General features: G+C 43.2%; 3 protein-coding genes and 4 non-coding genes across 7 annotated transcripts in view; 3 read left to right on the top strand and 4 right to left on the bottom strand.

The window, feature by feature from the left end:
• The first annotated feature begins 2089 nt into the window (after nt 1-2089).
• On the top strand, nt 2090-15370 carry LOC123763975 (putative uncharacterized protein DDB_G0285119). Its single transcript, XM_045751359.2, has 3 exons — nt 2090-2402; nt 4565-5997; nt 15200-15370. Exons 2-3 carry the CDS (start codon nt 4651-4653, stop codon nt 15368-15370), a joined length of 1518 nt encoding a protein of 505 aa, XP_045607315.2. The 5' UTR covers nt 2090-2402; nt 4565-4650.
• Nucleotides 15371-18631: 3261 nt separating this feature from the next.
• LOC123763976 (cdc42 homolog) lies at nt 18632-31795 on the bottom strand. Its single transcript, XM_045751361.2, has 5 exons — nt 31777-31795; nt 25672-25767; nt 24168-24314; nt 22171-22291; nt 18632-19412 (listed from the first exon to the last, which is right to left on the bottom strand). Exons 2-5 carry the CDS (start codon nt 25756-25758, stop codon nt 19204-19206), a joined length of 564 nt encoding a protein of 187 aa, XP_045607317.1. The 5' UTR covers nt 25759-25767; nt 31777-31795; the 3' UTR covers nt 18632-19203.
• TRNAG-UCC (transfer RNA glycine (anticodon UCC)) lies at nt 27762-27833 on the bottom strand. The gene has a single exon. It is a non-coding gene; the product is annotated as a tRNA-Gly (tRNA).
• TRNAG-UCC (transfer RNA glycine (anticodon UCC)) lies at nt 29405-29476 on the bottom strand. The gene has a single exon. It is a non-coding gene; the product is annotated as a tRNA-Gly (tRNA).
• Nucleotides 31796-35047: 3252 nt separating the features above from the next.
• Nucleotides 35048-35129, top strand: TRNAS-GCU (transfer RNA serine (anticodon GCU)). Its single transcript has one exon. It is a non-coding gene; the product is annotated as a tRNA-Ser (tRNA).
• Nucleotides 35130-36093: 964 nt separating this feature from the next.
• On the bottom strand, nt 36094-36165 carry TRNAG-UCC (transfer RNA glycine (anticodon UCC)). Its single transcript has one exon. It is a non-coding gene; the product is annotated as a tRNA-Gly (tRNA).
• Nucleotides 36166-41470: 5305 nt separating this feature from the next.
• The window catches only part of LOC123764150 (big bang), a 549999-nt gene continuing 530521 nt past the window's right edge, over nt 41471-60948 (top strand). The window contains 2 exon segments of the mRNA XM_069330032.1: nt 41471-41647; nt 52068-53467. The gene's annotated coding sequence lies outside the window, so the exon portion shown is untranslated.

Here is a 60948-nt window from a genome sequence, read left to right as displayed (position 1 = left end):
CTGGTGCTGGCTGGGGACAACCACCACCCTGGTGCTGGCTGGGGACAACCAACACCCCTGGTGCTGGCTGGAGACAACCAACACCCTGGTGCTGGCTGGGGACAACCAACACCCTGGTGCTGGCTGGGGACAACCAACACCCTGGTGCTGGCTGGGGACAACCAACACCCTGGTGCTGGCTGGGGACAACCACCACCCTGGTGCTGGCTGGGGACAACCAACACCCTGGTGCTGGCTGGGGACAACCAACACCCCTGGTGCTGGCTGGGGACAACCAACACCCTGGTGCTGGCTGGGGACAACCAACACCCTGGTGCTGGCTGGGGACAACCAACACCCCTGGTGCTGGCTGGGGACAACCAACACCCTGGTGCTGGCTGGGGACAACCAACACCCTGGTGCTGGCTGGGGACAACCAACACCCTGGTGCTGGCTGGGGACAACCAACACCCTGGTGCTGGCTGGGGACAACCAACACCCTGGTGCTGGCTGGAGACAACCAACACCCTGGTGCTGGCTGGGGACAACCAACACCCTGGTGCTGGCTGGAGACAACCAACACCCTGGTGCTGGCTGGGGACAACCAACACCCTGGTGCTGGCTGGGGACAACCAACACCTTGGTGCTGGCTGGGGACAACCAACACCCTGGTGCTGGCTGGAGACAACCAACACCCTGGTGCTGGCTGGGGACAACCAACACCCTGGTGCTGGCTGGAGACAACCAACACCCTGGTGCTGGCTGGGGGACAACCATCACCCTGGTGCTGGCTGGGGACAACCAACACCCTGGTGCTGGCTGGGGACAACCAACACCCTGGTGCTGGCTGGGGACAACCAACACCCTGGTGCTGGCTGGGGACAACCAACACCCTGGTGCTGGCTGGGGACAACCAACACCCTGGTGCTGGCTGGAGACAACCAACACCCTGGTGCTGGCTGGGGACAACCAACACCCTGGTGCTGGCTGGAGACAACCAACACCCTGGTGCTGGCTGGGGGACAACCATCACCCTGGTGCTGGCTGGGGACAACCAACACCCTGGTGCTGGCTGGGGACAACCAACACCCTGGTGCTGGCTGGGGGACAACCATCACCCTGGTGCTGGCTGGGGACAACCAACACCCTGGTGCTGGCTGGGGACAACCAACACCCTGGTGCTGGCTGGAGACAACCAACACCCCTGGTGCTGGCTGGAGACAACACCCTGGTGCTGGCTGGGGATAACCAACACCCCTCGTGCTGGCTGGGGACAACCAACACCCTGGTGCTGGCTGGGGACAACCATCACGCTGGTGCTGGCTGGAGACAACCAACACCCTGGTGCTGGCTGGGGATAACCAACACCCTGTTGCTGGCTGGGGACAACCAACACCCTGGTGGTGGCTGGGGACAACCAACACCCTGGTGCTGGCTTTGCATTAAATTAGCTGTCATCTGACACATCCCTCTCAGTGAAGGATGGCGTCCGAGACCCCTAAATTGCCTGTTCATAATGGCTGCCGCGAAGCCTTGAACAGTTGATCCCGTTCAATGTTCTTTGCTGCTTAACATCAAATTATTACATATTGACAAATGCTCACGTGATAACTTTAATGTATTTTGTAGTACTGAAAAAAACTTTAAATGTCTATATTACTGGATGTTTAAGCGTGCTATTTGATGAACAAGGTTAAGTAGCCCTGAATGTGGTCAATAAGTGGATGGGGGACATCCCCTTGCCTTTGGCTAGAGGGAGTTCGATTGGCCAATTAGGCTTCCTTCCCCGGACAATGGAATACAAAACGGCGTCTAATTACATATGATTTCACACTGCAGGTTGGTTCTTCAACACCATCGAGTATAACTACTCTTCCTCCTTGTCATATATCCACAAATATTGTCATGCAAGATGAGCCCTAAAAAAAGAAAAGAAAATATCGTCCGCGCACTGCCTCCTCCACCCCCCTCCCTCACCCCTGCCCCCTAGCACCATCACCCCAGCACCCACATAACCCCCCCCCCTCCACCCTTTGCTTGGAGTGGTCATGGTGATGGTCCGTCATCTAGCCACAACTAACCGCTATTGCCAGTCCAACACCAGCAACACTTCCTTCAGCACTGTTGCCAGTCCGACACTCTAATATTTTCCTTTAAGTTGCCATCACTACTTCGCGGGGTCCCTTGGGTTGCTTTCTTCGACTCGCTCAGGAGATCCAACACGACTCCGATAGCTGATTCGATAGTGATTTGTTTGGTGTTATGGGTTTGTTTGGGTGCCTGGCAGTGGGTGGCACTCTCGCCTGGTGGTGATGGGAACCATTACCAACCCCCGCCTCAGGACTTCAGTGCCAGGGACAGAACAGGGAACACCTGGGCATCGCACCACTGTCGGCCACTTGGTTCCTGTAGTGGTCCCTCTGGTAAGCTTCCACAACCCTGTATTATAACTTGAAGATGCTTGTTAGCGTCTGTAGCTAACAATACAGTTTTATGCTCATTAGAGATACTAATTTTATGCTTTACCTAAAACTGCTATTATCTAAACCAACTCATTCTGTCTGTAAAGTTTTGCAGACAGAATGTACAAGATAAACAGACTTGAATTAAATCAATCACCTTTAATTAGTAATAAAGAGCCTATTCTGTGTTGGACAGTGTTGGAGTTTAGAAGCCTAATCGTTGTTTATATATGTAAGAGAGAATGTCTCTTTATCTGTCGGTTAAGGTTGGAGGCCAGATGTTTGGGGCTAACCTCATTAAACTTTGCATGATTAATTATTATTTTAGAGTCATCGGGAAGGTTCTGGGAAGCCCAGTTCCTCCTTGAAGGAAGGCACGGCCCCAATCCTTCACAATGTCTGTGGATGTGAAATGCTGTACCTCGAGTCCAAAGATTTGTATTAGTTGAAATAATAACGTATGTTCGGATGACAGATTTGGTTACAGTAATGAGGATAGTGTGTATAAAAGTGTTTAAAGTCGTGGGGGACACTGGAAGGGTGGAGATGGGGAGGGCATGTGTATGAATGCAGAGAGGGTGGAGATGTAGTGTGTATGTGTATGTGTGTGAATGCAGGGAGGGCTGAGACATTGGTTGGCAACAATGTGAGAACATGGAAGGTGGAGACTGGGAAGGAGTGTGCATGTACTTACCTAATTGTACTTACCTAATTGTGCTTGCGGGGGGGGGGGTGAGCTCTGGCTCTTTGGTCCCGCCTCTCAACCGTTAATCAACAGGTGTACAGGTTCCTGAGCCTATTGGGCTCTATCATATCTACACTTGAAGCCGTGTATGGAGTCAGCCTCCACCACATCACTTCCTAATGCATTCCATTTGTCTACTATGACACTGAAAAAATTCTTTCTAACGTCTCTATGGCTCATGTGTGTGTGTGTGTTTAGCTAAGTGTAGTTACAGGATAAGGACTACACTCTAGGTGTCCCATCATCCCCCCACATGTGTCCTTGCGATATTGGTTCATGAACAGAAGAACAAAAGGAAACTGCAGAAGGCCAAATATTTCATGAAATACATGAAAGTTTCTGGAAACATTATCCCTAATGACTAATACATGGGAGTTGCTATCTTTATTGGGATATCTTTGTATCTATCATCTTACAACGCTCGTTTTTAATCAAGTTAATCAATTTTAATCAGTAATTTGATCAATTAATCATGGATCCAAATTGTATAAACTGTTACTAATTTTCATGTGTATGGCTTCGTAATCTGTATTAACGAGGATTAATAATGTTTCTCTTGAAAATACTTATTTACCTCTCTCAACCAATATGATGAGAATTTTCCGAGAAATGAACAATTAGATAATTGATAATTAGATAATTAATTGATAATTAGAAGCATTAGATAATTGACCATTTCGTAGATAATGTTTATGCTGTGAAATTCGAAATTTAAAAAATCTTTAGATGTTTTACCTGTAAATAATATATTAACAATTTTAAAAGGTATTTTATAAATGACAGTTATCACTACGAGGGCTGTTTTGAACTAATAATTTTTAAATAATATTTCATAATTAAACACAGCTTGTATATAAAAAAATTTCAAGGTCTTGACAGTATTTTCGAACCCAGGAAAATATGGTAAGCATAATACATTTTGGGGGGGAATTTTCTCAATGACGATTTTGTTATAACACATACGTTGAGCTTTGCTAGAACAAGCTTCCAGGAAGTTACTGGATAACAAAACTTGAAACCAATAGAATCAATTTGTTTGTTTATCCAAGAACGCAAGACTAACAGTTCGAAGAGCTTTTAAATACCTGGAGAAAACAGATGGTTGAAAACTTTATCAATGCCCCGATAAATAATGAATGTATTACAAATTGTTAGTAGGTTTTCTGTATTAACTCAAGTAACTTACGAGAAAACTTTTCCCTATGAATTAGGATATCTAAAAATGCCAGACACTTATCCATTTCAGTCTCTATAGTAAGATTTACAGATGTGACTTAGATAATGCAAGAGGGTTCTTACAAGAGCAAGATACTGCACATACTGTACATATATTTATCTCCTTGTAGACATCGCTCAACAATTTTCCACTTATTTTCAGATCGACAAGCGGAGAGTCGCTAAGCTAAGTGCAGGCGGAGAGTCGCTAAGTTTGGTGCAGACGGAGAGTTGCAGAACTTGGTGTAGATGGCGGACTTCCTTGAGAGTAGCCTCTTCCGACCTAGCGCGCCTAGTGAGAACCTCCTAAAGAAACCCAAGAGGAAGAAACTCAAGGTAGACGATAAAGAGGCGAGATACAGCAAGGGAGCACTAATAATGGGTTCTCCTGTAGGGCTTAGATTTTCTGCCATGACTACCTCACACAGGAGAAACAACAGCAACAGCAGCAACAATAACAATAACAACAACAACAATAACTGTATCAACAACAACTGCAGCAGCAACAACAATAACAATATGCCCAGGCATAGAGGAATCACAACACATGAAGCCAACCAGCCATCAAGACCTCCGCGTCCAAGCCTCATACTCACAGACAATTTAAGACAGCTGTTGCCCTCTGAAGAAGAGACTGAAACATCAAATACGAATCGTGGATCAAGCCCAGCTGTTAGTGGCGTACCCGCATGCACTCAAACTGTCCCTCAGTCGCTTCAACCAAAAGGCAGCTTCTTAATGAAAAAAATATGCAACTCTTCAGCTCATCATCATCATGCTAGCGTCGAACAGGGTGTCGTCTCAAACTCTACCACGGAAGTTCTGCCCAAAAGTGTGCCATCCCAGCATGAACATACTCAAACACAGGGAAATACATCGCAGGAGCCCTATATTATGAGTTCAGAAGCCAAGTCGGACATCAACAAGAATTTAAAGGTTGTCTCTAACCCTCTCACGGGTTCCGCAGATATAAATACCTGTCCTCCACACTCCAGCGGTCAAGTAGTGCAGTTAACCTCGCGCTGCACCAACGTTGCAAATGTCTCAGATATGCAAGAGCAGTTCATCAAGATGAACCTCAAACGCGGTGAAAGAGAATCCATTTCATTAACCAATACACGTGGTTTGATCGCATCCAGCTCCTTGCGTGAAACTCAGAATGACGGTTCGACAACCGTTAACAAAGATCTCGTTGACTCTGTCTGCTCATCGTTCACGGACACCGAAGTGATAAAAGGGAAAAATCTGCATAATACGTTAGTCAGCAACGCTTCGGTATCTTCCGGAGGAACGATATATGGTTTATCGAAAACTCTGAACTTTTTACATGCTTTTGAGGGCAATAAGATCATGAGAATCAACATTAGTAAGCGGCAAAAAATTATAAGCCTCTTTCACTACTTGGTGGGAATTAGATGGAAAATGCAGGGGAAGAAGGAAGACAAGGAAATTCTTGTAGAGGAAGAAGTGATGGGAGACGATGATGGGTATGGAGAAGGAGTTCAGGTACGCTACAGGATAAGATGGCCCTTGACCGAGCGCTCGCAAGTGCCTGCCAACTGCCCTCCTGATGAAAGAAAACGGCCAAGAATACAGGTAACCAAATGTCTAATTCTTTATATATATATATATATATATATATATATATATATATATATATATATATATATATATATATATATATATATATGTGTGTGTGTTCTATCAGTTATTATTGATTATCGTTATCTATTTAACATGTTTTGACTTTAGCTGATATTTCTTATTTAAGAAAAGTATTGAGTATAATTGGTTATATGTGAAGCCTGGACTAGCTTCTGGAACGTTTCCAAACCTGGAAACCTGGAACGTTTTCAAACCTGGAAACCTGGAACGCTTCCAAACCTGGACTAGCTTCTGGAACGTTTCCAAACCTGGAAACCTGGAACGTTTCCAAACCTGGAAACCTGGAACGTTTCCAAACGTTCAGAGCGGAACCCCCAGGTTGTATAACTTACGCAATGTCATGGTTCAGAGGTAACGTGCGGAACTTGGCAGCACAATGGTCCAGGGTTCGAATCTTTACATTGCTCAAGTTGATTTCCACATTGATATATCACTTTGGTGTTGTTTCCTTCTGTAATGTCTAGTATGTTATCTTGAGATGATTTCGGGGCTTAGCGTCCCCGCGGCCCGGTCCTCGACCAGGCCTCCTTTTTAGTTACAGACCCCCAGGAAGCAGCCCGTTGCAGCTGTCTAACTTCCAGGGTACCTATTTACTGCTAGGTGAACAGGGGCATCAGGGTGAAAAAAATCTTATTTACTTTGTTTTGAGAAACATTTGTTTCCGCCTCCACCGGAGAGCGAATCCGGAACCTCAGGACTACGAATCCGAAGCGCTGTCCACTCAGCTGTCTGGCCCCTGTTATACAATGCTTAAGTTTGGTGAAAAGGCATCTTCATATTGTAAGCGAAAATCCATGATGATAATAATTTTAGTTTATAACAAAAAATACATTAGAAGCAATACAGTGGTTGAATGGCTATTCCATAAAAGGCATATTTAATAAATTAACCATTGTATTACGTAAAGCTTCTCAGGCATAACTTAAAATTAATTCAGTTAAATTATTAATGGGTGTAATGAGGTAAACACCTAATACTTAACAGGAATTAAACTAATATATAAATTGTTAAAAAAATTGCAAATATTCAATATGTAGATGGTACTAAATGATGAGAGGTGAAGAAAATATGCATTTAAAATGTACAATAATAACAAAATAAATGTTTACTTTTATTTTAGATGAGGAAATGCAAGTGAAATTTGTTACGTGATTTTAATTAGATATTTCTTAGTTTCTCTTTTAAACTAGTTGAGAGAAATACAAAAGTACATTCTATAATTTAGGACTTTTTTTTCATACCATTTCTGCTTAGGTTGAGTTGCACTCTATAAATATCAAATAGACATTATATTTATAGAAAATATATCATTGCTTCTCGTGTGATGGGCCATGGGTTCTGTCACCTCTAAAAGAAGCGTTTGAGGTCAGAATTAGCACTGCAGTTCAGAGTATAGGTATAAAGTACACTTGAGAGTGTCTGAAGTGACTTGATATTTAACATTCAGGGATTACAGTAAGATTGCTGAGTTATGGTTGGGATTCGAGTTTGTTATTGTTGTGATTGCTGATCTATGTTTAGTAACAATGGGTCGTAGGAAATTTGGATTCCCAAGCACAGATACCGTAGGTGTGATATACTTAGGTGAGTGAATAATAGTGTTATCAAGGCATAGCGGGGAATGTAAAATAGGAATTTAAAGAGAATGCCTACTATTATATATATATATATATATATATATATATATATATATATATATATATATATGTCGTACCTAGTAGCCAGAACTCACTTCTCAGCCTACTATGCAAGGCCCGATTTGCCTAATAAGCCAAGTTTTACTGAATTAATATATTTTCTCAATTTTTTTTCTTATGAAATGATAAAGCTACCCATTTCATTATGTATGAGGTCAATTTTTTTTTATTGGAGTTAAAGTTAACGTAGATATATGACCGAACCTAACCAACCCTACCTAACCTAACCTAACCTATCTTTATAGGTTAGGTTAGGTTAGGTAGCCAAAAACGTTAGGTTAGGTTAGGTTAGGTAGGTTAGGTTGTCGAAAAAACATTAATTCATGAAAACTAGGCTTATTAGGCAAATCGGGCCTTGCATAGTAGGCTGAGAAGTGAGTTCTGGCTACTAGGTACGACATATATATATATATATATATATATATATATATATATATATATATATATATATATATATATATATATATATACATATATATATATATTATTAAATATGACCGAAAAAGTAAGATTAATAATTCTAACACGAATTTTCTCAATGTTTCTTACATTTTTCTTCACTGTTGATGGTAACTGAAAAATCAATTCTCCAAAATTAATTTTTATTTCTAGTCTGACGCGACACTTGAGCGCGTTTCGTAAAACTTATTACATTTTCAAAGACTTTAGTTTATACACACACAACTATAACTGAACAGAGCTTAAACATCTTCGATTTTTTATACCTGCATTTGGGTGAGGTGATACAACAGAGGTTCAGGGAGAGCATAACCTAAAGTACACTGAAGCTTGTAGTTGCGGATGGGTAGGGACTAGTTTACATGGGTTTACCCAAGAAGAGGCAATGGTAGGGTCAAGATCTTCAGATGGTTCACAACGGGGTGGAGTTGTTGTGTGAGATTGGAGACTACCCTGAGCATGTGGGGCTTCTTGATGTCGATCAAAGGAAGTTTTGCTGGGTGTTCAGGTGTTTGACAGTGGTTAAGTTGATCATCGTTAGTAAATTCGTAAATTTTTCATGGAGCCAGACAACCCACTGGTCTCTAACACAGCTGGTCAATTCACAGTTACGACAAGCCTATTGTAGTTTGTAAACAAAAAAAATACTCTTCTGATGAGGCATTTGTGTATGTAAACACCCGCTCTCCTACCCGCGACAGCTGGTGACAAACACTAACTTTTTCGAACATTTATTTAGTTAAACACAAATTCTCCTGCTGTGTGTACCCTTAGGATTCTTCCGACCCGTTCTATAAGATACCAAAATGATATTCATCTATCACTATGTCTGTATAGTTTTCACCATCAGCTTCTCCTGAGGGAATGTAAACACCATTACTAAGTCTCGTAGTTTTTGCTGGACAAACTCATCTTGGGATTTAGCGTGACGAACATGAATAGAACTCACTTGGTTTTTGAGGCTTTTGATCATTTTATGTTATGTACTGTTGGCTTCACAGGACTTAAGTGAGATGTTTTCTTTGAGAGCGTTCGTGTTTAAATTCTTGGTCTTGTGGCTTCACAAAATGGGCTTCAAGTTGTAGTTTATCAATTAAGATGGTGATGGTGGTATTGTAGGTAGTGCCAATTCTGAGGCAAATGCTGGTAATGGCACTGGTTTTAGCTCTGGAGCTGGCGTGGAACTGGTGGTGAAGTTACCATTATGGCAATGATTGTGAGAGAGTGGAAATGGTGCAGAGGAGGGGCGCCGGTGCTACACAGCCCAGCTCAACGGTAACGTTTGCGCGTTTGTAAGTAATAAGGAAGTAGCTGATTTTGGCATGGCCGAGGTACTATCCCTCCCCTCACCCACCCCCTCCCCCCACCCACCCATGCTCTCTTTCTCTCTTTTTTTTTTTTTTTACTAATACTAGAGTTCATTAGGGTTATCGAGTGAAACTGCAAGAAAGAGCTGTTATCCTACCTCAGCTCATCTGAAGCGTGCTCCTAGAGACTTATTTATTTCGTGAGAATGTTTTTTGAAACTATCATAGGGGAAACTATCATATAATAACTGCCATAAAGGAACCTGATAAAACTGCAAACAAGATCTTTAATCCTACCGCAATTCAGATGAAACCTGCTCCTAGGGCCCTATTTATTTCATGGGCATATTATATGCACCATAAGGAATAAACGTTATTCATTAAGTAACAATCATATAAGGAACAGGATGAGCCCGTAGCCAACTGTGTGCCAGAGCCTTCATGTGATCAGTGGACTTGTGATCTTGTGGTCCCGGGTTCGATCCCAGGCACCGGCGAGAAGGGAAGGGAACTATCAGGGAAAAGCGCCAAGCCACAAGGACTATACAGGCACCGACGAGAAACAATGGGCAAAGTTTCTTTCACCCAATGCCCCTGTTACCTAGCAGTAAAATAGGAACCTGGGTGTTAGTCAGCTGTCACGGGCTGCTTCCTGGGGGTGGAGGCCTGGTCGAGGACCGGGCCGCGGGGACACTAAAGCCCCAAAATCATCTCAAGATAACCACACCGAGGCGTCCAACACACCCTAATACCCACTACTCACCTTGCCCCCATACCTCCCCCCTATCTCATACCCACTGCCCAACCGTCCCTCCTCCCTCATACCCACCCTTCTCCCCCTCCTCATACCTACTACCCACCCTGCCCTCCTCCCTCAGTCCTACTGCTCACACAGCCCCCCCCCCCCTTATACACACTATTCACTGGTCTAAAACAAAAAATAGCCGGACCAAATGGTGTATTTTGCAAGAGGCAATTGGAGAAATTCTTGCAGGAAGTGCCGGATCACTCGGGTTGTAGGAAGCATGCGGGCCGGCGGCCCTCTGCCGGCAACAACCTCACCAGTGAAGTTATCGACAGACAAGCCTTACCTCAGGCCGGACTTGGAGAGTAGAAGAACGCTCGAAACCAGTTACAGGTAAGCTAGAAGTAATCACCAAGTAATATTGTATTTATGATCACGTGCATAAATATAATTACTGTTTGAAGGTCGGGCTTCCGTTCTTGGCTGCTCTGACGCGTTACTTGTTTCCTCTGGTTACTAATAGCTTCCTCTGGCTCCAACCGATTCCCACCGGCTCCAACCGGCTCCAACCGGCTCCCACCGGCTCCAACCGGCTCCCACCGGCTACCAACCGGCTCTCAGCGTTCACCACTGCTCCCTCCCTAATACCCAGGACAAAACCTCCTTCACCGCTTTCCTTATCCAGAAGATAATGAAAGAAGATGTGAATAAGCCAGTTTACATTTTTCTAGAAAGATGCTGCAACTGCTAGACTTAGGCTCTGTTACTAGTACCTCCGGGAGTCTACACCACCTGCTGATGTAGACTTGTCTTAAGTGTAAACGCTGTCGGCACGACTATTCATATACTTTGCGTCATTATGTAATTGAAGACAAAAAAATAGTGGATTTCAGAGATAACTCTTATCGATTGAGTTAAATGTGTGAGTACTTCATTGTGAGTGTGCATATGTGTATGTATATATGTATGTATGAATAATACAAACACAGTTCTAACTAGCTTCATAAAATTGCTACTTAGGTAAATTTCTCCCTCTCTGTCTGTCTGTCTGTCTGTCTGTCTGTCTCTCTGTCTGTCTGTCTGTCTGTCTGTCTGTCTCTCTCTCTCTCTCTCTCTCTCTATCTCTCTCTCTCTCTCTCTCTCTCTCTCTCTCTCTCTCTCTCTCTCTCTCTCTCTCTCTCTCTCTCTCTCTCTCTCTCTCTCTCTCTCTCTCTCTCTCTCTCTCTCTCTCTCTCTCTCTCTCTCTCTCTCTCTCTCTCTCTCTCTCTCTCTCTCTCTCTCTCTCTCTCTCTCTCTCTATCTCTCTCTCTCTCTCTCTCTCTCTGTGCGGGTGCGGGTGCCACCTGTTTCCATCTCCCTGTCACTCACTGTCAGCAGTGACCTTGAATTGGGAGCGGATGCGGTAATGATGAGCGGGTGGGACAGTGCCAGGCCGTGTAGTTACAGTGCCAGGCCGTGTAGTTACAGTGCCAGGCCCGTGTAGTTACAGTGCCAGGCCGTATAATTACAGTGCCAGGTCGTGAAGTAATAGTGCCAGGCTTTCGAACCTTCTCCAATTGATGACTGTATTCAACTATTTGTGTCTGCAGGATTTAGCATTGACTCTTGGATCCCGCCTTTCTAGCCGCCTGTTGTTTAAGGCAATGACTCCTGTCCTATTTCCCCATCATATTTACTTTTTAACATTCTGAATAGAGTTTGCTTCCACAACTTGATTCCTTTAGTCACGTTCCCTTTTCCCACTACTCGTATGCTAAGTGAAAATGTTCTAACATCTCTATGACTTATCTGAGTTTCAAGGTTACACCCGTGTCTCCTTGTTCTGTTGGTATTCAGTGTGAACATTTCGTATATTTCCACACTGTCTATCCCCCATAAGTATTTTGTATGTCTCTATCATGTCTCCCCACTCTCCTTTTTTTCTAGTGTCGTCAAGTTCAGTTTTTTCAGTTGAACAAATCCACAAGGGTCGTGACGAGGGTTCGAACCTTCGTTCCAGAGGGTCCCAGACGCTGCCTTAATCGACTGAGCTACGACATTTGTTCATTTGACCCATCACGCTATTGTGATTTCTGTGTGTAAGTCAGTTCTTTCAGTTCCTTTCCTATGCCATCTCTTGCAACTCTGGGACTATCCCCGTCGCAAATTTCTGAATCTTTTCCGGTTTCCTTATGGATTTCTTCAAGTGCGGTTCCATGATGGGGCGGCATACTCTAAGACTTGTCTTAAGTAGGCAGTGTAAAGCGTCCTAAATCCCTCCTTACTTAGGTTTCTGACTAATGTTCTAACTTTTGCTAGCTTTTGATAACGCTGCTATCGTTATTCTATTTATGTGTGTCTCAGGAGTTAGATTTTGTGTTATGTGAACTCTCAGGTCTCTTTCTCGAGTCGTCACAGGAAGGTAGTTTCTCTTCATTGTGAACTGTCCCTTTGGTATCCTGTCACCTAGTCTCATCTCCATCACTTTACGTTTGCTCGTGTTGAACTGCAGTGTCTAGTCGCTTCATGCGGAGAGGAGGAGGGAATAAGCTCTTTCACAGCGTTCAGAATTGTTCGTGTGACTGATAGGTTGCGGACTCCCTGCGTCACTCTGGAGTCGGTTTCTGTGACGATGGAGAGCTCAGACGACCTGCACCCTGACCCTAAACGCTCGCAGCGCTTTTCGTCAGTTTTGACCTCGGATGGTCCCGCCTGGGTGGACATGGGGGATTTTGTAAGCTGTGTGTCTTCTGACGGCGAGGGGGGGGGGGGGGTCTGTGACTGGTGATGTTCCGGTGGTCTCGGAGGTGGTGGTGGCGGATGTCCACGCATCGGATGCTGGTGTAGGGAGCGCTGTGTTGGTTTTTGTGTCCCCTCCCTGCGCCTCCTGATGTGGGCTGTGGCCCCCGAAGTGGGAGAGGCTCTGTGCCCGTGCCCAGTGCCCAGCGGCCTATTGCGAGTATGGGCTCTGTGTTGCCGTCGATGAGAAGTCTACCCAGTCTGGGAGTCCGGGTGCGGCCGGTTCCCTGGTGCTCGTCCACCGTGTGGGTGCCCAGTGTGCAGGCTTTCATCTCTCGTGTTTCTGATGTTATGTCGCGCCCTCGGGAGAGGTCTGGTGCACTTCGTCTCGTCTCGTCTTCAGGAAGATGAGCGGATCGTTTGGGAGGCATACTGCTTGAGGTTTCCATAAAAGGATTATCCGCATAAATATGTATAGGCATTGCCTTCTCGCGTATGCCCCCTTGCCTTTGGCATATTGATGTGCTTCGATTGCTGTTTAAACCATTGGACCACTAATATCCCCTCCTGAGGTCAATAGGCATTAAACCCAGCACCAAAAGGTATTATTTGAACATTTATATACTGAGAGGTTGTATCCCCACCTCTCAGTGTATGCACACTGAGAGTTTACATTGTTGTTGTTGTTTTAGATTTAGCTACTCTGAACAAAAAAGTTCTCTGAACAAAAAGTTCTCTGAACAAAAAGTTCCAAGTTCCTAAGCTATGGTGAGCCCATCATGGACTTACCTGGCACAGTAGCGGGGATGAAACCGTGAGAGTTTACTTTACACCTGAACTATATTCAGGAGGCTAGCATACTTGCTGGTGTGTCGATACACAGGTGTGCAGGCCTTAGTAAATCCTCTCGTGGTCGATAGAACAGAAACCCAACACCAACCGAAGTATCATTCAAAGTAATATACAAAACAAGTAAGATGTAAATAGACAAAAGAAAGACACGAAATTTTATAAGAAAAATTATTTATCTATAATAAATTTATTCATGTGAGGGAAATCTCCAAAACCTCTTTACCGATTGCTTTGAAATTTTGACACAACGTTGCATTCCAATACGCGCGTTTTTTATATACCTACTATATTCATGCCAAACCTGTGAAAGGTAAAAACATTTTTTTTTTTAAAACAATGCCATCTGTTGGACGTAAGAGCAACACATGCCGTAATCTCCGAAAGTTCTTCACCAATTGCTTTGAAATGTTGACACAACGTTCCATTCAAATACGGGCGTGTTTTTATATACCTAATATATATATGCCACACCTGTGACAGGGAAAAACATGTTTTTTTTTTAAACAGCGCCATCTGTTGCACATAAAAGCCACACACGCTATACAAAATATGTCACGATTCCATTTCAATGTTTCCGATTGCATTGATAAATTGAATTTTCATAGTTTTTTACTTATTTTCATTTTGATTTAATTAGTTTGTGTGACACTGCATTGGAATTGAGCTGTGTTTTTAGCATATCGCTCATTCCTGAGTATAGTTTATTATTTTTTCATTTCTTTTTTAACTGTTCTTTTTATTTTTTAGTGATGGGAACATCAGATCATTTGGGAACGCATCAGACGGTGGGGTGGGGAATGGTGGATGGTGGGGAAAATAAGAGGATGGGGGAGGGGGTAATAGTGGGGAGGACGAGATGACAGGGGAGTGGTGTTGACCAAACCAAACACTAGAAGGTGAAGGGACGACGACGTTTCGGTCCGTCCTGGACCATTCTCAAGAAACGAATGGTAGGGAGGTGGAGGGGATGGGGGAATGGGAGATGGTGGGGAGGGGAAGGGGGAGTGGGGAATGGTGGAGGGGACGGGGGAGTGGGGGTAGGAGGGGAGGACGTGGGGATGGGGAAATAGGGAATGGTTGGCAGGACAAGGGGACTGGAGAGGGTGGGACTGGTGTGGAGGATAGGGGAACAAGGGAGAGTTGTTGCGGCTCAGCAACGCGTGGCCGGGTTCAACTAGTAGCAAATAAAAACCATAATAAAATTTACAATCTTAGACATTGAAAGTAATTTTCTTGAACATTGTGTATTATGAAATATTTACCAGGGAACGAAAAAATAACAAATTGTTTATATATATATTAGTTTTTTATTATCATTTGTTTTGCATAAAAAACAATCTAATCTTACTTTGCAGAATGTTTGCCGAGCTGGTCGTCAAGTTAGGAGGTCTCTGAGTCGCGGTTGTCATTATATTGGACACGGCCTGGCTAACATGACCTCCTACCTCCCTGATGCCGCCTACATGGGCCCCGTCCCTCCCTCCACAGGCTACGACTGCGAGTTTGTTACCACAGACTATATGTAGTCCACCACCAGCTGCGTATTAGCAATTGCATGCAACTCAGCGACTACATTAGTAGCAATCATATGTGTAGGCTAGTAACTGCGTACTAGAAATCGAAGGCAGCTCAGCGATCACAGTAGTTTTATATACAATTTGATAATAGGTAATTGAAAAACACGAAGTTACCCACTCAACAGTCAGCAACCTAGCGAAAGGAAAAATATCTGTGAACTTAATGTAAAACTCAAATGGTAGTTTTAGAAAGACCGGTGATGAAAGGTGTTATGATAAACCAACGGTGGTAGTCTATTACGCAAGAGGGCTACGGAAAGGAATACAAAAATAACGTGTAAAGTTGAACTCTTGGTTAAGGCTTAACGAGTAAGAGAGAGAGCAGGCGGCGTGGACTGATGAGAGCGCGGGAACGAACTCTGTGACGTAGGGCCGGTGACTCTAGCGTCACACCTTCGTTTATATTAACTGTGCAGGCGATGAGTCACAATAACGTGGCTAATGTATGTTGACCAGACCACACACCAGAAGGTGAAGGGACGACGACGTTTCGGTCCGTCCTGGACCATTCTCAAGTCGATTGTGAGAATGGTCCAGGACGGACCGAAACGTCGTCGTCCCTTCACCTTCTAGTGTGTGGTCTGGTCAATATATTAACTGTCTTTAAGAGAACATGACATTTTGTATAGAGTGTGAGCTATCCCGGAGGAGTAGAGCTGAATCCTAGACAAGTTGGAATGAATCTTGTAGAGCTGAAATAATTGGCAAGAAGTTAAATGCATTTTAAACCTGAGGAGAATGCTCGAACTTATGTTTTCAAGCACTAATGGTTGTTGTTTATATAATCCCCGGTGTCGGGGATAGAAGCCTGTACTGGACCTTCTCCAGAACGCAACCCACAAAAGTGACATCAAACCCGGGTACCTATTTTACTGGGTGCCCAACCGTTTCTGTCGTGTCCGGGGAATGAACGCGGGTCCCATTTAGTGTAAGCTAAGGACACATACCACTGTGCTACAGGACCCCGTGTACTATAATATAAGACCATAATGCTGGATAAGCTATGACTGAAAACCAGAGAGTGGAACAGGGTTTGAGTAGATGAGCTCGAGGGATGGTAGGGGGGTAAAAAATAGCCTAAGTTACTCTATCTGAGTAGCTTAGGCTACTCTAAGCCTAGATTAGCCTAAGTAGCCTAACTTATACTCTACTGAGATGTATTTTTTTCTTGTCTCAATAAACATACTTGAACTTGAGGGACGAGTGCACAGGGGACTAGAATTGAGGTTAGTGAAACATGGAGACGTCTGCAAAAGAATCGATAACACTGAATGTGTGATGAAGATTATTACCCACAAGAAGAAAGAAGCAGGCGACGAAAGAGCCCCGCGTGAAGGAGCAAGCAACAAGGTGATTACATGAAGGATGTAACAACAGCGGTCATTAATGTACGTCTAGACTACAGCTGTTATTATTACTACCATTATTAATGCTACTGCAGTTGTCGTTACTCCTACACAATGTTTTATTAATATATATCACCACTCAAATTTTAAGCAGTTATGTTATTCAATTTATGTATAAAAATGTAAGTTTAGTTTACACCACTGTGCACGTGTTCAGTCCAGCCAGAATTATAATAATTTGTATAAGTTGTTCCCAATAAAGTTTGTGATTCTGAATACGTGTAGACTAACGTTAGGCTTCGTTGCCAGCCACACCCACAGCAGGTACAATCATAAACAAATCGGAATGGTTAACAATGTGCTCAAGAGTAGTTTCCTGCTCAAGTGGCTGTCAGCAATACCTCCCAAAATCACTGGTTTGTTTTCATCTCTCAACATCGTTAGTCCATCCACTTGGACTGGTCAGTATAGCGACGGCCTCGTATCCTGTAAGTTCAATTGGTCGATCTCCGATGATCCAAGTGATTGGGTACAGACACAGTAGTTCGCTCTGACCTCGTATCCCAGGTCCTCGTGTACCTCCTAAGTGCTTTCTCCTGATAATTACCATAAACAAAGTATTTTCTATGGGTGAAGTAAGCCGAGAGAAAATATCCGGCAACTGGGTACCATATGTACACAAAGAAAGTGATCAACCTCATTTGCGCCAACGCCCAAAATTCCAACGTTTCTAGAGCAAATTATGCTGTGGCAAGGACGAAGGTTGTCTCTCTGTTTCATTCCTACACGACAACTGTGCTCCGAGTTCCAGGCACTCAAGGTATGGTGTTATATTGTATGATAAAGTCTAAACATCTTCACTGTGTCCCTGGAACTAAAGATGGCGGCCATTAAGGCGGCTATTTTGAATTGAAACTGTAAAATGGATCATTAAATGTATCTCTAGCTGCTTCAAGATTTTAATGAATCTAGTTTTGAAAATACGTACTTGGCTCCACTGAGAGAGGGACTTAGGGTGTTGTGGACTTCTCACCACCACTTTAGAATTCTCTTTAGTCTGTTGCCCTCCATTAGTGTGTATATCGAGTGTGAAGGAAATATTTTGAAGACTTATTTTAACGAAGCAACATATTCTTCACGCTTCTAATGAGGCAGAATATTGATTTGGTGAAATTCTATATACATCCTTCAAAGCAATTCCTCGTATTATGCTAATTATTCTATGTGTATACCATCAGATGCTTTAATTAACTGTCCTCACACTCTGTGCATCGCCAGTTTGAGGTAGTGGACCATAGCATCAAAATTTATACACCTGGTCACAATACACCTGGTCACAATATATCTCGTCACGGCACACCTGGTCACAGCACACCTGTACCAGTACACCTAGTCACAGTACAACTATTGACAGAACATTTGGTTACAGTTATAGTACACCTGGTCACTGTATAACTCGTCGGAGAACATCTGATCACAGTACACCTCATCACAGTACTTTTGGGCCACCCTATATATATATTGAACCACTTGCAGAAGAACATACATTAAACCATTTACAATAGAATATATACTAAACCACTTTAAAGTGGTCATGTCAATGGCACAGTTGAGAATTGCACGATCGACTTTAACGAACGAAGAAATTATTTAACTAAAAAGTCTTGAAATATACACTCATTGCTACATAATACAGCTAAAATCTACACCATTTTTATAATTAAACATGACACATAAGAATTCAAAGTAAATGTAATAATATCCTAAATTTTCCACGTTCTATTGCTAATGCATTTACTAAAACAATAATACACATAGCAAAATTATTATGCATATTAACCTAAGTGATAAACAAATTTAAGACTAGTAAATCCAATTTTTATTACTATTTTCTACCACAGACGTGGCATATACACTTACAATGCTAACCATCATATATACATTTCTTCTGTCCTCCATGGACAGGGTGAGAGATCTGTCAAACATATAGTTCAGTGATTAATTGAACAATCAATCACAGAAGGTGATTGTAGTGCTTTTAAAGTGCTAATTTAATCTACATACATACATTATTTGTGTGTGTGAATTATATTTATTGTAAGCATAACAGAGCTTACAAAAATATATTACTCAGACACGAAACAAAGACAAAAAGAGTACAATCACTTAAATTAAAAGTTTATAACTTAAGTACAGGTACTTTTATCGGCAAACTTGTCACAAGTCATTATTTACAGTGAGCGTCTTCGGGAGTATTAACAAGAAAGGAAGCCACCAATCACAATTCTCCAGGAAAATACATAATTAAAAAAAAAACCTGAGAACATGCAAGTAAGAAAGTATCCCTTGCAAAAGGCAATCCTCTAAGATAGAAAACGTATAGACACCACAAGTCTCCACTTCCACTATACAGCGTCGTGAAAAGTCAGCATAGTCTCAGAGAATACTGCAACAGCCTTTATATGTTGCCTGTGGAGATATAGCTGCTTGAATAGCCATCTCTATGACGTGGTCACAGCCTGCGCAGGTCTTGGCCGAGCACTCCACGTAGCTGACCAGTCCCAGTGAGTGCGCCAGTTTCTGGGCCGCTTCTCTGCTTACTGTAGTGTCCTTAGCGGAAGCCGCACGCAAATCTGTCTGCAGACCTGCAATAAATGTGTTTAATTATGTATTTCTAAGAAGGTAGGAATATATATATATATATATATATATATATATATATATATATATATATATATATATATATATATATATATATATATATATATATATATATATATATATATAATATTCAATTTATTGTGCATCCCATATCCATAATGTGGGTGGTAGTGGAAAAGGTTATATAGGAACATAATGAGCATAGGAACTGAACCCCCCCCCCCAATTACCTGAGCTAAGCAAGACATAGTATTAATTAGCTAATTATATATTTTGTTAGCATGAATAATTCAACAGTATTTTCAGTTTGTTAAACTAGCAGCACTGACCTCAAGAGACCTAAACATAAAGAGAGGATCATATATAATATTAATTTGCCTATCTTGCAGTCTCCACCCATCTAGTGGATAGGTTACAGTCACCTATTTGTACTACCAATAATAAACCTTATTTGGGTAAAATTTTTGGTATTAGATAATTTTAAATGAAATATTTTGTAGTGAAAAGGGAAATCATCTTCCTCGAGCGGCTTTGATTGATAAGCTTTAGTTTAGTATCCTTTTCGATTTATTCGTTTTCTATAGTTTCTGTGTGACTATGAGAAGTGAAAACTTTCGTCTTAATAGCTAGGGCTAACTGAAGCAAAATGTAAGTCGTAAGACCTGTTCTGTCTTAAGTTTGTGGACCTCGTCAAGCACTCTAGTCGCCTCGACGAGGACAAGAACCCGGCGGCTTGCCAAAAGTCTCCTCTACTTGTCCTGATGATTTAATCTATATGGATCTTAAATTGCAGCAATGCTGTGGCATTTACGGATTTGGCGGGTAGGCAATTCCATGGGTTTATAACCCTACGAGTGAAAAAGCTTCGTCTGATTCCTGCATAACATTATGGATTATTGAACTTGAAATCGTTGATCCTTGTTTATATTACATTTGACCTTTTGAAAAAGCTGTCTGGATCTACATCCTCCAAACTGCTCAATATTTAACTTTCTCCAATGCAGATCTGTCTTTCTGGAGATGTGGTCTCCTTGCTTGAATACAATAATCCACATTTGCGCATCAGAAATTTATACACTTGGATAACTACCTTATTTTTCCTGAAATCAATGTTACTTCTGACTGTTCCTAGGATCTGGTGGGTTTTTTTCACTACAGCTCCTATTTCTTGTGCAATTTTCAGTGATTTGTAGCTTCTGACTCCAAAGTCCTTTTCCTCATCAATCTTTATTAATTTAACTTTAACTCTGTGTATAACATCATTTTGACATATAGTAAACTACAAAGGCGGTTCTCGATAGTGCAGTTGGGGCTCGGTCTTGACTCACAATCGGGAATTCCCAGACTCTTATCTCAGGTGAGACAGATATGGTTTGACACGTTTCCTTTCACCTAATGAATCTGTTCATCTAACAGCATCCTAGGGAGGGGAGTAGTTCGACCTTGGGGGAACCTTGATATAAGTCTAACCTGTATATAAATTGGTTTTACCTGTCTCCGACAAAACTAATTTTCTTAACACCTGGAGGGTTATTCAGGTCGTTATCCGAAGGCCATCATCTCTCTAATGGTCTCGACGGGGCCAGAAAGCCAGCGGTTTGTCAAATGTCGTCCCATTGTTTCTGAGGATTTTTTTCCAACCGGATCTTGAATTGATGTAATGTCTCTGCATTTACCTCCTTTGGCAGTTAAGCGGTTTCATGGGTTTATAACCCTATGAGTGAAAACATTCACCAGTTTTCTGTCTTACATCGTGCCGTATTGAACTTGAATTTGTTCTCCTTTGTATATGTTACATTTGACTTTTTTTAAAGAAGTTGTCTGTATCAATATCCTCCAATTTGTTGAGTATTTTAAGAGATTAGATGAGATCAGTCGTGTCATGTGTGGTTGTTGGTCCTGCAGCCACCAGCAGTTCATGGTAAGAGAGTCGACTTAATTTTGAGATGATTTTTGTCGCTGTGTTGAACTTTCTCCAAAGCAGTCATGTCCTTTTGAAGGTGATGTCTCCTTGCTTGGACTCAATACTTCAAATGGGGTGAACCAGATATTTGTACAAGTTGAATACTGACCAGCCAGCAAATGTACTTTAGTCCAGAACATAAATGTAGATGTATTTAGGAATGTTAGTTGAAATAAAAGTCAGTTTCATGAAGTAACGAACCATCAGTGTAGAAAAATAGGGAAGTCCCCCCCTCTCAATATTTCAATCACACAACACTGTACCAACATCATGAAGAAACATACTAACAAGTTTGTCTCTCAACAGTGTTCCCTCACGTCCCACAGTGTTTCCTCACCTCCTACAGTGTTCCCTCACCTCCCACAGTGTTCCCTCACCTCCCACAGTGTTCCCTCACTTCCCACAGTGTTTCCTCACCTCTCACAGTGTTTCCTCACTATCCACAGTGTTCCCTCACTTCCCACAGTGTTTCCTCACCTCCCACAGTGTTTCCTCACTTCTCACAGTGTTCCCTCACCTCCCACAGTGTTTCCTCACTTCCCACAGTGTTCCCTCACTTCCCACAGTGTTCCCTCACCTCCCACAGTGTTTCCTCACTTCCCACAGTGTTCCCTCACCTCCCACAGTGTTCCCTCACCTCCCACAGTGTTTCCTCACTTCCCACAGTGTTCCCTCACCTCCCACAGTGTTTCCTCACCTCTCAGTGTTCCCTCACCTCTCACAGTGTTCCCTCACCTCGTGACAATGTTCCAAGCTCTTAACAAGATGAAGTGACGTACCAACAAGAAGAATGGGCAAGTCGTCCCCACAATGCTTTCGTACCTCAGGTAACCATTTGTTTTTGACGTTTTCGTACGTTGAAATGCTATTTACGTTGAAGCAGACAAGACACACACTGATCTGTGAGCGGAGGGAAGACTTGGTCACTGTGACATATTGGGGGGGGGGGGACAAATTTGGTGTTGGATTTAAGACCCCCCAGCATCTGGGGGGGGGGGGTTCAAGACCAACACAAGATTTAAAAAAAATAATTAGGAGGCCTGGTCAAGGACCGAGCCGCGGGGACGTTGAGCCCCGAAATCATTACAAGGTAAGAGGTTACTGACCAATTAGCAAGTATAATTTAACCTTGTGGTGGAATCGGATTATATTGTTAACTACGTACAGAGTAAATGATAAGATGTATAAATAATAATGATAATTATAATAAGTTTTATATGAACAATTGTATGAACATTTTTATTATTTAGTATTAGTGATAGTGATATTTAGTAATAAATATAAATTATAAGTAAATATGAGAATAATAAGTCCTTTTAAAAGTTAAGGATCCGGTTGTGTTATATAAGTGATTTGCAGAACAAAAATTTAATTATAAACTTTTTAGCGTTTCTGGTATATGAACTAATTTGCTAGCAATACGTTTTCTTTCTCTCATCACTAACTAGACAGACTAAATAAAACTGGTTTATAAGTATTAGAAAGCTACCGAAGTCCACAAAGTAAGCTGAAAACAGAATCCCAACAATTAATCTGTCACAATGTCAGACCAGGGAGGAAGAATTGAAACAGGAATTTCCTTTTAAGTACTTTCGTATATTAATACATCTTCAGAAGGAATGAATGCCTTTCAATTCTTCTTCTGTGGTCTGACATTGTCACATTTTTCATCACATGTAAATATTCGTGATTTACACACTTAATCTGTCATTTAAAGACTTAAAAATGCCAATGAAATTTTTATATAAATAGTTTTAAACCTAGACTTAGTGTTTTGAATGCTCTAAGTCTAAGGAAACCATGAAGATGCCAATGCTATTTCAAAAGATACATAAATAATAGAACACACCTGATTTAGAACCTAAGTCTAACAGAATGACGAAACACTTATTGCAGACAACAAAGTTAACACAAATACACTAGTTACCCCTTTCCCAACATAAAGAAAATTGTCTTTTTAAATGAATTCATTAATGGGGAAAACAAACCTGCCTTGAGGAAACTAACCACAAACAAACTACAAGAAGCTGTTCACCCTCCTGGACTAACTCCAGCAACATCTAAAAGCAGGTAATATGTAAGTAATTATTAAATGAATACAATTAAAGAGCCAATAAGCTAATAAGCATCAAGTTGTTGTTGTTGTTAAAAGATTTGCTACCTGGAACAAAAAGTCCTAAGCAGCACGGGCTATGGTGATCCCATCTTTAAGCATCAAAGTTTAGCAACTCAGGCTTCAAGAGATAAGTGACGAAGGGAAGGGAACTATCAGGGGGTAGGGGGGGGGGCGAAGGCGCTAAGTCATTTCGACTATATGGCACTTGGAAGGGGTCAGGATAAGAATTTGGGATAGGACGGGGTAGAAAGGAATGGTGCCGAACCACTTGGACGGTCGGGGATTGAACCCCGTCCTGTACGAAGCAAGACCGTCGCTCTACCGTCCAGCCCAAGTGGTTAGGTCGAGGTGAGTGGCGAGACTATTAATAGTGCAGTAAGTACAGTCATTGCCTTCATTAGTAATAAAAAATAAGAGAATTATAAAACTTACAATGCGAGTGAACACTGGTGTGTAAAGTAGATTAAGGACACAGGTCACATTATCAACAAAAATATTTTATTTTTTATTTTTGTCCGAAACGCTATGCATCCTAGTGGCTTTACAAGAATGTAAAATCAACAAAATTTTTATGTTCTCTGTTAACCCTCAATGTACTTTCTTGTATATAAATAAATTAATAAATAAATAATTAAAACCAAGGCGGAGTGAGCCACTTACTTCCTTGTAGGAGAGTGGACGTAGTTGATCATAGTCACTTTGGCCTGCCGTGTCTACGAAATTGATGATAAAATTCTCTTCGTTTCTCTGGAAGCATTCTATGTAGTTATCGAAGATGGTGGGTATGTACTCCATTGGGAAGGAGCCCTGGTGGAAGAACAGGGTTCTCGTGTATTTAGAAAGGCACAGTTAATTGTTTATAAGTTTGTAGCATTAATAATTTAGTCACAAGTTGAAGAACATTTGTTAACATCCTATGTACGGTATTTTATGATGTTTTCTTAAAAAAAATTGTTTTAAGTGATCTTGTATTTGTATGTGTGTGTGTGTGAGAGTGTGTATTTACTATTTGTGTTTAATGTGTTCATGTGTGTGCCTGCAGGATCGAGCTGTTAGCTCGTAAACTCCTACCTAACCGTCGGCTGTATAATATACTGACTCCTGATCTAATTTTCTCTCATATCTACTACTGCAGGCGATGAGTCACAATAACGTGGCTGAAGTATGTTGACCAGACCACACACTAGAAATTGAAGGGACGACGACGTTTCGGTCCGTCCTGGACCATTCTCAAGTCGAATTCTCTTCATCGACTTGAGAATGGTCCAGGACGGACCGAAACGTCGTCGTCCCTTCAATTTCTAGTGTGTGGTCTGGTCAACATATCTACTACTCTCTCACACACACACATCCCCAGGATGCAGCCCGTAGCATCTGTCTGACTCCCAGGTACATATGTACTTTTTTTTCCTACAACAGACGTGGCCACACATATGTACTACTAGGTGAACAAGCGCCTCAGGTGAAAGAAACTCTTCCCATTTGTTTCTGCCTCGCAGCCCCGAGCGCTGTCCACTCGGCTGCGAGGCCCTGTACTCACCTAATTGTGCTTGCGGGGGTTGAGCTTTGGCTCTTTGGTCCCGCCTCTCAACTGTCAATCAACTGGTGTACAGGTTCCTGAGCCTACTGGGCTCTATCATATCTATCATATCTACCTGTGTACTCACTTAGTTGTACTCATCTAGTTGTACTTACCTAGTTGTACTTGCGGGGGTTGAACTCAGGTTCTTTGGGCCCGCCTCTCAACCATCAATCAAGCAACTGATTTTTTTCCCACGCACACAAACACACAAACATACACCCGCCCCCAGGAAGCAGCCCGTAGCAGCTCTCTAACTCCCAGGTACTTATTTTCAGCTACGTGAACAGGTGCATCAGGGTGAAAGAAGCTCTGTCCATTTACTTCCGCCTCCGCTGGGGATCGATCCCCCGGACCCTAGGACTACTACTCCCGAGCCCTGTCCACTCAGCCGTCTCTCTCTCTCTCGCACACACACACATACACAGGTGCTGTGTGTGTGTGAGAGAGAGAGAGAGAGAGGGAGAGAGAGAGAGAGAGAGAGAGAGAGAGAGAGAGAGAGAGAGAGAGAGAGAGAGAGAGAGAGAGAGAGAGAGAGAGAGAGAGAGGTGTTACGGGTGGTTGTAAATAACATCACAGTCTCACCTCAGTGTAAGCCTTGAGGAAGCTGGTCTTACCCACGGCTCCGTCACCAACCACAACAATTCTCAGTTGTCTAATATCAACCGACATCAGGCGAGTCTGAAAGAGATGATTTCCTGAGTAATTATGTATTGACGTGTTGATAATTAGCAAGGTACAATGCGCAAGCCATAATTGTCGCAGCAGTGATAATACGTCCAATCTGGAATCACTCAAGTCATTACATGTTCTTAGAGCACGAAGCTAGTAAAACTTTTGTGTACGTTTAACACTATAAATAACATATCACTTACAGCATTCTCCATGCAAAGTTGTCCTTGCATTAGTTAGGATAATAATTATAATTTATTGTGTCGGGGACAGGCAGCCAGCGTGTATATACTTGTTAGGATTATATGGAGGTAGCCTCTAAGGCCGAATTACTGACCCTCCCCCAGGAGGCAACCCCATAATAAGCTCCCAAGTATCTATTTACTGCTAAATGATCAGGGGCATTAGGTCATAATAGGTAACCCTCCTACCCGGGATTCGAATCCGGAATTACAGATTGTTAGTCAAGAACGAAGCCGACTATGCTACCTGATCCTTATGACATGTTAAATCAGACATTTATGCAGCCTAGCGTCCTCGGTCCTTTACCGGTCAATATAAAGTTTCAACAAGCCTAGCGTCCCTAATAATTTTCAGTTATTATCAATAAAGCATTCACTAACTCTATGAATTATAATTTAACTTCAGGGCAGGTCGGTTAGGATTTGTGATCTTGAAAATTCGAGTTAGTAGACGCTGTAACAACTGGTATATAAAGTCTAGCATTTATCTTTATTAAGCTAAATGTTTGTTATGTTTCAGTTAAAATACCGGTTTGTTTTCCTTTAATTAATCTTTACGATTCATTTGCAAGAATGTTAAATTGAATATTAGAGAATTTTTGTCACTGTGTAAAGTTTTGCCCGTGTATTTTCGTGAAGGGCGCGTCCCTGCCTCTTCGCCCACCACAGAGGAGCCGGATATAGCGTAGTGAGGGTGTGAGTGTAGGATGTACTTGTGAGGCGCCCATACCTCCCGTGAGCAGCCTCACCATACCTTCCGTGAGGCTGCTTACCTTGCCTTCCTTATTTTGAGAACACTAGACGATCAGGTGTGTAATAAATAATGTCCATGTTGTATTAAGTCCCCATTTCCCTGTGTTTTTAATAAATCTAATTCACCCACACTGGTTTGTAAAATAATTATTTGTCATTGGTTCCCTCCAATGGAAGATAAGCATACCCCGACTCTCGTCATATCTGAGGTGTATCTCTATAATTAATATGTGTTCTGTATTCCAAATAGCGTTGGAAGTAAGAAGTGCGGGAAGTTCATGTCCTATTTTCTTTATTGCATATATTCAACCAAATAGAACATCTCCCTTTCTCCCCCCATCCCCCAATCACAACGTTCCTTCCTACTTTTTTTAGTTAATGTTTGCTTTTTGGCTCAGTGATATATTCTGAGTCGTTTCAGTACATAGCTTCCAACGTGTTGAGTTAGTTGGCTGTAGGAGAGAGTTGAAGTTGTTGGGTTAGATATAGCCTAAGCTACTCTATCCCTTTGAGATGTATTTTTTTTCTTGTCTCAATAAACATACTTGAACTTGTTGGTTCGTTGGTGTTAATTTTAACGAAGTCTGGAGTTAGATTAGTCATTTATGATGACGTTGGCTGTAAAGTGAAGGGTCCTGTTTTGTACTCGTATCCAGCAATACCAGTATTATGAATCTGAGAAGGGTGCTCGATCCTCATGTATTAGGGTTCCTGGTAGTACAGTCGGGTTTCCAACACAATTTGTAACTCCAGGTTCGAGTCCCGGGGGGAACAGAAATAGTTGGGCACATAATGCTATCATATAATGCTGCCGTTCACCTAGTAAGTACTAAATAATTACCCAGGAGTTAAGTCACCTTGTATACAGATTGGTTTCTAAGGGAGGGGTCAATAGTTTGGCCTTTGGGAGGGGAAGGAGGACCTCGGTATAACCTAAAATGGAACCGTGGAAAATTTTGAGTTAATTAATTACAATAACGAGGATAAACTACACTTAAAAATACACTTTGCGATGGCCGGGAATCGAACCCGGGTCAACTGCTTGGAAGGCAGCTATGCTCACCACTATACCACCATCGCATGTTGCATTAGTGAGCAAGTAGTGTTTAATATCCTTTTGTATATTTTATATTCAGTTTTGTTTGGTAAAGAAAGTGTTGATAAAAATAGAATTATCTTTTCGAGCCTCCTTAACCAAGATGGAAGTCACTCATCCAGTTACTGGTCAGATCCATCAAGCCATACGTGGTTGATACATATAATTAATCATGATTTTTACACAAGTTAAAATTTAGCTTATTATATGTATTAAATAAAGTCCTAAATATAGTAAAATCAGACAACCGGAAGCCTGACAATACAAATGTTTAGAAAGTGTGATACAAGAGGCCATGTATCAAGCAGCAATGGCTACCCAAAGTACACAGAGAAAGAGTACTCTCTCTCAAAATATGTTCATAGAGTCCCGACGAAGTCAAGCATGGCCCGACTTCAGTGGCTGTTGTTGTGTCCACTAACTGGGCTGAGAGTAGGCAAGCTACCTTAACTAATTCTGACTTGGGTCGCCGAAAAGGAAACCATAGAAGGGCTTTCCAGCAATTTATATGAACGCCAGCACGGGCGTAACCCCCTTCGGAGACTCCTATCACCTCGGCAGCCTCTCCAAAATGGGGCCCAGTGGCCGCCTCTGCTAACTCCTTTAACTGGAATCAGAGTTTTTTTTATCTGTTTACAAGAACATCTGCATATTTTCAGCTACCCTAGACTATATAAACATTACATAGCTTGTAAAAAAATCCCCATCTCGCAGGATAGTTCTTAATCACACTGATCATCCTTGTGTGCATAATTAGGATATATCTGATTTACCCGAGGGTCACTAACACTAGTGGCCTCGACGAGGCCACTAGTGTTAGTGGAAGGAAGCCGGCGGCTTGTTGAAGGTACCAGTATTTGCCTTGATGATCCTCTCGATCTAGACCACGGGAATAGATAAAGTAATTAACTGCAAAAGTCTAGGTACCTCACATTGTTAAATCTACGGTACCTGTGGCCTAAACAGCAGTCTCGCGGGTTAAAACTACTATTTCGGTGACTGATGTGCAACGTGTCTGTCCTCTTACAAACAACGTCGCAACCTTAGGAGGTTCATTTATTATGCACCCCATACCCATCTTGTGGGCAGGAGGACGGGCTGAATAGTGACATTCAAGTTTAAGTTCAAGTTCAAGTCAAAGTATGTTTATTGAGACAAGACAAAAATACATCTCAAAGGGATAGTGACATTAGTGATAACAGTCCGGCGGACTGTGGACACCTGACTTGTGGATCCAGACATAAATGGACGTTTGAACAAACGTTCAAAAAGCATAATTTTTTTTTATACATTTGCAGTTAGTTCCGTCACATTTGCTGCAAAGTGAAGGGCCGTTTTGGAACCGTTTGCAGCACTATTATGTATCAAAGGCGATTCTATCTTGAATAGTATTTTTAACTTTGTGCATGATACAGACTTCTCGGAAAAATTAAGACAATTAATGGCGCCTACCGCTAACGAAGGTTCTTTAGTAACGAACTTTTGAAGTTCAGGCCAAAAAAAAAATATATATATATAAATTAAATAATGAGATTAGATTACACAAAATGTTACATGCGATGGCCGGGAATCGAACCCGGGTCAACTGCTTGGAAGGCAGCTATGCTCACCACTATACCACCATCGCTCGATGAGAAATGAGAAGGGAATAAGAGGCTAAACAATACATAGTAAAGGAATGATCTGGTATCTTAATATACTCTTTTTGGATGTTGCTAGACATGGGCGGACGCTGCCCGTGAGATTATCCATCCAATTATTAATCAGATCCATCAATGCTTAACGTGACTGACCGAGTAAAATGCTCAACATGCACTGTAGGTGATTGTTGTACTTATTGCTGCCCGAAACGCTTTGCGTAATAGTGACTTTAGGCATTGTATGTACTAGCTCTATCTATTAATCCAACAAACTTTGTAAAATCTCTTGTATGTATGTACCTTACCTAAATAAACATTTATTTATTTATTTATTTATATTAAATGATGATTTTATGCAAAGTGCTAACCTAACCAGCTGGGAGCTGGCGCAGGCCAAGTCGGGAGACTGAGGATAGGCTTCACAACAGCTCATACAAGCGACAGCACGGAAGCAACTTCCTGGGAACTCCTGTCGGCCAAGAGATAACTGGGATTCCTCAAGACTCGTCACATAGCCACCAATGTTGCTCATTGATGTAAATGACGCTTCCGGACAAATGTTTGAGGATGATGTCAACAGTCAAAAATTGAGAGAGTAAAAACCGAGGAGGAGGATTGGCTGCTGCCCGACCGTTGAGCTTTCCACGTGCTCACCTGTTTGGGCCTCGATTTTCCTGGGAAGTTGATAAAGATCCAACGATCAGTTTTCAGAGAGTTTTACTTGAGTGTCTAGTGATCGACGGGGTCATATACATGATCTTAGAAGGATGTGTCGTGACGTTGTAAAGGATGTTTTCCAGGAATAAATAGTAAGGTAGCCACACAGCCTCGTCCTCGCTACCAAATCTATGAATGCCTAACATATTTTCTAATATGATAGATTTGTCTTTCAACTAAGGAGCCTCTGGCACATTGTAATTTCATCGTCCGCTTTTCTCTGAGATTAGGAACGTTTGAGAGTGCAAATTTTATTTGAATACTTGTAATTTAGAATTAGATTCTAAACTTTGTCATCCTGTGTGATGTTCATGAATTAGAAACCTTAAATTATTATTCATTGTTTCCCGTTATCGTTATAAAAATTATATATTTAGGGTTATCGAGGGTCCACCATATGCCAACAACTGACCTTCCCTAGGATGCAACCCACAATAGTTGTCTAGCTTCCGGGTACCTGTCTACCGTTAGGTGAACAGAGGCATCAGGGTCACGGGAAACGTACCCCATGAAGTTCACGAATGTACGTCTGTTGATTCATATGCACATTTGTACGCGTAATAAATTTGCATCCGTCCACTTAATTTCTACAGAAGAGCATGTGTTCCCTTTAATCTTCAATGTGTATGTGTACACTTTGTGCTATCAAGTGTACATTTGTTCTTTTAAATTTCACACATGTAAACTTTACATGTACATGTACTCTATTTATAAACAGTTTATAGTAGTTTACATATACATGTACTGTATATGTAAACTGTATAAGTAGAGCTTCGGCCTCTCACACGCATGGGGTACACGGGTCGACTCTCCTAGAGCCCAGGTGTATAGAATGTAAACTTTATACCCACAAGTGTACATCTAATTTATTTCCCACACCTGTGAACTTGTCCTCACTATTCCACAAGTGCGCTCCATAACGTTCACACCTGCACTCAATCTTGACGCACCCACACATGTCCACTTAGTAAACACACCTGAACACCTGTTGAGTTTAAGGGACACACGTATTATACGCTTGATTATATATACTACACCTGTACACCCTATAGTTCACTTATTGTTCACGAATGTTCATCTGTTTACTAAATGTTTGCGAAAATATTACATTCAAAAATATTTGTACGTTTTATCTAGTTATCAAAAGTTCACTGATATAGCCGACGCAATCGGGGGTGTAGAACTCCCAGAACCCCTCTCTAGGTATGCTCAAAGTACCGTACAATCCCCCGTTGTAACTAACCCAGGATGAATAAGTATATTTAGTAACTAAGTAGATTTAGTATCTAAGTACATTTAGGGAGTAATTAAGTCCACTTAGCAAGTAACTATGTACATTTAGCACATTCCACAACACAACCTTAGACAGGAAGCTCGGTGTCCACACTTGCGTCACATTAAAACCTTGGAATTATATCACATATTTAATTACCACCAAATGTAAGATAAAACATTAAGAATTACTTATTAATCCTTTTTCGCACTATATATATATGCTCTTGTGATAGTAATCCGGATAAGGTAGGAAGCAGTATGCACCGAGAGACAAACCCGATACCACTCAGTTTACCCTGGTAAACACGAGGGAGAACGGGCTCACGAGGCTACCACCAAACACTGCCACACTTTTCTGTGTTACTTGGTGTAACAACGAGGGTTAAAGTAGCACTAACTTTGGTTAATAGGGCCCTGATGTGCTTCCCGGGCCGACACCGCCAGCTGACCGACTGACTGAGGCAGTGAGTGAGACAGAGAGAGAGAGAGAGAGAGAGAGACAGCAGCGGACACTGCTTCTCTCGTAGCTGTGTCACATCCGCTGCCTCAGCTCACACTTGCGCTGATAAGATTATGAAATAATGGTCCCCCTGCATTATATTCCTCAGCTAACTAATAATACTGAGAATAACTGTATCAGTGTCCCCATTATATGCGTTAATAAATTAGTCAATAAATATAGGCATTAATATAAAAAAAAAACGTTAATTGTATGAACACGTATAGTATAGTTGGAAAGGTTAGATATGTAATGGGCTCAAGACCTGAACGTTTTGTTATGCAAGTTACAGTTATGATGAACTGGTTACAGGGTTTGTTAATTAACATCAACAGTCAATTAACGGTTTGATGCTTTTTTATTTGTTTTTATTTTTACTGCGAGCATGCGGATAAGTATAATAAAAACAAAACAGAAAAACAAACTAGAACAAAACAAGTAGAGCACAAAATTACAAAATTATAAAAGCACAAACACGCAAAATAACAAAATACCAAAAGGTCTTAAGTACAAAACACCGGCCTGAAGGGCCGACAACAAAAACACAACAATAAAAACAAACACAACACTAATGACAAACACAATCATTACAAACACAGGGGAAAATAGTACATAAATGACAACCGTGCAACACATAGCACCCAAAAACCCTCTCCCAATAACCTAATCCCCGGAACAGAATGATACAAAACAAGCCTACTGGCCCCGCAAACCACACACACACACGGAGAGGCACCAATACAGAATGATAATAAAAACAAGAAATAGAATACAAATACATAACACAGAAACAAAAAGAAAACTACAATCGCAACACATGATAAGGAGAACAAAAACAGGCCGGGTCACGCTAGCAGCCCCTTTGAGTTATTTTAGTGCAGAAAAGTTATAACTAAAAAAAATTCAGAAACTGAACTCTAAATTTCTTTAAGATAAGTCATTCGTATCTTTGGCGGTGGAAGGACTAGTCACACAACAGTCTCAGGGTCACAACTGTTAACTTAGATAAGCACATTTCAGATCATGTTACAAGTCGGGGTGTAATTACAGTTCTGTTAATGTTACAGTAGTTATGAAGTAAGGAAGTGACCTTTCTGTCTGTGAGAACTCCAAAACTTGCAGACAAAAACTGGAAGAGGTGTCCGGCGGTGCCCGGGTCTCTGGCTTCCCATCTAGGACAGAACAGTAAGCAAATTTGTAATAATTTGTTTAAGACTTTGGGTAAATATATCATACAGAGTTAAATACAGTACCTGGATTTTTGTTGAAGATTATTGATAGTCTGTAAATTCTTGTATTTTATTCACTTTCATATCTTTCATCAATATACAACTTAGAGTAGTTTAAATGACAGAATTTATGTATGTACATTCATATTGTTCCACACTCCAAGTGTTACACTACTCCACACAGTGTTACCTTTCTTCACCCAGTGTTGGAGTAGTGGTGGAGTAATTAAACACTCCACCCAGTGTTCCATTACTCCACCCAATGTTTATATACTCCTTCCAGTGTTTTGTGCCGGACCAATCGGGCTCTAGTGGATATGTGGGGCTGCGGAGCTTGACCCAACACTCACAAGTCAAGCCTGGCCCCGGGCCGGGCTTAGTAAATATAAGAACTCCAAGAACCCCATACGCTATTCCCCGCCAGATCAAGGAATGGCTGGACCATAGTAATCTGTAATCCTTTTCTGTTACCCTTGAAGAAACTACTACCTATTTTAAGCCTAAGATTTAATTAGAAAATTAGGTAGTTTGAAATAGGATTACTCTGCAAGTAGTAAGAAATATGACACAACTTTTAGTACAGTTGGATTCTTTCTCTCCTCATAATCAGGGTTCCCGGGTTCGATTCCCTGTCGGGAAATAACTAGTTGGACATGTTTCCTTTCACCTAATGCCTCTGCTCACCTAGTAGTAAATAGGAACCCGCGGAGTTAGGGCTTGTTGTTGGGTTGCATCCTGGGGGAATGTTAGTAATTCGACCTTGGGGGAGCGTTATACAAACGTAAATATATATTCACAGGCTTCCTGTCCCAGGCAACAGGAATTGGTTAAATTATGACAAACCAAGTACAAACCATACTTATTCTCCTACGCATTAAATATGGACTAAAGTACGCGGAGTTACAGCCCCGCTCCTGTGTCAGGTAAGTCCACTACGGGCTCACCATAGCCCGTGCTACTTGCCCCGCTCCTGTGCCGGCTAGGTCCACTACGAGCTCACCATAGCCGTGCTGCTTGGAACTTTTTGTTCCGCGTAGCTGAATCTAAAAATCCGTACGTATTGTATTTGAGTGCGTCCAGCTACCTCCCGCCATTATACAGCCTACATTACCTGGCCTAACTAAACTTAAAAACTTAACCGAACTTGACTAGCCTAGTTACGCTGGGAGATATAAACAGCTGAAGCCCTCCGGGGGGGGGGGGTTGTAGACTCAGCTGTGTTGAGTATAACAATACATACATGTTGTATAAATACATACATGTTGTATAAATACAACATGTATGTATTTATTGACCTACAGTGCAGTGGTCAGTGCAGAGGGGCCACTACCATAAGGTCTCAGGTTCGATTCCCTAGGGCTGAGGAGACCTCTATAAGCCTAATAAGATGTTTGTCTCTAACAATAGGAACTATGAACCATACCTCACTAAACCTAATATTTCTAATTTAACCTAACCTAACTAAACCCAATACAACCTGACTAAATCTAACCTAAATTGCTACTAGGTAATCTTCCCGGAAAACAGTGTAGAAGATATTTGTATATTTAGAGAAAGGTTAGGCTCTCCTTATATGTCTAATCTTAATACTTAATACTAAAAACCTTAATATAAACGGGTAATTGTTTATAAATTAGTGTAGATTACCATATGAGCGTTTTTTGTTAATGAGAACTGAGCAATCCGGTTGGGGAAATAAATATCAGGAAAATGAGGGAACAAGCCTCTGGCATCCAGTTTCTATCATGGCCACTAGATAGATGTTGGCCCTCGGGTAAATTCAGGTATATGTGAATTATTTGTAAATTAAATGTAATGTTTATCTGATATTGCGATATGACGAGGTGGCCGAGTGGTTAAGGCGTTGGACTGCTAATCCAATAGGGTCTCCCTGCGTGGGTTCGAATCCCATCCTCGTCGTGAAAAGGTGTAATTTTTTTTCTCAACTTTGTTATAAAATATGAGGAAGAATATACAGTTATACAACCAGACTCGACTAACAGCTGTTCATGTACGGCGTGTTAGTTTTGTTTATGAGTGGGATTAGACTGTACAGGCTTACACCAGCGAACCAAACTTGCATTTGTAGATAACGTGAATAACAGGGAACAGTAGCAGTAGTGACAGTTGTAAAATCTTTTGCTACATTATTCCCTGCTCTGTTAAGCCAGTTTTATTCCACTAAAATTAAAGTCACCCATGACATAAATACTGTCTGACCTAATTGCTTTAGATATTTCATTCCATAGATGCTTTGCTTCAAATCTGTCTTAAGTTTGGTGGCCAGTATATAACTCCTGTTATAAGATTTTATGCTTTTTCGTTTAATTCTAGCCAAATAGTTTCTGTGTTTGGCTCAGTTTCGATTCCCTCTTTGAAGCTATATTTCAAATTTTCTCTAACATATATGGCTACTCTCCCTCCTCGTCTAATAAATCTATCTGTTCTTATCAATAGCAATAATAACACCCGTACCAGTAATTGATTACTTTTACATCAATGTACGTTAATTATACATATATAATTTTATCACGTAATACAGAGCATAAAGTTCAGTGATGAGGCATATAATGGCTGAAACATATATAGCTTAAAATACAACTTTCTGTTGTATAGAATCATAGTATTATATATATATATATATAATATATATATATATATATATATATATAATATATATATATATATATATATATATATATATATATATATATATATATATATATATAGGGTGGTCAGTAATTCGACCTTGGTAGGGAGGGGGAGGGGAGACCTCGATGTAAGCCTAACGTGTATGAATACACTCTGACTTCCTGTCCCTCGACACTGAATTGTTATTATTGAATTATTTCCCCGAGACAAGAGTAGACCCTAAAATAAACCATGCGATGGCCGGGAATCGAACCCGGGTCAACTGCTTGGAAGGCAGCTATGCTCACCACTATACCACCATCGCGCTGTACAATCATATAACAATACACTTAATATAACGATATATACATATAATATACCATTTCGGAAAGTATGTTAGCATTACCAATTATCGCTTAACGAGATCGTGGCGGTCCGCGACCCGTTCAGTTACTGGCCAAACCCAATGGTACTTAACCTGACTAACCAAGAGTTACGCGCGTCTCCCCATTACCTATATACTCGTGATTCTTAAAAAACAAAAACAAATCAATAATATTTTTAACACAAGGAAAGTTACATAAATAATTGTATGTATATAATTAATACATTTCAGTTATAGTTAAAACTGATATGTAATTATAATTTGCTTTAGATATTGAAGCGAGTATGTTTAATGCTTGTTATAAATAGGGAATATACACTGCTGTTATAATGGGGGAAATATACACTTGTTATAATTGGAAAATACACTTCTTATAATGGGGATTATACAATTGATATAATGGGAGAATATACACTTGTTATAATAGGGAATATACAATTGATATAATGGGAGAATATACACTTGTTATAATAGGGAATATACAATTGATATAATGGGAGAATATACACTTGTTATAATAGGGAATATACAATTGATATAATGGGAGAATATACACTTGTTATAATAGGGAATATACAATTGATATAATGGGAGAATATACACTTGTTATAATAGGGAATATACAATTGATATAATGGGAGAATATACACTTGTTATAATAGGGAATATACAATTGATATAATGGGAGAATATACACTTGTTATAATAGGGAATATACAATTGATATAATGGGAGAATATACACTTGTTATAATAGGGAATATACAATTGATATAATGGGAGAATATACACTTGTTATAATAGGGAATATACAATTGATATAATGGGAGAATATACACGTGTTATAATGGGGGAATATACACTACATGACATTTCTCTCAACTCTGCTAAATGGGAGGGCGGCGGATGTGGTGTCACTGTTCGCCAGCCCCCGCGGCAACGCAATTGTGAGGAATGTCAAGAGTTCATAATTGGGCATCTACCTAGCAAGTTGAACTGTTGGCTGTTCTTAGAGCGTACACAACTGAAAAACTGCAATAGCTTAATGACACGTAGGCCTCCTGAAACATGACAGTCATTCTTTTCCACTGCTACGTCCATCCGCTGGATGGACGGAAAAGGCTATGTCCATCCGCTGGATAGACGTAGCCTTTCCTCGTAGCTCATACCTCTGTCCTAAAACTAGTATTGTGGCATTCCTCTGAATCTTCTCGAATTTTGTCTTGTGTTTAACTATTTATGGACTCCAGGCTGAAGCTGCATACTTCAGAATTGGTCTGACATAAGTGTTATGCAAGGTTCTGAATGAAATGAATGTGAATGTGTGTGAGGGGAAAAAGAGAGAGAGAGAGAGAGAGAGAGAGAGAGAGAGAGAGAGAGAGAGAGAGAAGGCAGATAGACAGACAGACAGTGATGTAGTAGATATAATGGACAAATTTTTTGGGTGGTCTTAACACATTAGACAACCGATGGTTAGAAAGGCGGGGTCCAAGAACTAAGAGCTCGATCCTGCAGACGCAGATAACAACACACAGACACACCTTAAATTCTTCCTCATATATCACGCTTATTCTCTGCTATAAGTACTTCATTACTGAAGTTACTTAGTCAATTCCTGTCATACACTCGCTTATACCTTAACCTCCTTCACGACCTCCATCTATACACTTACTCACTGAATAACGGATGGCACATTACACAAGTTTGCTGCGCTGCAATTTATATGTATAAGCATTTTTGGGCAGGAATATTCGTGCGCGGGCCCTAAGCCTTTGGTTGGCCCGCAAAGTGTTTTACTCAAGCCTCGTAAATTTACTAGGCTTTAGTAAATTTATGTCCAATGTTTTAACAACTTATTCTGCGCAGTTAAATCACAGTTACTAAAGTTACACATTTGTTTCCTTATAGTATTAACAATCAGCCTGGCTAAAAAAAATCTTCAATCCTTCTGGTAAAGAGCCTTGTCCGTTTAATCTAATCAAAGATAACGAATGAAAAATGGTCATTGAGACGAGTGTTTTGTGACGCCATGTGTGAACACCGCCTCACAAGGGTTGTGTTTTGATGCACGTCGGAGGAAGTGAACTTACAGTCACTGTTAGCAATGTGGATATTTTGTGAAAATGATCATTGTCTAAGAAACTATTGAGGCTATTGAATGGGATAGAACTCGCAGCCCTGGGGAGTCCACGGGCTCGGAGGTCTATCCTATGACATTTTATAGGATAGACTAGGGGTCTATCCTATCCTAGGATAGGGGACTATCCTATCCTATGAATGACATTTTACCCCAAGATGCACGAATGTGTTATTTACTCACTGTAAAGCCGTCCCTGTTCTTACACTGGTCGGTACAGTGACCGCCTTGTATCTTGCAAGTTTGTCGTTCGATCCCTGATGGTCCTTGTCCTTATATCCCCTTTCCAGTACTGTATGGTCATACTGGCTTAGCACTCTTTCTGTTATTATTGTTACTGTACATTAACACAAAAACTGTCCTATTTCAACTCATGGTTTTTAAACAAATTTACAAAATCTGTCACGAAGTCATCTTGAATTTTGAGCTCTTCCAATTGACGTGGTGAAGGTCAATGTATGATGCATGATGGCAAGGGTGTTAGTCAGTCTTCATGGAAATCACGCCGTTTCAATATCTTGTGTTGAACAGCCCGCCAGGAGCCCCCTTCATTTTGTTTGGTGGTGGGGGGTGAGGCCTATCATCCTCTGGAGGCTTATTAAGGTCTATCATCCTCTGGAGGCTTATTAAGGCCTATCAACCTCTGGAGGTTTATAAAGGTCTATCGTCCTCTGGAGGTTTATTAAAGCCTATCAACCTCTGCAGGCTTATTAAGGCCTATCATCCTCTGGAGGCTTATTAAGGCCTATCATCCTCTGGAAGCTTATTAAGGCCTATCATTCTCTGGAGGCTTATTAAGGCCTATCATCCTCTGGAAGCTTATTAATATTAAGGCCTATCACCCTCTGGAGGTTTATTAAGGCCTATCAACACCAAACCAAACACATTTGAGCACCTGTAATGGCTACCCTCCCTCATTTGCATACAATCATAAACCTTCTATTAAACGTCGTTTACAGTATACACGTGTCCAGTGATTCAAGGTCATGCTGTCGGATTATGTCAGCGGTTGGTATGTATAGCCTGAGTGTGGACCAAGTCAGGTTCAAGTTCAAGTAAGTTTATTGAGATAATAAAGAACATCTGAAAAGGGATAGATTAAGGTTAGGCTATTTCTACCCTCGTCAATTTAAGGTCCCTCAAGGCGGCTCACAAATCCAATACAGTACACACAATGTTTATTGAGATAATAAAATACATCTTAAAGGGATAGAGTAGCTTAGGCTGTTACAAGTGTGTCTGCCTGTGGCTCCTCCCGGCCCATCCAGCCGTGTTCTGTGATATGTGTTTTATACTCACGAGGCTGTTGCGTTTATATTTAATAATTGTACTACGATTTTAACAGCTGTTTCAACGTATAATTCTAGTTACGATGGCCGTTGTACATAGCGTCTTTTACGAACTTAGAACTACGCTAAATAGCGTTTGGCGACCTGTCATCCCACCTAATATGTCGCATTTTTTACGGAATTGATCAGTCTGTTGAAAATGAATTTAGCAAAAAAATGAAAGCACTGCAATATTGACTTTTTTATATATATATATACGCATCGGACTCCATAGGTGAAGTGGGTTGCTTAGGGTTCGTACGCTTCTAGTCAGGTAAAACCGGTTGCAATTTTTACACAGTAGTGAATTGAGAGGACGGACAGCACTGGTACACATCACCGCGAATGACGACCCAACCACACGTCAGAAAATGAAGAAGCGACGATGTTTCGACCCGTCGTGGACCATTATCACGTCGGGTAATGGCCTTCCAATCGTTTAGTGCAAAACTGTCCGCTATTCATGCTCCCTCCCCTCCCCTCCCCTTCCGCACCACATACCTCCTCCCCCCCTTCCCTTCACACCATTTACCCCTTCCTGTTAAGGTTAATTATTACCTCTGACTCTTTCCCCTCTACTCCCTTACTCTTCCATAATATATTAGGATATCAGGTTGGTATCGAGCCCCTCCCCCAAGGTAGAAGAAACTACTGACCCTTCCCAGGATGCAATCCCACAACAGTCCCCTAACTCCCACGTACCTATTTACTGCTAGGGTGAACAGCGGCATTAGGTGAAAGGAAACGTACCCAACCATTTCTGTCCCAGCTGTAATAACCAGGTGTTATATGAAAAGTGTAGAATTATTCTTTACAAGCAATAAGACCCTCGAGCTCTTCGGATGCGAGGCAGGAGTCATGAATACTATGTATGTTTACCCCTATGTATAGTTATATACATACTGTACATATGTACATGAACTATAAACTACATGTTTTCTGTCACAAAGCGCCAGGGTTTCATGTAATTGCTAGTATGAATAGCATTGTGTCGCATCTCTTGTTAAATTAAGTTAGTTGCATATGTTAATTATAATAATAATAGTAATAATGATAATAATGTATATTTAGGCAAAAGTACATACGTACACAATAAGATATAAGAAGACTGTTGGATGTCTAGGTCAGGCAAGTACTATGCCTAAAGCCACTAATACGCGCAGCATTTCCGGCATTGAGATAATTCACAATGAACAACCTGATTATAGTTAGGGAATTTCCTATTCATTGAGTAAAAGTTGAGTCTATGTTACTTTTTCGACGGATTATTAAAGAAAACGAGAACTATTACAGTTATTCGAGTTGCCAACTTTAAAACGACCGAAGAAATGTGAAAAATAACAAATTTGGTGGTTCATCTCTCGGCCGAGTTACCATGTCGCTGGATATGACATTGAAATTTCAAGCGCATTGCACGTGTGTTCTGTTTCTTGCGGGCATGATAAGTTATCGGTGGATAAATGAAGCTTACGAAAGGTCAGTGGGTGGAGGTGAAGAGAGAGGGCATGAGGCGGGAACCTTGAGGAATGCCACACGTTTATGAGCTCGCCCAGTTGCAATGTATGTGGCTCCACGGTCCGAGTGCCGGCTGCCATATTAAACCTAATATTCTAGAGCCTTTAACGCGGTTTTGCGCGACAGTGAAATCCTCTGATCTCGCAAGAATATTTCATTGATATATATATATAAATATCTGGTTATATAATGCATCGAGGCAGGAGTGGAGTGTGAGAAATGAGAGAGAGAGAGAGATATGGTGAGTGAGGTGGTAACTGTAAGCGGGTGAACAGGTAGTGTGGAGGAGGGAGGGTGGGCGAGGTAAGGGCAACCCCTCGCCAATGTTTTGTACTGACACGCGTTCCTTCCTCCTCCTCCTCCACTTCCTAACTCCTGGAGAGGAGCCTCGTAAACACAACAAGTGGTTACACCCTGCCGGGAGGCGATGAAGACAGTCAAAAGTGAGTGATGCGGGAGACAGAAAAATTGTGAGATTGACGAGAGGGGCCGCAGAGTCGATAGTTGGTCTGTGGTGTTTTGTGTGTTGTGTTGTGTGTGTTACATGTGGTAGTGTGTGTCGAGTTCTCCAGCGGTGTGGTATACAGTACAAGTCTTCAGTGGATAACATATATATATATTACGGTCGCAGTGGGACTGTGACTTCTGGCGAGATGATTGGTCAATAGTGATGTGCTTCTAATAGTGTGATTTTCATCGGAATATGAGCCTGTAGTGGGCGATGGTTTGGTTGGTGTACACAGGAGGACCGTATAGTGATTGCGGCCAACGTTTGCGGTACGTCTCTCACGCAAGTACTCAACAATGCCGTATGCAAATTGTATAGAACTTGACTCCCTTCCGGTGGCTTAGTGTGACGATGTATATATACTTCAGTAGAGCAGGAAATGTTTTAACGTGTTAAGAATTTGAAGCCAGCTTCGTGTATGAAATAAGCTTCGGAAGCCGTCACCTGCGTCAGACAGCAGGTACGGGGGCCGTCACCTGCTTAAGGTAACAGGTACGAGGGGGGGAAGAGGAGGGGGCGGCGTCACCTGCGTCAGGCAACAGGTGACAGACAGGTCGTGGCCACCATTGAAAGCAACAAACAACCTGACCCATTAGTAAACAGGTGAATTCCAGCGGCGCTTCACGCGAATTTATGTATGTTTTTGCACGCGCGTTTGTGTGTCCAGGATCGAATAGATCACTTCGTTCACGCATTGAAATATTTCGGTCAACCTATGATACACACACACACAACGTTTTAAGTTTAAGAACTGGATTAACGCGATAGTTACATGATATTGGTACGTTATGCATACCTTTAACCGAATACTTGAACCGGTATACATAGAGATACGTGATGTAATTAGGCTAACAGTTGATGACACATTAATGTTGGCCGGGAATATACAACTAGCCTATGCTGATGGATGGGAATTTTTGTTTTCCGAGGCTAAGGTTCCCCATGTGTGTGTGAGTATATATTATATATACATAATGTGCACAGAAATATGGAGCCATAATCTCTGAAAACAGGGCAGGAAAAACAGTAGGTCTCCACCAATGCAGGTTCATATGTTTTTTTTTGTTCTACCTCCCCTCATCTTTTTATATTTTGGTAGCTTTATTTAACATTTTTAAAAGTTGCTATAAGGTGATTACAACTAAAGGTTAAAGGTTGTGAATCTCTTTTGATCTTCTCAGATTCCGGGAAGGAATCGTGGATATTATAATTATTATTATTTAGAATATGGGGACTAGGTACAAAATTGCACAAGTCTAGATTTCAGTTCAATAATTAATAAATTGTGTTAACATAGTTATAATTTACATTTCTCATTAGCACATGTTATCATAATCATAACAGAAACATCAATATATTTTCCATTCATCTCTACTACTTTACCATAATCTTGGTCGAGTTTATATATATATATATATATATATATATATATATATATATATATATATATATATATATATATATATATATATATATATGTGTGTGTGTGTATATCACGAAAATAAACACGTGATTAAGAATGTGACAATGTCAGACCACGGAGGAAAAATGAAACAGGAATTTCCTTAAGTACTTTCGTATATTAAATATCTCCTTCTGAAGATGTATTTAATATTCGAAAGTACTTAAGGAAATTCCTGTTTCATTTTTCCTCCGTGGTCTGACATTGTCATATATATATATATAATATATATATATATATATATATATAATCACTGTGCAGCAGGTTCTGGGATAGTTCATCCTACACGAGTTGATATCCCTGAGGATTTGTTCACTGTAGCCTATCCTCCCAATACGGGCTATTCAAGCCCGTAAATTATTATAACCTTTATTAATTATAATTTATATAATATAACGTATATATATATATATATATATATATATATATATATATATATATATATATATAATGTACTAAAGGGAAGAATGGAAGTAACTGCTAAGGGCCTATTGGCCCATATTTCTTGATGCTTCTATATTGGTGCTTATATATATATATATATATATATATATATATATATATATATATATATATATATATATATATATATATATATATATATATATATATACACACCTGTCGTTGATTAACCCAACGGGTTCCGGTACTTGGCCCCAGGTCTAAATCGCTACATACATCACGTGGCTCTAAGCCTACGGAGTGAGGTGGCCACGCGTCCTAACCGATAGTTACGGGGATGGTTTGTATGGTACTATTTCGAAGCACAAGTGGTCGTCTGCCTACCCGTGGCACTGCTAGAAAGGTTAAAGGTACCCTACCGATTGGTCAAGGTCATGGATTCGTGCTCTCAGGTCTGGTGTTTGGACGAAACTATCATTCTCAACTGAATTTTTGGCCATAGTGTTGATACAAGCTGCTCTCTACTCAGCAGCAATTAAGGCTTCGTCAACTGGGTGACCAGGCGAGGAACTCTGCGGCCCGTTTACCTTGTTGTCTGTGATTAGGTGTCTGTGATTGTGTCTGTGATTGAGAGGCTGCGGTCTGCGGTAGCTGGCTGTGGACTCTCACGCGTTCACCGAGTAGGTCCGCCTCTCAGTGACTTCTCTCTTGTCCAAGACTGCACCATTTTGCATCAGTCCCTCCAGCAAACACCACGGGACTACGCTGGTGATACGTCTGCCTCGTGTTACGCCAACTTGGCGTTACCCCAGCCTCGCGTTACGCCAACCTCAACTTACCTGTGTGGTCAGCCAAGCATCACAAAGGACTCGGTGACGCGTTAAACTGATAGTTTAGTGCTAGGGGAAAACGTAAAGGTGATGCCTTTTGCACAGCGTGTAATGTGACAGCAACGTCAGTGTGCCTTTGGGATTGTGAACCATCTCGTTAGGTCTTGAAGAGTGGGGAGAAGGTACGCTGTGATCCAGTAAACATCCACAGCCTTCTGTCGGTGCACTTCTGTGGTCACATTCTTGGTAGTTGTGGAGGCTCCCTGTGGGTGTGTTCCTGTGGTCACATTCTTGGTCTAGTTCCCTGTGGGTGTACTGCTGTCCTCGTCAACTGCCAACATGTGTGTACTCACCTAGTTGTGCTTGCGGGGGTTGAGCTCTGGCTCTTTGGTCCCGCCTCCCAACTGTCAATCAACTGGTGTACAGATTCCTGAGCCTATTGGGCTCTATCATATCTACATTTGAAACTGTGTATGGAGTCAGCCTCCACCACATCACTGCCTAATGCATTCCATCCGTTAACTACTCTGACACTGAAAAAGTTCTTTCTAACGTCCCTGTGGCTCATTTGGGTACTCAGTTTCCACCTGTGTCCCATTGTTCGCGTACCACCAGTGTTAAACAGTTTATCTTTGTCTACCCTGTTAATTCCTCTGAGAATTTTGTAGGTAATGATGATGTCTCCCCTTACTCTTCTGTCTTGCAGTGTCGTGAGGTGCATTTCCCGCAGCCTTTCCTCGTAACTCATGCCTCTTAGTTCTGGGACTAGTCTAGTGGCATACCTCTGAACTTTTTCACGCTGTGTTTACTAGTTGTGTTTTTGCGGGGGTTGAGCTTTGCTCTTTCGGCCCGCCTCTCAACTGTCAATCAACTGTTTACTAACTACTTTTTTTTTTTCCCCACACCACACACACACACCCCAGGAAGCAGCCCGTGACAGCTGACTAACTCCCAGGTACCTATTTACTGCTAGGTAACAGGGGTACTTAGGGTGAAAGAAACTTTGCCCATTTGTTTCTGCCTCGTGCGGGAATCGAACCCGAGCCACAGAATTACGAGTCCTGCGCGCTATCCACCAGGCTACGAGGCCCCCCTGTGTGTGTACTCACCTAGTTGTACTCACCTAGTTGTGTTTGCGGGGGTTGAGCTCTGGCTCTTTGGTCCCGCCTCTCAACCGTCAATCAACAGGTGTGTGTGTGTGTGTGTGTGTGTGTGTGTGTGTGTGTGTGTGTGTGTGTGTGTGTGTGTGTGTGTGTGTGTGTGTGTGCGTGTGTGTGTGCGCATTTGATTTTAATCTTCGCATCGATTTATGTCGTGCATATTGATGTCTAGTGCGTTCGGCGCCGGGGCCCAGGCACTACAGCACGACCGCTGAAGTGAAGCAGCCGAGCCAGTCTTGGTGTGTGTTAAGAGAAAATACCGCGGGGGGGCACTAGTTAAGCTGTCGTTTATGACTCGCCTGATATTGATTACCCTGAGGCAAAGTACATAGACTATCCATTACTTTAATTAATGCAGTTCAAACCCAGGATTCATCACGTATTTCTGCAAGTACCTTACCGCACCTGTACATCTTTACGAACAAATCCACAAGGGTCGTGATGAGGGTTCGAACCTACGTCCGGGAGGATCCCAGACGCGCCTTAATCAACTGAGCTACGACACAGTCAAAAAATTGCAACCGGGAGTTCATCTGCCCCTCACACGGATCCTGCAGCCTCTCCGAGACACAAACCAGGGTTTTACACCATTCCCCCCCCCCCCCCATGCACCCGGGCTCTGTCAATAAGCTGTTCTACCTCTTCGCCCTTACTTCATTACACACAGAAATCACGTCTGGGCGCATCTGGGATGCTCTCGGACGTAGGTTCGAACCTTCATCACGGCCCTTGTGGATTTGTTCAACCAAATCATTATTTTTCTTTTGTGAATTTGTTATCTGGGAGGGAGGGGAGGCTAGACATCCAGGGAGGAGTCGACACCTGACCTTCTGAGGGTTATACAGATAGGACAGTTTTCCACTCCCAAGTTTACGGGCTCACCATAGCCCGTGCTACATGGACACTCCGTTCTGAGTAGCTATATCTGAAACAACAACAACTCCCAATCCTGGGTTTGATCCCAGGCGGAGGACATAAAATGATTGGCCACGTATTCTTTCACCTAATTCCTCTGTTCACCTAGTGATAAATTGGCTCCATTGGGAAGCAACTGTCGTTAGCTGCATCCCCGAGGAAGAGAAAAGGGTACAGTAGTTTGCCTTACGAGCGGGCCAAGACGCTGGCGTCCTGTCCCCTCCAATGGCGGGAATTATTCTATGCTAAACTGGCGAACCGCTTTCCGGATCCTCTAAAAGTTATCATTGAGAATACCGTACACCTACGTGAGAGCAGTCCTAGACAATGCAGCCCCGTTGTGGAGCCATCACCGCGAGATACTTTCTCATTCGACGGCATTTTTCCGTGATGTCTTACAGCGAACCAGGGATAATCACCTTGTTCAGCGCTGCCCGCGTGTAACGGTACTCAAGGAGTGGCAAACGTGCCCATTACTCCCTGACGCACCCACGACTCAAGGTACCCACGACTCAAGGTACCCACGACTCAAGGTACCCCACGACTCAAGGTACCCACGACTCAAGGTACCCACGACTCAAGGTACCCACGACTCAAGGTACCCCACGACTCAAGGTACCCACGACTCACCAAGGTACCCACGACTCACCAAGGTACTCACGACCCACCAAGGTACCCCACGACCCACCAAGGCACCCCACGACCCACCAAGGCACCCCACGACCCTGGTAACAAGACCAGAGGCCTCCTTAACGACCATAAGGTGATCTGTACCTCAGATCAAACCCTCTGAAGACAGTTAACTCAATTTATGAATACTGGAAAATTGTAAATAAATGTTTGAGAAATTGGTAAAAAAATATTGAAAATTTGGGGATAAATGATGGATAATGTTATTACAAATTTCTCATCATTTTTTGCAATGCTGATAAATTGTGAAAGTTGGATATAAATACTGGGGAAATTGGTGATAAACGCTGGCATTTATTTTGTTAAATGCTGGAAATTTTGATTACAGGATGTCTGTTGTTGAACAGATTAAATGTTTGGGAGAGAAGCAACTCCCGAGTGTGTTGGTGGGGGGGGGGGGTCACCAGGGGGGGTCGAGTGTGTGTGTTGGTGGGGTGTGTTGGGGTCACCAAGGGGGGGTCGAGTGTGTGTGTTGGTGGAGGGGTGTGTTGGGGTCACCAGGGGGGGTCGAGTGTGTGTGTTGGTGGGGGGTGTTGGGGTCACCAGGGGGGGTCGAGTGTGTGTGTTGGTGGGGGGTGTTGGGGTCACCAGGGGGGGTCGAGTGTGTGTGTTGGTGGGGTGTGTGTTGGGGTCACCAAGGGGGGGTCGAGTGTGTGTTGGTGGGGTGTGTTGGGGTCACCAAGAGGGGGTGTGGATAGGGCAGGATGTGGGTAAGGAGGGCACTAGCCTTGGTGGGATAGGGTGTGGGCGGCAAGGACGTTTTTAAATATTTAGTGAGGAGTGGGAGGGAGGATGGGTTGGGTGACTCACTCTCACGTTATCTCCAGCGTTCATTGACTCACTCTCGTGTTATCTCCAGCGTTCATTGACTCACTCTCGTGTTATCTCCAGCGTTCATTGACTCACTCTCACGTTATCTCCAGCGTTCATTGACTCACTCTCGTGTTATCTCCAGCATTCATTGACCCATGGAGACCTGTAGCCTATGCTGCTCCCCCGGGACTATTCCTCAAAATCCTCAGATTAGGCAAAATTGTAATTAATTTTGTCAATAAAGATGTTAATAATAAATAATCTGTCACACACCATAATGTTCAACGGTTCAGGGAACCACCATAATGTTCAACGGTTCAGGGAACCACCATAATGTTCAACGGTTCAGGGAACCACCATAATGTTCAACGGTTCAGGGAACCACCATAATGTTCAACGGTTCAGGGAACCACCATAATGTTCAACGGTTCAGGGAACCACAACAGTGAAGTAGTAATGTCTAGGCCTGAGGCTTAGGTTACCTGAACGGACGTGTACTCACCTATTTGTGCTTGCGGGGGTTGAGCTCTGGCTCTTTGGTCCCGCCTCTCAACTGTCAATCAACTGGTGTACAGGTTCCTGAGCCTACTGGGCTCTATCATATCTACACTTGAAACTGTGTATGGAAATTGTAAATTTAAATTTTGCCCCGAGGGGCGAGTTTATTGGGCAGTGCCACTCATCTTGTGAGTGGACACACCGCCATAGCAGCATGTACAACACTCCCCAATAGGAAGAAAACCCGCTGTCAGCCTCCACCACATCACTTCCTAATGCATTCCATTTGTGTGGGGGAGGATGTGGGTAGATTCCCCATGTACAGTGACATGGTGTCAACATGTCACTGTACATGTACACACCACGTACAGTGAAGTGTACGTGGTGTGTAGAGTGTTCCAGCAGCTGGTCGACTATCATGGGCCATCTGCTGTGGTCAGCGGACGGTGAAAGAAGCTGAAAGAAGGAAGGAATTTTCAGGGGGGAAAGCGCCAAGCCATTACGGCTATATAGCCGTAATGGCTATATCACGATAAGGATTTGGGATGGGACGGGGGGAAGGAATGGTGCCCAACCCTGAAAGAAGCTGAGGAATTATGCTTGATGAGTGGCCCTTTTCTATACTGATTGGTCGTCGGCCGTAAACAAACGAACTATGCTCAGTAAGTGGCTATCGTGTTATTTTTTGATTCGGAAGAATGGCCAAGGTTGGATGAAGACCAGACGCTTGCGGCCAGTCTCACTCAATTTTGTAAGGTGAATGGTTTTGGGCACGGGACGAACATAGGCTTGTTAGGGGGTTGGTCCTATTTTAAGAGATCGGGCATAATAGTGCCTCTCCCCCCCCCCCTGAGATTACCCCTGGTAATCTCAGTGGTAATCTCAGCGGTAATTTCACCTGTAATCTTAATTGGGTTGTAAATCAGCGCTGTTCGGTAACTGCTTCAGTGATCCGCTTGACTGTTGATGCCTCCTGAGGTAGGTAAGCACACTATAGAGAGGATTAAGTATTCAATTTACGAACATGGGGCCAGATTCAAGAAGCAGTTACGCAAGCACTTACGAACCTTTACATCTTTCCTCAATCTTTGGCGGCTTTGTTTACAATTATTAAACAGTTAATGAGCTTCGAAACACCGGGAGGCTGTTTATAACAATAACAACAGTTGATTGGCAAGTTTTTCATGCTTGTAAACTGTTTAATAAATGTAACCAAAGCCGTCAGAGATTGAGGAAAGGTGTGCAGGTTCGTAAGTACTTGCGCAACTGCTTCGTGAATCTGGCCCCATGATTACTGAAATTATTAAAGGTAAGGCAATTATCGGGAGAAAGCGCTAAAGCCGTCACGACAATTTAGCACTTGGAAGGGATGAGGGAGATAAGGATTTGGGATAAGACGAAGGGAAAGAATGGTGCCCAATCACTTGGCCGCGTTGGGATTGACACCGACCGGTAAGAAGCCAGATAGTCATTCTACCCTTCAATCGAAGTGGTTGGCCATATTGGAGTAAATAGATCTTTGCTTCCTATTAGACCATTAAGTCTTGATGAGCGGGACGCGCCTTACTGGTTAGAAATCTTATCAGAGTCGCCGCTAGAAATAGGCCTCGTGATAAGAGTTATATTACGCTTAATAATTGACCTTAGCGTGATAAGTAAACCCCCCCCCCCGATCATTGTTTATCATCGTAGAAACTGCGCTTAACGATTGGTCAGTGTTCCGTGACGTATTTGTCGAGGGAGCCGGTCGGCCGAGCGGACAGCACGCTGGGCTTGTGATCCTGTGGTCCTGGGTTCGATCCCAGGCGCCGGCGAGAAACAATGGGCAGAGTTTCACCCTATGCCCCTGTTACCTAGCAGTAAAATAGGTACCTGGGAGTTAGTCAGCTGTCACGGGCTGCTTCCTGGGGGTGGAGGCCTGGTCGAGGACCGGGCCGCGGGGACACTAAAGCCCCGAAATCATCTCAAGATAACCTCAAGAAACATCTCAAGATAACTATGATGCTTGTTAAGGGCACGGGAGACATCTCCCGTCACGCAGGGTGCAGTCGCACCTCCACAGATCTCCAGTATCATCTATTGATACTGGTAATGGCTCAAAAGGGCCACCACTTACGGGCTATTCATGCCCGTGCCACCTTTTGGATGGCTTAATCTTCATCAATCAATCTTGTTAAGGGGGCCACACACTTCTCACAGCTACGCTATTTTTTAGTTGAAATATCAGGTTATCTTGAGGTTATCTTGAGATGATTTCGGGGCTTTTAGTGTCCCCGCGGCCCGGTCCTCGACCAGGCCTCCACGCCCAGGAAGCAGCCCGTGACAGCTGACTAACACCCAGGCACCTATTTTACTGCTAGGTAACAGTAACAATAGGGTGAAAGAAACTCTGCCCATTGTTTCTCGCCGGCGCCTGGGATCGAACCCAGGACCACAGGATCACAAGCCCCGCGTGCAGTCCGCTCGGCCGACCGGTATTTGTGATATCATTGGACATTATTGGTACCGAGTCCATACCATGAGAGCCGTAGACACAGCCACACGCTGGGCCCAGACACGGCCGGGTGAGAAGTAGGTGTCCACGGTCGAGATGCCAGAAACAATAGTCTGGTTAATGTGTCATTTGTGGCCTCGTCTCGCTACCGAAGAGGGATTATAAGCGCTTGTCGTTTCCGCCCCCCCCCCTCTCTCTACCACCTCCTCTCTGCCTCCCCTCCTTTCTCTTCCTCTCCTTCTCCCCTATCTCTCATCCTGTCCTCCTCTCTACTTTCCATTCTCTCTTATCTCCCTTTCTTTCTCCCACCTCTACATCCCCCCATTCTATTTTTCCCCTCTCTCTCCAGCTCCCCTTTGTTCAGTCTTCCATCCCTTGTATCCAAGTGTAATAAGGGAATGGAAGTGGGGGGGGAGTTTATGATCGTACAGGTTGTTCAATCAACAAGACAATTCGTACACAGATACATACCATTTCCTCCTCCCTCCCTGATAGACGTTCCTGGGATTTTTGGTACTTTTTGGAGGTAATTCATTTTGTCTTTTGTACGTCCGTAAGAGGAGGACGAGCTGCGATTGGCTGTGGAACACGTCAGACGCCGACATGGCGTACAGCTGCCGACGTGACGTACAGCTGCCGACGTGGCGTACAGCTGCCGACGTGGCGTACAGCTGCCGGCGTGGGTGATTGTGGTTCAAGGTGAATTAGCAGGCGAGGAGTCACAATAACGTGGCTGAAGTATGTTGACCAGACCACACACTAGAAAGTGAAGGGACGACGACGACAACGTTTCGGTCCGTCCTGGACTCATTCTCAAGGCGATTTACAGGTGAATGGTTCGTGGATAGCGGCTGTTGATTGGTCGCTTGGTTCCACCACTCACAAAGAGTTCATTGCTCATCAAGGCTAGTGTGTAATTAAGCTGTTTATGACCCCGTGTCTCTTATCATCATGGAAGACTTGGTCATGTTAAGTCACTGTAACCTCCGTCCCTTTCCCACCACTATCCTCTGCTCCTATCCATCCCCCCCCCTCCTCCACGAATCATCCCTCTTAAAGTATTGTGACTCATACTTTTTCCTCCCTTGCAGGTGGAGGTGTGAGGGAGGAACCTCTACAGGACACAAGAGGAAGATCCACCTCTATAACCCACCGCTAGAGGGCACAAAGTGGCGTGGCACCCGGCTGACTAGTGCGAGGCACAAACGGCTCCTCCACCGCCCTATTGTATTAATAGCCGCATCAGGTGACCTAAGATTAGCACACACACACTTTACACAACGGTACAACGGGTCGTTTGAAGGGAGGGAGGAACCGCGATGGGGGTGCAATGCTAATTGGTCTCTTCCTTCCGTTCTGCCACAGCATGAGTAGTTAATTTGTTATACTCAAATTGGGCACTGTCAGAAAAGGGCACTATCAGAAGAAAGCGTCAAGCTATTACGACTATGTAGTGACGTACAAGAAGGAAAGTAACAGGGAGCATATGGTAACTGAGCAGAGAGAGAGAGAGGGAGAGAGAGAGAGAGAGAGAGCTTTGACCTTTGACCTCAGCGTGGGTTTCCTCACTGCGTTCTGTTGAGTGAGGTCAGGAGACGTCTCCTCTCGTGCCGGGAAGGTCACGGTGGTGGTGTGTGACCCAACTGTGATTAACTGTGACAATTTTTTGGGGGTCCGGAGAAGTAGTGTTGATTCGGTATAATAACCTGTTCTAAGTACCAGATAGAATATCAGTTACTGCTATTGAAAGTGTCGCTGGTGTAAAAGACTGACATATTCAGGAAGTGTGGGCTAGTGTAGGAAACAACGATATCTTGTAGTGTAACTGGTGTTATCGTACCAAGATAAGTGTATCAATCAACGCTACAGAAAGTAAATAAAAGCCAGTTTGGTGGAGCCCTGTATCAGGTGATCAGAAAGTGAAATGATTCGTACAAAGATATCTCGCGGCTAGGAAGATTGGCAGTGTGAGTAGATAGAGTAATTAGTGAGCTGGACCCGTCCAGTGAGTGATGGATGAGTGAGCTTACTGTGGAAGTGAGGTGTGACTGTGGGCTCTATATAGTCTGGTGCTGTCACACCCCTACCTGAAGTGGTAGGACACTTCGACCCCCTACCTGAAGCATCGTATTGTGTTCAATATCGTTTCAAGACGCTAAAATCCTACCCGGTACCTCGTTCTTTCAATGCCATAGCTCAGAAGACCAGCATCCCTTACCCCCCTCTCTCTCTCAAGACGCCAGCATCCACCTCATCAAGACGCCAGCATCCACCTCATCAAGACGCCAGCATCCACACCCCTTAAGACGCCAGCATCCACACCCCCCTCACGACGCTCCAGCATCCACCCCGCTATCTCCCTCTCACGGAGCCAACCTGGCACTCCCATGTAACAGTAACGCCCACTACCTCCACGCCTCTGTACGGCCAGTCCTTCTCCCACGTTCACCAGCTGCACGAATCTGCGCCCCCGCCCCCTTCCCATGCCCAGGTACGTATACTCCCTGCCATCTGATGCATTACGGAGCATTCATGCCCGTGCCGCCTCTTGGGTATCTTAATCTTTATCAATCAATCATCTGATATATCCACATAACGGGTTAATAGTCTTAATGGGATGAATCAAATGGGGAAATCTTTCTAGAGTGTCAAAAGGTGAGGTCATTCACCCCGTGAGTTGATAATTGGGGGAAGACAGAGCTAACGGAAGAAAGGTGAAAAGGTGAGAAAGGAAAAAAGTGAAACGGGGGCAGAGAAAAAAAAGGAAAAGGGTTAGAGGAGGGCGATATGGAAAGGGAAGTTGGTGGTGGTGTTATTAGTGTGTGTGTGTGTTTCAAGCGTAGGATAGACATGTATATATGCGTGAGTTTGGGCGGATATAAATAGGAGTTGCCTTTTTAGGCTCTCGGGAGGTAGTTATTTGAAGAAAGTGCTATGCAACTAGGATTATATAGCACTTTGAAAGGCTATGAGCTCAGACTAGGAGCTGGGATATGAGAATGAATTAGGAGCTGGGCCCATTGAAGCCAGTTTTAATCGGTAGTAAATTCTCCAAAACAAACACACACACACACACACTCACACACACACACACACACACACACACACACACACACACACACACACACACACACACACGCACGCACGCACGCACGCCACCAGTTGATTTACAGTTGAGAGGCGGGACCAAAGAGACAAAGCTCAACCCCTGCAAGCACAAATAGGTGAGTATCGGTGGGTATACACACACACACACATAGGGCGCTTTACACTGCCTACGTGAGGCCAGTCTTAGAGTATGCCGCCCCATCATGGAGCCCCCCACCTGAAGAAACACATAAAGAAACTGGAAAAGATTCAGAAGTTTGCGACGAGGCTTGTCCCAGAGTTACGAGGGATGGGGTATGAAGAGCGCCTGAAGGAACTGAACCTTACGACACTAGAAAAAAAAGAGGGAAGAGGGGGGATATGATAGGAACGTATAAAATACTCAGGGGAATTGACAAAATGGAAATAGATGAAATGTTCACACGTAATATTAACAGAACGAGAGGACATGGGTGGAAGCTGGAAACTCAGATGAGTCACAAAGATATTAGGAAGTTTTCTTTTAGCGTGAGAGTAGTGGAAAAATGGAATGCACTTGGGGAGGTTGTAGAAGCAAATCCTCTTCATAATTTTAAAACTAGACATGATAGGAAAATGTGACAGGAGTCATTGCTGTAAACAACCGATGGCTAGAAAGGCGGGATCCAAGAGAACCCGCCCATCTCCCAGAACCCCATCACGCTTGAGAACCAGACGAGTCAGAGACATATTAGAAAGTTTTATCGTGGGAAAATAGAAGCGAACTCCATTCATAATTTCAAAAGTAGATATGGTACAGGAATAAGGCAGGAGTCATCGCATTTAGACAACCATGAAGCGGCTTGGAGGCGGGGTCCAAGAGCTAAACCACTCATTCCTGCAGTCTCACGTGTATGTCTTATGTCTTTTGTTTTCCCTCTGGGCTCTGTGTTCGGTTCTGTATATTTGTGGACATATATTCACTTTAGGCTACTTGCTCCTTGTTGCTGAAATTATTTGTGTTTCTGAATACTCGATTTTGTATATTGAATTTTGTTTGCTTCCATATATTCGATTCTGTATATTCGCCTGTATGTTCCTATAGTTGCTATGTGTATTCGCCTTGTATCATGTATACGGATATTCGCTCGTGTATATCCTCTTCATTCTTTCTGTATATTCGCTTATGCATATTGTTTCCTATATATCTTAGCTTGCGGATATTCACATCTGACTATATACCTGTTTGCCCTACATGTGTAAGGTCTGGGGGCCGGACACACACACCTTTCTCTTGGTGGAAGGATTGAAATATATTGTTGAGTCCACCAGCTAAGAGGAGAAAACGGGAATCTATCTCAGCATTGATGGTGTTAGACGCAGGATTGATGGTGTTAGACGCAGGATTGATGGTGTTAGACACACCATTGATGGTGTTAGACGCACTCTCTCTCTCTCTCTCTCTCTCTCTCTCTCTCTCTCTCTCTCTCTCTCTCTCTCTCTCTCTCTCTCTCTCTCTCTCTCTCTCTCTCTCTGTTGACATACTCCCCTCCCCCCCACCTGCCCCCGACTGGTGTTGCCGGGGTTATGTAGGAAATAAACAAGACTTAGTGAGGTATGGCGTAGCCAATATTGAAGCAGCTGGTAACTTGGCTGGCCGATCATTAGCGATGGAAGTGAGAGAGAGAGAGAGAGAGAGAGAGAGAGAGAGAGAGAGAGAGAGAGAGAGAGAGAGAGAGAGAGAGAGAGAGAGAGAAACACAGAAAGATAGAGAGAAGAGAGAGATGTACAATAGAAACAGAAGATTTGAGATATAAGGACAAGAGTGGGTATCTTGAAGTTATCTTGAGATGTTTTCGGGGCTTAGTGTCCCCGCGGCCCGGTCCTCGACCAGTAGTAGAGTAGACCAGTGGTAGAGAAGGAATTTGTTGATAACAGGTGTGTGTGTGTGTGTGCAGTTTACAGGTGTGTGCAGTTTACAAGTGAGTCATGATGTGGGGGTATTAAGGGGTGGGGGGTGGTGGGGCTACTCATGTGTTGAGGTGGGGGGTGGGGTGGGGTGGGGAAGGGGGAGGTTCTCAGGTGTTTAATCTCTACTTTGGATATATTCCGTCATCATAGGCATCCATTTTCTCTCTAATTATTCCGCTTCTTCCTCCTCCTCCTCCTCCTTCTACAGGTCTATTCATTACGTGTATATGTATATTTATGTATTGCATATGTGTGTGTACTCACCAAATTGTACTCACCTAATTGTGCTTGCGGAGGTTGAGCTTTGGCTCTTTGGTCGCGCCTCTCAACTGTCAATCAACAGGTGTACAGATGGGCTCTATCATATCTACATTTGAAACTGTGTATGGAGTCAGCCTCCACCACATCACTTCCTAGTGCATTCCATTTATTAACTACTCTGACAAGTGTGTGTGTGTGTGTGTGTGTGTGTGTGTGTGTGTGTGTGTGTGTGTGTGTGTGTGTGTAATTCTGACATATTTAGGTTATGTATGATCGTCATCTATGCTTGTATATTTGGCCATGAAGTATGTTTATTAACGTTATGAACAAGACTATTTGTGTATGATTAAGGTTTGTGTATTTGTATAATTAAGGTTTGTGTATTTGTATGATCAAGTGTGTATGAATGTAACGTGTGTATATATATGTCCATGTGTGATTGTAATGTGCGTGTCCCGACTTTTTTGTCTACTGTCGTCAGGTTCAGTTCCTTCAGGCGCTCTTCATACCCCATCCCTCGTAACTCTGGGACAAGCCTCGTCGTAAACCTCCGAACCTTTTCCAGTTTCCTTATGTGTTTCTTCAGGTGAGGGCTCCATGATGGCGCGGTATACTCTAAGACGGGTCTCACGTAGGCAGTGTAAAGCGCCCTAAATGCCTCCTTACTTAGGTTTCTGAATGATGTTCTAACTTTTGCCAGTGTTGAATACGCTGCTGTCGTTATCCTATTTATATGTTCTTCAGGAGATAGATTAGGTGTTACGTCCACGCCCAGGTCTCTTTCTCGCGTCGTCACAGGTAGGCTGTTCCCCTTCATTGTGTACTGTCCCTTTGGTTGCCTATCACCTGATCCCATTTCCATAACTTTACATTTGCTCGTGTTGAACTCCAATACCCATTTCTCTGACCATCTCTGCAACCTGTTCACGTCCTCTTGGAGGATCTTACAATTCTCATCTGTCACAACTCGACTCATTAATTTCGCGTCATACGCGAACAGCGACATGTAGGACTCGACTCCTGTAAACATGGTGTTTGCGTATATTAGAAATGGAATTGGTCACATCACCGACCCTTGAGGTACTCCACTCGTTACTGTTCGCCAGTCCGACTTCTCGCCCTTTACCATTACCCTCTGGCTCCTTCCTGTTAGGTAGTTCCTTAGGGCCATGCTAGGGCCTTTCCGCTCACTCCCGCCTGCCTCTCCAGTTTAAAAAGCAGTCTCCTATGTGGTACTGTATCAAAGGCTTTTTAGTGTGTGTATTTACTATTTGTATTTACTATTTGTAGTAAATGTAGTCAGTCTGCAGAATCGAGCTATTAGCTCTTGGACCCCGCCTCTCTAACCAATTTATTTTTCCTCTATTGTCTACTACATATATTTCTCTCTAGCATGCACACACACGTGTGATTGAAAGTTGAGAGGCGGGACCAAAGAGTCAAAGCTCAACCCCCCGCAAGCACAACTAGGTGAGTACATCCCCAGGAAGCAGCCCGAAGCAGCTGTCTAACTTACAGGTATCTATTTACTACTAGGTGAATAGGGGCACCCTATTCACCTAGGGGAATAGGGGTGAAAGAAACTCTGCCCCATTTGTTTATGCCTCTGGCAGGGATCGAACTCGGGGCCGTTAGGACTACAACCCCAGAGCGCTGTCCACTCAGCCACGAGGCCCCAATGTGTAATCACCTAGTTGTGCTTGCGGGTGGTTGAGCTCTGACTCTGGTCCCGCCTCTCAACGCCTCTCTTTGGTCTTATGTGTGTAAGCTAAGCCAGTTGAGCAGTTTTACACTAAGAGTCGTGAGTACATCTGTTGTTTTTGTTCTCGCTAACACAGTGACCTGAGATGCCAGGTTTGGGTCCCGTTGTGACGGTGGGTGTGACGGAATGTTGGGGCCCGAGGCAGGACGGCCTCCCCCTCCCGTCCTCCTGTCCACCCTCCCGTCCACCCTCCGACTCGTCCTCTTCCTTCCCAGATCTGGTCCAGAGTTAGAGAAGGCCTCGTCCTCCTCTCCCTTTCGCTAGCTTCTTTCATCCCTTTCACGTGGTCAGGTTTATCGCCCCCCCTTAATCTTCCTCATAATCTTTGCATCATCAACAAACATCACTGTGTGTGTGTGTGTGTGTGTGTGTGTGTGTGTGTGTGTGTGTGTGTGTGTGTGTGTGTGTGTGTGTGTGTGTGTGTGTTCACCTAGTTGTGCTTGCGGGGGTTGAGCTCTGCTCTTTCGGCGCGCCTCTCAACTGTAACTAACTACTATTTTCTTTTTACACACACACGCACCCATTCCCTTCCCCCAATGAAGCAGCCCGTAACAGCTGTATAAATCACAGATACCTATTTACTACTAGGTAGCAGGGCCATTAGGGTGAAAGAAACTCTGCCCATTTGGTTTCTGCCATCACCGGGGATCGAACCCGGACCCGAGGATTACGAGTCCAGAGCGCTGTCCACTCAGCTATCAGGCCCCTCAGCTATCTGTGTGTCAGAGAGAGAGAGAGAGAGAGAGAGAGAGAGAGAGAGAGAGAGAGAGACCAAACATGCGTGATACGGAATATTTCCCCTTGACACCCACAAAACATTACATATAAATATATTTGCGTGTCAATGTTGTGGAAATGTTGTGTAGAGGTTATAATTAAGCTTCCTGCCTCACCTGTCCTCAGGCCGGGCTCGTCCAGCGGGGGCTCGACCCCCCCAACAAGTCATCAATTGTGATTAATATTCAACATTTGTATTTTTCTTAAATACAGCCTGACTTACATGTGTGTGTGGAAGGGGGGGGGGTTGTGCACGTGCGTGTGTAACTGTGTATTGTGCTTGACTGTGTGCACAAGCGGGATGTAACGAGAACTTTTTTTATTTTATTTTATTTTTTAAATGTCCGGTGAGCGTGCTAGCTCTCTCTCTCTCTCTCTCTCTCTCTCTCTCTCTCTCTCTCTCTCTCTCTCTCTCTGTCTCTGTCTCTCTGTCTCTCTGTCTCTCTGTCTCTCTGTCTCTCTCTCCTCTCTCTCTCCTCTCTCTCTCCTCTCTCTCTCTCTCTCTCTCTCTCTCTCTCTCTCTCTCTCTCTCTCTCTCTCTCTCTCTCTCTCTCTCTCTCTCTCTCTCTCTCTCTCCCTCCTCTCTCTCTCTCTCTCTCTCTGTCTCTCTGTCTCTCTGTCTCTCTGTCTCTCTGTCTCTCTCTCCTCTCTCTCTCCTCTCTCTCTCCTCTCTCTCTCCTCTCTCTCTCTCTCTCTCTCTCTCTCTCTCTCTCTCTCTCTCTCTCTCTCTCTCTCTCTCTCTCTCTCTCTCTCTCTCTCTCTCTCTCTCTCTCTCCCTCCTCTCTCTCTCTCTCTCTCTCTCTCTCTCTCTCTCTCTCTCTCTCTCTCTCTCTCTCTCTCTCTCTCTCTCTCTCTCTCTCTCTCTCTCTCTCTCTCTCTCCCTCCTCTCTCTCTCTCTCTCTCTCTCTCTCTCTCTCTCTCTCTCTCTCTCTCTCTCTCTCTCTCTCTCTCTCTCTCTGTCTCTCTCTGTCTCTCTCTGTCTCTCTGTCTCTCTGTCTCTCTCTCCTCTCTCTCTCCTCTCTCTCTCCTCTCTCTCTCCTCTCTCTCTCTCTCTCTCTCTCTCTCTCTCTCTCTCTCTCTCTCTCTCTCTCTCTCTCTCTCTCTCTCTCTCTCTTTCTTTTTTCACAAGCTGGATAAACCGAGAGGAAGAATTCGACTTAAAAGGGTAAACAAACGCGTTTGGAACTCCTGAGAGGGAATTAAACCACGTGACTCTAACAGCCCTCGAGTACTAACTAGCCAGATGACCCCAAGACGGTGCCAAGAGTGGGAAGGTCAGACAACCCATCAATTCCTGTTTATCCTGCTCCTCCTCCTCCTGGAGCTGCTGCTGCTGCTGCTGCTGCTACTGCTACTGCTGCTGCTGCTGCTACTGCTGCTGCTACTGCTGTTGCTGATACTGCTGCTGCTGCTGCTGCTGCTGCTGCTGCTGCTGCTGCTGCTGCTGCTGCTGCTGCTATTCCTCCTGCTGGCTGTTGGACTCTTGTTGATTGGCATGATAAGCGCGTCAAAACTTGACTTTCATCCGAGACTGGCAGGGAAGACTTGTAGCATCTTTCTTGGGTTCACGCTTGGGACTTAGTAGCGCTGCGGGTGAAATATCCCCCGGGTTCGAATCCCGCGTGCAGCTTCGAGGCTTTCGTGTGGCTACATTACGTTCTTGGGTTTGGTGAAGAACTTTGCTACTGAGTTGGTGAGTGTGGGTAGTTGGCCCAGGAGAGAAGCAACGGAGGTGGTGTGAGTCTGTTGCTCTTCTGTTGTAAACCTGTCGTGTGTCTGTTGCTCTTCTGTTGTAGACTTGTCGTGTGTCTGTTGTTCTTCTGTTGTAGACTTGTCGTGTGTCTGTTGTTCTTCTGTTGTAGACTTGTCGTGTGTCTGTTGTTCTTCTGTTGTAGACCTGGCGTGTGTCTGTTGCTCTTCCTGTTTGTATCTGAATATTCATACGTCAAGTAACTTTACGCTAAATGTTAGTTAATTAAGCCAAATTAACCCAAACTTTGACTAGATTGTGTCACATCGCTGTAACGAGGTCGTCGGTGGAGTGAACGGCCTAGCTAAACGGATATTAAGTTTTGTTGCTTATAACATATTACTGTTCCACTGCCGCTCACAGGGGCGAGTATAGGCTGAATAAT

The sequence above is a fragment of the Procambarus clarkii genome, chromosome 23 (genome assembly GCF_040958095.1).
Source record: "Procambarus clarkii isolate CNS0578487 chromosome 23, FALCON_Pclarkii_2.0, whole genome shotgun sequence".
Classification (NCBI taxonomy): domain Eukaryota; kingdom Metazoa; phylum Arthropoda; class Malacostraca; order Decapoda; family Cambaridae; genus Procambarus; species Procambarus clarkii.
This window is presented reverse-complemented; position numbering and strand designations above follow the sequence as displayed.

Excerpts from the sequence above, each read along its gene's own strand:
- LOC123763975 (XM_045751359.2), top strand. The coding sequence starts at position 4,651 with ATGGCGGACTTCCTTGAGAGTAGCCTCTTCCGACCTAGCGCGCCTAGT. Across the intron at positions 5,998-15,199 it reads GAAAACGGCCAAGAATACAG|AATGTTTGCCGAGCTGGTCG; the intron begins GTAACCAAATGT and ends CTTACTTTGCAG.
- LOC123763976 (XM_045751361.2), bottom strand. The coding sequence starts at position 25,758 with ATGTCGGTTGATATTAGACAACTGAGAATTGTTGTGGTTGGTGACGGA. Across the intron at positions 24,315-25,671 it reads TCCTCAAGGCTTACACTGAG|GGCTCCTTCCCAATGGAGTA; the intron begins GTGAGACTGTGA and ends TTCTTCCACCAG. Across the intron at positions 22,292-24,167 it reads GTCCACTCTCCTACAAGGAA|ATCAGTGTGTGTCTTGTCTG; the intron begins GTAAGTGGCTCA and ends CTCCGCTCACAG.